Source organism: Colossoma macropomum, unplaced genomic scaffold (assembly GCF_904425465.1).
Source record: "Colossoma macropomum unplaced genomic scaffold, Colossoma_macropomum, whole genome shotgun sequence".
NCBI lineage: Eukaryota > Metazoa > Chordata > Actinopteri > Characiformes > Serrasalmidae > Colossoma > Colossoma macropomum.
The window spans coordinates 66,713-138,801 of NW_023494893.1; the positions used below are offsets into that span (position 1 = coordinate 66,713).

The 72,089-nt window shown below is 38.7% G+C and overlaps 2 protein-coding genes and 1 long non-coding RNA gene across 3 annotated transcripts; all 3 read right to left on the bottom strand.

Annotated features, from left to right (window-relative positions):
* Positions 1-20,844: 20,844 nt before the first annotated feature.
* LOC118800408 lies at positions 20,845-30,093 on the bottom strand. Its single transcript, XM_036560617.1, has 5 exons — positions 30,032-30,093; positions 23,938-24,306; positions 23,776-23,820; positions 23,477-23,608; positions 20,845-21,117 (listed from the first exon to the last, which is right to left on the bottom strand). Exons 1-5 carry the CDS (start codon positions 30,054-30,056, stop codon positions 21,038-21,040), a joined length of 651 nt encoding a protein of 216 aa, XP_036416510.1. The 5' UTR covers positions 30,057-30,093; the 3' UTR covers positions 20,845-21,037.
* Positions 30,094-39,927: 9,834 nt separating this feature from the next.
* On the bottom strand, positions 39,928-40,788 carry LOC118800409. Its single transcript, XR_005006235.1, has 3 exons — positions 40,690-40,788; positions 40,381-40,418; positions 39,928-40,273 (listed from the first exon to the last, which is right to left on the bottom strand). It is a non-coding gene; the product is annotated as an uncharacterized LOC118800409 (long non-coding RNA).
* Positions 40,789-40,907: 119 nt separating this feature from the next.
* On the bottom strand, positions 40,908-59,442 carry LOC118800412 (H-2 class I histocompatibility antigen, Q9 alpha chain-like). The gene is made up of 6 exons (XM_036560620.1): positions 59,430-59,442; positions 53,979-54,030; positions 53,832-53,899; positions 46,880-47,140; positions 43,382-43,657; positions 40,908-41,230 (listed from the first exon to the last, which is right to left on the bottom strand). Exons 1-6 carry the CDS (start codon positions 59,440-59,442, stop codon positions 40,908-40,910), a joined length of 993 nt encoding a protein of 330 aa, XP_036416513.1.
* Between the last annotated feature and the right edge of the window lie 12,647 nt (positions 59,443-72,089).

Genomic DNA, 72,089 nt, shown 5'->3' on the forward strand with positions numbered 1-72,089 from the left:
TTATCCAGTAACTTCAGAATAAAAACAAAAATATATTAATGGAACATAAATGGAACATAATATAATATACTAGAATAGAATTCCTGATATATACAGGAATCTGCACCATCTTCTTGTTCTCTGCAGAATGACCATCAGACAGGTCAATATTCTCATTATATTTTCTAAATTAACACACAGACACTGATTTGGCTCTGTTACAAATAATCATTGGTAGAAACAAACAATAAATATTTATGTCTTTTTAATTTATGTAATCTACTTGATCTTTAGTAGTAAGCACGTAGTAAGCTTCACGGAGGTCTCAGTGCTGGATCCCCCTCTTGTGTGAGAAATGAAGATCTGTAATCTAAGTAAGTGAACAGTAATCTGACATGTAGAGAGTCTAATTACATGTTCACATTTATTGCAAGCAGTTTTAGCTCTGAATCCTATTTTTACATTTACTATGAAATTACAAAGAATTCACATGTGAAAATGACGTTTACCTGTAAAAATGAATCTCTTACAAAGGAAAACAGAATTTTGACATGAAATAATTAAACCATTAAATAATAGTAAATATTTTGATTTAAATTAAATATGGAATTTTAATTTTCACTGTGCTAATAAAATTCCTGATTTTGAAATTTAATTTTCACTTGTGTAAATTGAATTCCTGAGAAAAATAGGAAAAGCTAAAAGCTAAAATGGCTTGCCACAGTGAATGGAATTTCAGCATGTCAATTTCATTTTTAAATATAATGATAATTAAAAAAAAACGTTAAACTTTAATTCATGTTAGTAAAAAGTGTTACTGCAATTATAAGTATTTGAAAAAAGGCTTGAATTCTAACCAATGAAAAATGACATCTTACATGCTAAAATATCATTCCTATGATTAAAAATTGAAATTATTATAAAATCTTTTTTTACAAAGCAGTCAAAGCTGGAAGATCACATTTCAGGAACCATGTTGGCTTTTGAGATGGGCTTGGTATAAACAACCATGTGGAATAATAAATCCTGTGTTAAATCTGAAGTTGAAAAATATCACATGCTTCATTTTCATCATCAATCATTTAATTCACCACTTCATCTCTGCAGGTCAGTACAGAGGTCAGCAAAGGATTAACAAGGTGTACAATGTAAAAACACAAACCAGTGTTTCCACTGTATTTCAGTTCAGTCTACAGATCAGCATTAAATCTCAAAAAGTTTAAATTCAAAATTTAAACAAAGAGCAAAGCAGCCAAATCCAAACATTCATATGAAAACCAGCCATTTTAGTAAACCATTGTATCTAAATAATTAATTAAATATCCTTTAAATCATACAGGGCTGTTCAGCTATTATATAACAATGATAAGCTACAATGAGGAGCTACAGTCCAGTCATATGCAAAAGTTTGGGCACCCCTGTACAAATGATATTTGTTGATGCTGATAAGAAAAAATGTTTCAACACTGTCCACTGAATGGAACTGAATGTCTGGTGTGAGACGTACCTCATTCTCTTCTTACACTCTAGCATTAGAATCTGTGGAAATCAGTACAGAACACAGTTAACTGGTCACTGAAGAGGTAGTTAAGTTCTCTAAGCCTTTGTATGGCTGTTTGTCACTAACTTAAACATTTTAATGTACAACGTATGTTTTAAAATATTTTCTTTTCCAAATATAATGTAAAAGCTCAGAAACAAAACATACTTTCTATATACAGTATTTGAAAGTTATGTTACAGTATATTACATTCATGTACATCACATGATCCTTATGATTTCGATAAGTAACCACATTTGAATTATTAAGAGTCATATTTTACCTAATCTCTGTTGTTTTCTGAGGCACTGAACAATCATTAGGATAGTTTGAAATACAGTCACGGCCCCGAACACCACAGTCAGCATTAAGAGGACATCAACAGGAAAACATTATATTTGTATATATAGATGAATTGATTGATAGATTGATAGATTGAGTAATGTATAAAGTAATATCTGATTAATAAATATGGAGTGTTCTAAATTAAATAATGAGCTAGCACTGTTATGAATGTGGTAAAACACAAACCTTCTTCAGATTTATCTGGTGCTTCGGAAGATATTCCTTTTTTCTCTGAAATAAAATAAAATACATTTATATATAACTGATCATTTACATGATATAAACCAGTATCATACATTTTTGTTAATACTTTTTACTCAATCTTTAATACTTGTTAATACTTTTTACTCAATACTCAAACTTTTGTTTGAGTATTGAATAAAAAAAACTCTGTTTTTTTCATAACTAGTTTGTTTAGTATACTTTACCTTTAATTTGTAAATATGTTGTGGTTCTAAAGATCATCTGCTTTCCTTTCAGACTGCTGCAGTAATAGAGTCCTGAATCAGAGTGATTAACTGCAGTTATAGTGAGAGAGGAGTTCATAGAGTTCACTCTCATCACTGACCTGTCACTATCAATGATAAAACTACAGGGTTTGGATGATGATGATGATGATGATGATGATGAGTAATATTTACATGCAATATAAACTGGTACTGAATTATTTGTGTGTTTACACCAGAATATATAATCAGATTTAGTCAGACTGTGTTGACACCAGAGAGTGACATCATCACCAGATTCTGCTTCTACAGTTAAACCAGCCTGAGAGCTCAAACACACTGACAGAACACCTGAAACACACAACACATGCGGTACATTTGTTGTGGATTTAAACTACTGCAGTTTACATTCAGCTTGTTTATTTGAATGTTTTTTTGTTTTTTTTTGTCAGTTTAAAAGTTGAGTATTTAGCACTGCTCTCAGTAGCAGCTGGAAAATGTTTTTTTCTCTTTTTTTCAACACACATAATACACAAAACATAGACAAGATATCCATCCAAATACAGTCGTTTTAACTTAAATTCTTTTTATATCTGTTCAAAACATCCTTGTAAGCTAATTTGTTATAAAAGAAGAAAAATAATCATAATAAATAAAAAATAAGATTCTTAAAAAGGAAATAAACACTAGAAAAAAAAGGTGACAAGAGTTCTGGCATTGCCTGTATTAATGGTAACCATCTTTTTAAAACCTGTCTGTTCTTGGCTGAAGTTTGTCCTCTTTTCAGGACATTTTCATGAAACATTGTGCATTTCACTATTCCTGGATTACATTTCAAACAATGCGTTCTTATAAGATTTAATGAGCTGAGAAACACTTACCGATCACACAGAGCAGCAGAGCCATCGCTGAAACCATCACAGCTACACAGCGTATCAGTAGCACAGAGGAAGTTTCATTGTCCTGTTAGACATTGTTTATTAATATGGAATAGGTGGAGCTTATACACGACCCCACAGGGATGAATATGCTAAACAGGCAAAACACTGAAAATGTTTGAGTGGTGTACAGAGTACAAGTGGAACCTTGCACCATCCTTCTTTTGCACTTGCCAATGACCTTTATTCCCACCTTAACATCAAGGGTGTCAATAATTAGGTCTACCAGGCATGTTGATTTGAAGGCGGAGAGCTGTCGAGGGTAAAAAATTAATAATTTGTTCTTGTGTGAGCAAAATAACTGATTTGATTGATTATCAGTTTCAGAAGAGGAATGTCTGTGGAACCTTCTGTTCCATTCTACACTGTATGGCTACAAGTATGTGGACAACCCTCCTAATGATTGAGTTCAGGTGTTTCAGCCACCTCCATTGCTAACAGGTGTATAAAATCAAGCACATAGCCTTGCAGTCTCCATAGACAAACAATAGGATGCCACCTTTGCCACAAGTCAGTTTGGGAGGTTTCTGTCCTGCTAGATCTGCCCCAGACAACTATTTTGCCTGTGGATTTGATAATTTTGTTTGAAACTTTCGGCACCAAATTAACTCCATAACAAAGGTCCTATATGGTTGCACAGCTGAAGACTTCAATAACTGAAAAAGTGACTACATACATTTTAGTTTCATAAAAATTATTATTTTTGCTAATATGATCTGTGTCCATTTGAAAGACTTGTGATTTTGATCATTACAATTACAAACCCAATTCTGAAAATGTTCGGAACAGTGGACAGAGTGTGAACTGCCAATAAAAACAGAAAGCAGTGATTAGTAAATTCTATTTGACCAGCTTTACATTGAAAACACAACATTTGATTGCTTACCATATAAACGTGAATGTTTTTAAAATATACACTCATTCCACATTTGATTTGATAAAGGTGGGACAGGAGGATGTTCACCACTGTGTTACCCTTTTTAACAGCACCTAATTAATGTTTGGGGACTGAAGATACAAACTGTTCCAGCTTTATAGGCTGATTTTTTTGCCATTCTTATTATAAACGTATTCAGCTGTGCATCTCTACAGGGTCTTTATCACATTTTAAGCACTCTCTGATTATGCAGCCGTGCTGTTGTAACACTGCAGTTTCTTACCATAGTCATGTGGAAATTAACATGGATGTCTCTGAAAACGACGCTGTCTAACATCTGTGTCTGTGTTCAGTGTTAATGCTGCTTTCACAGATGTTCAAATTACCCACTAATACCCCTCAAACCATGACAGACCCTGGATTTTGAACTGTATGCTGGTAATAATCAGGATAGGCAGCTTCATCTTTGGCTCAGAGAACACAACATCCACTATTTCCCTAAACAATCTGACAGGTTGACTCGCCAGACCACAATACGTATTTCCACTGTGCCTCAGTCCATTTCAGATGAGCTTGAGTCCAGAGAAGTTTCTGGACAATGTTTTTTGGCAAAGTGGCGTGTTTGACCCATTCTTGCTCATCATCAAGGGACTCAGTCTTTCTTAGATGCTCTTTTTATACTCAAGCATGATTGAATCATCTCTTTTAAAATATTTTCGATGATGTTCCAGGTCTTAAATTTTCCCCTGTTCTGTTTTTTGGAACATCAGGCCTCAGTTTCAGTTTGAGTGTATATTTATAAAAAAAACAAGAATAAATAAAGAACATTTATAAAACATGTACACTGCGACCCAGAAGGATAAGCGGTTTAGATGATGTATGTATATATGTATAAAACATGTAATAGTCTGTGTTTGTGCTGTTTTTGTTTACACACAGGTCAAAGTGGATTTACTAATCACTGCTTGCTGTTTTTATTTGCATTTGGAATTTGGGTTTGTGTGTCTGTCCTGATGCAGTTCAATACCACATGGACCCAAAACTGATTTGAACACTGATGATGTGATATTTTGCTCTCTTTGTAGAAAGTTCAAAGAATAACCAGTCAGTCTTCTAAGCTTATTGTAGTGTTTTCACCTCTGTGAACAGGAACAGGATCAGAGAGTATTTATGGTAACGGAACAAGAGAACTGAAGTCGTGTGATTTTGATGCACGGAGCTGCCACAAATAGCTGATGGTCAGTTCTGTGGTTGGAAAATATTCAGACCAAGACGTACATATTCAGAACACACACTCCTCCACAAACACACACACAGATATTACTTTCACATTTTACCTTTATGCACTCATGAAAGGCATTAAAGACTGTCACTATCGTTAATTATGAGGTATAATTTCCATACTCTCGTATATAAAAACCATGAATATTTTTCTCCTAATTGTTAATCGAGAAGTTGGCTGAAAAGGCGAATCATGACCCAGTAGTCACAAAGAATATTCGAGACTTTATTTATTTTAATGTTGAATTCAGACTTTGATTATGGTGCTTCTGCTATGATGTTCATTCAGGCCTAATAGTTTCTGAGGGAGGACTGCATGTACAGCAGTGCTGTAGTGATAAGAAAAAGTGGGTGTACAATACATATCTGACAACTCAGCACACACAGTTACCTAAAAATAAATAAAAAATAATAAACAAAAATGTTGTATTACATTATTATTATTATTATTGTTAGCAGTAGTAATAGTAATAGTATGCAAACATCCAGTTTGTGCAGCACTGGAGTTTATCGCTGTTGTTGGAACAAAACCTCCAATGTAAAGGGCATCTTTTAAATTATGTCAAAAACTGAAAACTGACAAAAATGGAGATAAATAACTATTTGTGTATGTGGGATGGTTTTTGCAGGCCCGCTCCTACTCGCTCCTACGAGATTTCATCTCGCTCCCACAGAAAATCAGAATCATTTGTCCTGCTCCCACCTGCAACTGAAATGATTCTATGGACACCACGCTTCAGTGTGGCGTCTGGGAAAATATCATCCCGCACCGCAAGATATCGTGTCTAGACAAGATCCAAACAAGCTTTAAAGGAAACCCCAGCCAGAATGAATCATTAACCTTTTCTTCATCTGTTGTAAACATGCCCACTGTTTAAATTCAAGAAACCCCCTGATAATGTGTCCTGTCTTTAGAGAGGAAACTTGAGGACAACCTGAGGGTGGACTTTGTCTTCTGTTCACTGTCAGGATTTATATATGTAGCACTTTTTATAAGCGGTGTTGTCACAAAGTAGCTTTACATAAAATCTGAAACAAACAAGCCCCAGATGAGCGTCACCAAGGGCGACAGTGGCAAGACAAACTCTAAGATCAAGAGGAAGAAACCTTGAGAGAAACTAAGACTCAAGAAAAGAAACCCATCCTCCTCTGGTCGACACAGGGTAGCAAAACAACAACACAACAAGAGCAAAATGAACACAGTATAAGACTTTACAATGTACAAAAATGAACATAGAAAGTAGAGAAATTAGACAGGAGTGTTTAGATTAACCGGTGATGACCGATGGCTGCTGTTAGAGGCCTGTTAGTGTAACAGTGAGGATCAGCTCTATCATTATTACTGAGTAGTAACAGTGTTCAGTGTCACCCTTACAGTCACTGTTACTGTCACTGACTGCTGTAACCTCATCTTTATTAATTAGCTGCTACTTCAGTGGCTTTGCTAGCTGTCAGGAAGTCTGGTTCTGGGTATTGTAGTGAGAAACATTACTGGAGGAAAACACATTAAATGAGGGATTCAGTGCTGCCCTACAGAATAGAACACAACAAATCACATAATAAATGTCAGTTTTATGAAGACCCCTTTAATGTGAATGTGATGTTCCAGCCTTTTCACAGAGGAGAGAGCTATGACTGACCCCTACTGGTGAACTAGCAACTGGAATTTACCTATAGTTTTCTTACAATTGCTAAAAAGCTTTTACATTTTCAAAGAAAAACATATCACTAAATCATGAACAGTTTTCAGGTTTGTTTTGCTTAAATACAATACACACACAAATACAGTATACACACATGCACACACATTATGTATATACACACACACACACACACACACACACACACACATATACATATATATATACATATATATATATATATATATATATATATATATATATATACACACACTCACACATATATATATATATATATATATATATATATATATATATATATGTGTGTGTATATATATATATGTGTATACATATATATATGTGGACAAAAGTATTGGGCCAGCTATCCATAGGCAATATGGGGTTGGACCTCCTTTGCAGCTCTAATAGCTTCCACTCTTCTGGGAAGCTTTCCACAAGATGTTGGAGAGTGTCTCTGGGAATTTTTGTCCATTCAGTCTAAAGAGCATTTGTGAGGTCAGACACTGATTTTGGACCAGAGGGTCTGGCTCACAATCTCTGTTCTAGTTCATCCTAAAGGTGTTGGATGGGGTTGAGGTCAGGGCTCTGTGAGGGCCGGTCAAGTTCCTCCACACCCTGCCAGGCCTTTATGGAGCTGCTTTGTGCGCTGGGGCTCAGTCCTGCTGGAACAGAAAAGGTTTTTCCCCAAACTGTTCCCACAAAGTTGGACGTGTACAATTGTCCAAAATGTATTAAGATTTCCCTTCACTGGAACTGAGGGTTCTAGACCAACCACTGAAAAACAGCCCCACATCATCATCCCTCCTCCACCACACTTTACAGCTGGCACAGTGCAGTCAGGCAGGTAACGTTCACCTGGGATTCACCAAACCCAGACTCGTCCATCAGACTGACAGATAGAGAAGCGTGATTAGTCACTCCACAGAATACGTTTCCACTGCTCCAGAGTCCAATGGTGGCGCTTTACTCCACTCCATCCGACGCTTGGCATTGTGCTTTTTGTTCTTAGGCTTGTGTGTGGCTTTTCGCACACAGTTCTTTTGCTGATGTTGCTTCTAGAGGCAATTCGGAACTCTTTAGTGATTCAACAGAGGATAGGCACTGTGCGCTTCAGCACTCGGTGGTCCTAGACGCTTCCATTTCACAATAGTAGCACTTAATGTGGACAGAGCCAGATCTAGCAGGACAGATTTCACAAACTGACTTGTGGCAGAGGTGGCGTCCTATGATAGTGTCAAGTTTAAATTCATTGAGTTCATCAGTACAACCCTCTACTGCCAGTGTTTGTCTATGGAGACTGCATGGCTGTGTGCTTAATTTGATCCACCTGTTTGCAATGGGTGTAGCTGAAACACCTGAGCTCAATATTTAGGAGGGATGTCCCAATACTTTTGTCCATACAGTATGGAAAGTGAACCATCACGGTTCCATCAGTACCACAGAGGAACCGTCTTGTCATTTGTGTTTTATTTATATGGAGGGGGTGGGACTTATACATTTTTCAAAAATGTCCTATTTTCCAATGGCAGTAGAGTCATTTTTAAAGTGGGCACCACAGACTGTACATGTGGCCACCCAACTTATTGTACATGCAAGAGAATCTGGACGATATCGAAAATAAATAAAACCCAACAGTTAAAGCCTTCACACTGGAATATTCAGCATAACGGGCAGACATCTCTAAAGTTACTAGATGAATAAAATAAAATCTATTTCAAATTCTCTCTCTGATATTAAAGAAAATGAGGGGTCTCATTTCCTGGCAGCCTCACAATCATCACTGTGTAAGAAACAAAGAAGGAGAACAAGTGATCAGATCCACCTGAGAGTCTGAACTCAAGCTTCAGTGGAAGAAACAAAACAAAAAAGTAAGTAGAGAAAATGCCCAAAATTCCCTCACTGAGCTCTCAGTAAACAGACAGCTGTTTAATAATATTACTAAAACCTACATTCAGTTACAAAATGCCAAGAAGTTGTTCCACAGTTTTAGAACAGCACGTTTTGTGGACACAGTGAGAATGTACAGGCACATCCCTCTTACCTCTTTGAAACCCCAGGTGGTACAAATAATCAGTCTCTCAGAACAAAGTTAAGTGTGCAGGTAAAACACCAAACTAAAGCACTTCCCCAACACAAGAGTCAAACTCCTGTAAACTAAGTTAAAGAAGTGCTGGTAAAACACCTAAAACAAAAGAAAATTAACACAAACACAAACTCAGCACACATGTGATCAGTCCTCTCTCTCCAGCCATCTTGAAGGCTTAGGCTCCTCGCCCCATCTACACCAGCCAGGCCTCTGATTGGTCAGAGGTCCTCCTCACATGACTGACTGCGGGGCAGGTACACCAGTGAAGGGAGAGACCAGGAGAGAGAGAGAGAGAGAGAGAGAGAGAGAGAGAGACGAACACAAATACAATAAAAGACCAAAATACATGCTTACACGTAACGTATGAGATCATATCAGAGCAGGTGTGGCATCAAACCACTGACTTCCTGTTTCCTTTAGAATTGACATTTAAGTTTTAGCTTTAGCTGGTTTTTAAATCTCTTAATGGTGTAGCTCTTATTTCCATCTCTGAATGCCTGACAGATCATGCCTTAATATCATCTAGTGCTGCTTCTCCACTTTCTATATATGAAATTTTAAAAAATGGTAAATCATCTTTTTGTTTTTATACACCAAAGATCTGGAACTCATTACTAATAAATGTTCCTGAGGCTCCTTCTGTTACTGATTTTAAATAACACTTACTGGAATATGTCATAGAAGGCATTACCACTCACAGTGGCCGTCCATGGGTGCCTAATGATCGTGATCGGTGGCATCTGGCTAGAGTGCAAACAGACAAGCAACTCTGGCAGAAATTACATCCACATTCAATGCAGGAGGCTCCACACATATATCCCACAGGTCAGTGCAGCGTTCTTTAGCTTCCATGGGATTTGGGAGCAGAAGACCCACCAGAGTGACTCTGTTTACACCACAACACCAGACACAGCGCCTCACCTCACGAGGTTGCTAACTAGACCGTACAGGACTGTTAACATGTGACAGGGTCTGATGAGCCACGGTACCAGTTGTTTCAGGCTGATGGTGGGGTTCATGTGTGGCACAGACCCCATGAAGCCATGGACCCCAGTTGTCAACAAGACACTATGCAGGCTGGTGGTGGTTCCATACTGGTGTGGGGTGTGTTCTCATGGTCCTCAGGTCCACTGGTCCACCTAAACATCACAGTTGGCAGTTTCCACTGTCCAAAATGTCACTGAGAACGGGACCTGTGGAAGTCAAGGCAAAATCTTGAAGACCAAGAAAACTCTCAAATAGAGCTGCTTGTATGTGCAACAGAAAGGCAAAGCAAAACCCCCATTTGACAGCAATGGACCTGCATAAAGGTTTAGCTGACATGGAAGTGGTGGTGCACTGCTCTGCTAAGCAGCGTTGCTTGTGCAAACATGATGTGCATGGAAGAGTCATCAGAAGAAAACCTTCGATTTAACCTCATCACAAAGTCAATATGTAAAGTATGCAAAACAATATCTAGATAATCCAGAGGCATTTTGGAAACCAGTGCTGTGGAATGAAAAAGAGCAGAATTTAATGAAAAGACTTAAGCATGAGGGTGGATCTGTTATGTTTTGGGGTTGTGTGGCTGCCAGTAAACGTTGCAGGGCTACATGGAAGAATGGATTCCACTAAATATCAGCAGATGCTGTAAACAAATGTGAGAGTCAGTCAAGAAACTGAAGCTTGAAGGAGGTTTGCTTCTGCATCAGGACAATGATTTAAAATATACCTTAAAACTACCTTAACTACTTTACAAAACATGAGCTGAAGCTTTTGGAATGGCTCCCACAGTCCCCTGAAATATCATTAGTACCCTGATTTTCATCACTGAAAATCTGTGGACAGATCTTGAACATACTTGAGCCCAAGAACACTGCAGAACTAGAAGCATTCTGTAAGGAAGAGTGGGTGAAAAGTCCTAAAACAAGAACAGAAAGACTCCTAGCTGGCAACAAAAGCATCTGTAAGCAATGTCCTAACAACTGTATTTACCAGACTGTGACAGTGCCACATGAGAAGTCTTGAAATGGTTTAAATTAAAATCCTTGCAAGGTTAAACCTTCTTTGTGTGTGGTTACCGTATTAAATGAATGGAGTTTTTTTTATTCTGTATTAGCCATGTATTATACAGGGGCCCTAACTGAAACTGAACTAAGAGTTGCGTAGGCCCTTTAAGAGCTCTGCTGGAAAAGGGGGGTGGAGTCACTGAGACAGGTGACTGGAACCAGGAAGAGGAAGGAGAGAAAAAAGTTTGGCCATGTGGAAGTGAGGGTGGTGATGTGTTTGGGGTGAGAGGAGCAGTACAACCCAAAGCCTACCACTCAACCTGGGAACTCATGAGCTCGGCCGAGGATCCATCTAAAAGGGCAAGACAAGCGCATGGAGGAACTAGAAGGTGGATTTCCTCTAACTGTCTTGGATGTAACTGGATGTCAGGCCTGCTCCACCGGTGAGATCTATCCTGGATTTTTTCTTTTTTCGTTCACTGCAATGCATTGCTAAGGACTTGTGGGATTTTGGATTTTTTGTGACTTTGAGTTTTGGACTTTAAGAGTTGATGGACACTGGGCACTTATTGTGTGTATATAGGGGTTGTATATGTGTATGTATTTGTTCCACTGATTTTTCCAATATAACTTCAACGGGTTTTTGTCTCTCCTGTTTGGGCTTATTTGCAATCTCCTCTACTCTTATACTTGGGGTGTATAGTCCTTGGACTTCAGTAACTGTTTTCTTGGTTGAGATTTACAAGGGGATTGTTACAGAGTGGTGGCCCGTACGGGGATATACACTACAAGAGAATAGAGTTATAGAGAGTTGTGAGTTGCAAATAGCCCAGTTTGTGAGGTTAAAATGGAAATGCAAATGGCTGACACTCGAGAACCAGAGGAGGGCCAGGATGTAACTCCAGCTATCAGACCTGGACCCTTTGTAACATTCAGGGAACCTGTCGCAGAAATTTCCTCTCTTTTAAGTGAAATGTATATTCATGACTCAGAGGTTTCGGATGAGGAAGATTCAACAGTTACAGACATTATTAACCACAGTATGATACAAGAGGTAAAAGAATCTGTTAACAGCCTCCAAAACCAGGTTGATACTTTAGAGGGGGATTTTAGAGCTTCAGTAGAGAGTGCAGTGAATAGAGAGCACAGCCTTAGAGAATATGTGGATCAAAAGTTTGAGGACTTTGAGCTGCTTTTAAAAAGTTCTCTAAAACAATTAGAGCAGGGGGTAGTTGAATGTCTGTTGCGCAGAGATGAACAATGGAAAAGGGAGATTGGTAAGCTAAAGCGCTCTAGCACCCCTATGAGTCAAAGCTCCTTTTTTTATCCATCTCCTAATGTTAGTAACATCATGACACCCTCTTCTGGCATTGTGTCTGGCCCCCCTTCTTTCGTTGCTAAGCCTCCTGTTCGCTTAGATTTTCCGACTTTTGGGGAATCTCGTGATACTCCTGCTGTGTTAAGCTTTATTGAGCAGTGTGAAAACTTTTTATCACTAAGGCCCTTGTCTGATGCTGAACTCATAGCCACATTGTCAACAGTCCTAAAACAATCTGCAAAGAGCTGGTGGATGGCAGAGAAGACAAAGATTCATAACTGGACTGAATTTAAGCACTCCTTTTTGTCTGCGTTTTTGCCCACTGATTACTTGACTGAGGTGGAGGAGCAGCTGCGTGTCAGTGTCCAGGCCCCTGACCAAAGCATAAGAGACTTTGCTTATGACTACAGGGCACTGTGCTTAAAATGGAAGCCTGACATGACGGAAGTCGAATTGGTCAGGCGTATCATGAACAACTGCAATCCAGCCTTAGTCAGTAGTTTGAGAGGGACAGTCCATACTGTGGAACAACTAGTTAAAGTTGGGTCCATGGTAGAGCGTGACTGGGCTGCAAAAAAGGACTACTGGGCCAGAGTGAATAGCCAGGCTTCTAGTGACAAGACCAAGAAGAAACAGAACAGCAAAAGCTCCAGTAGTGTCAATCTGGAACACCGGGGCCAACACAGTCACCACGTGGCCTTAGCTAAAGCAGAATCTCCACACCTGCTGGTTGTTCCTATTGAAACACGAGGGCTCCAAGGAGAAGCCGTGCTGGATACGGGTTGCACCTACACTTTGATGCAGAGTAGTCTTTGGCACAAGATGGCCAGGGTTGGAGAGACTCTGAGTACAGGGGATCCTCTGACTTTCGTGTTGGCAGATGGCAAGTTACACCGGGCCGAAGGGAAGACTCAACTGGCATACACCTGGCATGGGGCCGTCTGGACCTTGGAGACCTACATTATGGCAGACAGCAACTTAGCCTTTCCTCTTATTCTGGGTCTGGATTTTTTAACAAAAGCTCAAGTCCTGCTTAATTTAGGGGGATATACATATGGAGTGTTGATCCAGGGGAAAAGATCTTTCTTTCCATTTTTAAACCGCTCTCCATGTGATTTGACCTGGTCACTATCGGCGGAATCAAGAAAGGCAGTGAATTTGTATGTGGCTATGGCTCCTCCTCTCTCCTTCAGTGTGAAGGTCACTGTTGCGTCTGGAACCCATGAAGCTCTGTTGAAATCTCATCCACCAGAGATGCAGGTGCTGTTTCAAACCTGGCCCTCAGTGTGTTCTTCAAAATTAGGAAGGACCACCATAACCCAGCATCATATATATACCAGTGATGCGATTCCAGTTCGCACTAGGGCCTATAGGGTGTCCCCCCTGAAAAGAAACATCATAGAGGAGCATGTGAAATGCATGTTGGAAGATGACATCATAGAGCCATCTCAGTCTGCTTGGGCTTCGCCTGTGGTGCTGGTGGGAAAACCAGATGGATCCTACCGCTTCTGTGTCGACTACAGAAAACTGAATGCCAAGACACCCCAAGATGCATACCCTATGCCACTGATTCATGACATCCTGGAATCTTTACATGGGGCAAGGTGTTTCAGCTCTTTAGATTTGAAATCTGGCTATTGGCAAGTAGCAATGGATCCAAGGAGCAAGGCCAAGACAGCCTTTATTACGCCTGTAGGACTTTACCATTTTAAATCTATGCCTTTTGGTTTAAAAAATGCAGGGGCAACCTTCCAGCGCCTTATGGAAACAGTTTTAGGGGAATTACGGGGCCACATATGCTTTGTGTATATTGATGACATCATTGTCTACTCCCCTAACCGCGAGCAGCATTTAAAAGATCTCCATGCTGTATTCGCCAAACTGCAGGCTGCAAACCTCACTTTGAACTTGAAAAAGTGCCACTTCTTGCAACCTCAGCTTAGGTTTTTGGGACATATCGTCTCAGGAAAGGGGGTGGAGATTGATGAAGAGAAAACCCAGGCTGTGACTAATTATCCTGTCCCGCAAGACATCAAGTCCTTGCAAAGGTTCTTGGGTCTTGTGGGATGGTATCACAAATTCATCCCTCACTTTGCAGACCTTGCTGCGCCTTTGAACCACCTGAAGAAAAAGGCAGTTGAGTGGGCATGGACAGAGGAATGCCAGAAGAGTTTTGATCAGCTAAAGCAGGCCTTGAAAACACCTCCTGTTCTGGCCCAGCCTGATCTATCTCGGCCCTTCCAGGTACAGACTGATGCCAGTAATGTAGGGCTAGGAGCAATTCTGACCCAGGAGACTGCAGAGGGGGAGACAGTGATTGCATATGCCTCCAGAGCGCTCCGTGGGGCAGAACAGAACTACTCTACATCGGAGAAGGAGTGCCTAGCAGTGGTTTGGGCCATAGAGAAATGGCGCCATTACCTGGAGGGAGACAAGTTCATGGTTTTCACGGACCATAGTGCTCTGGCCTGGGCATTCAATTGTCCAAAGACCAGCTCCAGGCTTACCCGCTGGACTCTGAGGCTGCAACAATTTAACTTTGATGTTTACTATCGTAAAGGCTGCATGAACGTCGTGCCAGATGCGCTCTCGCGGGCAGTGGAGCCTGACCAATCACCAGTGATGGCCCCTTATGTGTCTACACCCCCAACTGCCTACACCTCTGATTTGCCCACTTCTCTGGCTGAGGTCGCACATGCTCAAAAACAAGATCAAGAAGTCAGAGAGATGCAGGCCAAAGAGGCCGACATCAGCAAGCAGACAGAGCGCATTGGTTGGGAGATACTTCAAGATGTCCTTTACAGGACAATTCCCATTAAAGGAGCAGGCTGGAAGTATCAACTGGTAGTGCCCAAGGAGATGACCACCGCTTTTCTCCACTATTTTCATGACAATCCACTAGGGGGTCACTTGGGCAGACTTAAGACTCTGTTGCGGATTTTAGAGGTGGCCTGGTGGCCCACAGTCCGAAAAGATGTGTGGCAACATGTGAGACTGTGTGCGATTTGCCAGCAGTACAAGCCGGACAACAAGAAACCTGCTGGGTTTTTACAGACAACTGAAGTGGAAGAAGCTGGATATATGCTGGGACTGGATTTTATGGGGCCCTTTCCTCGAAGCAAGAAGGGAAACAGTTATCTGCTAGTTGTGGTAGACTATTACACCAAGTGGATAGAGTTATTCCCTCTACGGGACAGTAAAACCCCACGTCTTTGTCAGTTACTGCGGGATGAGATCTTCACCAGATGGGGTGTGCCAAAATACCTTGTCTCAGATCGGGGCCCCCAGTTCACCAGCCAGCTCCTCACTGATGTATGCAAGAAATGGGGAGTAATACAGAAGATGACCACCAGCTACCATCCTCAGGCCAACTTCACAGAGCGGGTTAACCGCACTCTAAAAACTATGATGGCCTCCTTTGTGGGTAATCGCCATGAAGACTGGGATAAGTGGTTGTCAGAGTTCCGGTTTGCGATCAACAGCACCCAGCATGAAACAACAGGGCGAACTCCGGCTGAATTGGCCCTGGGAAGGCAACTGAAAGGCCCATTAGAAAGGCTAATTCATCAAACACCAGCACCTCATCCTCAACAGCAATCATATACCCTACTTGAACAACAACACCAGATGGCACAGGAGGTAAGGCAGAAAGTGGGAGTGGCCAGACAAAGACAAGCCAGATATTATAATGCCCACAGGAGACCAGCGCAATTTCTTGTGGGAGATCTGGTCTGGGTTAGGGCACACCCACAGTCCAAAGCCTCTGATAGGTTTTCATCCAAATTAGCACCAAAGTGGACAGGTCCAGCTAAGGTGATGAAAATTCTAGGTCCTGTTAATTATAGGCTACAATGGCAGAATAACCCTGACAGAGTAGACACAGTGCATGTGGGAAATCTCAAGCCTTATATTGGAGTTGAGTCCCTCGTACCTCCGGCTGGGGGGGGGGGATCTGTGACAGTGCCACATGAGAAGTCTTGAAATGGTTTAAATTAAAATCCTTGCAAGGTTAAACCTTCTTTGTGTGTGGTTACCGTATTAAATGAATGGAGTTTTTTTTATTCTGTATTAGCCATGTATTATACAGGGGCCCTAACTGAAACTGAACTAAGAGTTGCGTAGGCCCTTTAAGAGCTCTGCTGGAAAAGGGGGGTGGAGTCACTGAGACAGGTGACTGGAACCAGGAAGAGGAAGGAGAGAAAAAAGTTTGGCCATGTGGAAGTGAGGGTGGTGATGTGTTTGGGGTGAGAGGAGCAGTACAACCCAAAGCCTACCACTCAACCTGGGAACTCATGAGCTCGGCCGAGGATCCATCTAAAAGGGCAAGACAAGCGCATGGAGGAACTAGAAGGTGGATTTCCTCTAACTGTCTTGGATGTAACTGGATGTCAGGCCTGCTCCACCGGTGAGATCTATCCTGGATTTTTTCTTTTTTCGTTCACTGCAATGCATTGCTAAGGACTTGTGGGATTTTGGATTTTTTGTGACTTTGAGTTTTGGACTTTCAGAGTTGATGGACACTGGGCACTTATTGTGTGTATATAGGGGTTGTATATGTGTATGTGTTTGTTCCACTGATTTTTCCAATATAACTTCAACGGGTTTTAGTCTCTCCTGTTTGGGCTTATTTGCAATCTCCTCTACTCTTATACTTGGGGTGTATAGTCCTTGGACTTCAGTAACTGTTTTCTTGGTTGAGATTTACAAGGGGATTGTTACAGAGTGATGAACTAGTTCTGTGTCTTTCTGACGATGATGAAAATGATGTTATGATGATACTTTAGGGTATTTTTAAAATCAAATCTAAATCTAATCAGCTTTACATTACAGAAGGCCCACCTTATAATCACTATTCATGTCCGGGTTCACAAATAAAAATGAATAAAGAAAATGAAGTTTTATTCTTCAAAAACATTATTAAGGATTCTTTTTTAACTTGCATCATTTGTATTAAGCTGTAAAATGCAACATAGTATCTACAGGCTACGCATAAAATAAGAACAAAATAAACAAAATAATAAAGGCTTTCTGAGGAGAAGAGTTAAGAGGGTCTCAGGTTTACATTCTTCTTAATGTTTGTCTTTAAGGAGAGCTTTGATGAGTTTGACCCCTGGTATTATTTTAGCAGATGCTGAGCTGCTGTTTGATGTTTGTTTCTGCTAGTGGAGCACAAGAGGTGTTAAAGCTGCAGGCGTGTGGTTTTGATGCAGGGAGCAGGTGAGAAAAGCTGAAGGTCAGTTTTGTGGTTGGAAAACTTTCAGGCTAAGATGTCCTCATACAAACACCACACCTGCCAACTTTTACAATTCACATATTTGCTGTATTTAGAGTTTAGGAAATTAGCTAACATGCTCTAATTATTGACAGTATTTATTATTACTTAGTATTATTATAGTGTCACTACTAAAGACTATAAAGAAGAAAATACAGTGTTTCCATTTTTACATGCTCACTATGTGTCCTAGTTGAAACATCCTATCTGCACAGTGGTGACGTTCTTTATGCTCACTATTGTAGGTTCTCAATGCAGTTAATGCATAATACATCTTTTATTATGTTTTATTTTTCCAATACAGTAAATGCAGTACACAAACAGTAATTGTGCATTAAAATGTATAGAAGTGTGTTCTCAAGAGAGGATGTGTTTTATTTTAAAGAACAAAACAACAGTTTGTAATTTGACCAGGGTGCCCAAACTTTTGCATTCGCAGAGGATCTAGGCCAGGGGTCAGCAACATGCAGCTCTTTTACTGCCCTGTTGCGGCTCCACAGCCGAATTAGATTTTAAGATAAAATAATCCTCCTTTACAGTAAAATAAAGTTCTGCTGATCGTTCAACACAGTTTAACAATAAATGGTCTTAAATGCTGGAGTTAATGTAGAACTGCTAATTCACCCTCTAACCTTGAAGATCAGCACAGACTGCTGGTCACTCTAGCAACGCTGACAACAATCTCACCAACAAAAGGGCAAACGAAAGTTTTAAGACAAACATCAATAATTCAGAGATGAACTGACTTATTTGCATTCATAATCACTCCAGCTGCTCTCCTGATCTGTTAAATCTGCAATGAGAAACTGTCGAACACTAAAAAGTCACAAAACTGAAGCTTCTTGTTTGCCAGCTTCTTCTCGTTCTACCTTAAATGCTGCAGCAGCTACATTCAAGCTGGTGAATGAGAAGCTGACTTGAAGTTGAACACTGAGAGACATTTTACAGGGAAACTATTCTACTTTTACGGAAATGTTTCCTGCTGGAGATGTGAGAAAAGCAGCTATAGCTGTTTTAAAGCTTAAAGCAGAGCAAAATAATTCTGAGTTTTCTTTTTGTATTATATTTTAGCTTATACTAGCACGTTAGCATATACTGAGACATGTTTACGGTCAAAATGTTACTCCAGTAAAATGGACATAAAATACTGTGGCTGCCAAAGTGGCTTGAGTGGACAAAATGACTCTTAACATTTGAGTTGCTGACCACTGATCTAAGAGGATCTAAGTGTTTTATATTGTTGTTGTCCAATAAATAAATAAATAAAAATAAAACACAAAATCCAATTTTTTTATGATTCTAGGTTTTTCTGCATAATTTGAGCTCAGCATCTGTCCTTTGTATTATATTAAAATATCATGATGAATGGAGAAATAGAAATGCTCCCGTATTGCTTGGAATTTAATCTCTTAATATTAATTTGAAAATAAGTAATGTTTTGGCCTCCACATCCTTTTGGATCTGCTTGTTGGTCTTTGGACAGCGAAGACAGATAACCACTGCCCACTAAGTCATAAGAAGCTGGAAGTAAATCTGGCTAGTCTTTGTCCACCCATGAAAGCAAATAAAATACTGCATTATGTAAATATGTTATGTAAACAAACCACTTGAACATTTATTCTTTCAACAAGGCATTACTGAACAATGAACAATAACACTGACTCAGTGTGTCTGACAGAAACTTAAGGCCTGAAGAGTGTCAGGCCAAAAAGACATCAGGCCTGTTTCTTAAGTGAGATTTAATGAGTCATTCTCCAGAATTTAATGAGAGGGGAAACCGTGTCACAAAGGTTGCAGGGCTTAAAGAGATGCTTAAAATATCAGGCACAGCTCTGAACGTCAGTGTGTCCTTTTACACAGTTGACACAGTTTAAATAACACTTTTCCCTCATGATTTCTCAGATTTTTCTTTTTTATCCTGTTTCATAGTCACTCTGCATCTGTAAAACAGCTCATCACAGATGCAGTTTTCAACATTTGAGAAAACAATTTTTAATATAAAACAATATTTTAACAGGTTTAACTCATGGATTTGTATAAAACAGATTCATGTTTACTTTTTATGTCATTCACATTGTACTACATATAAAAATACACTATATTTCCAAAAGTATTCACTCACCCATCCAAATCATTGAATTCAGGTGTTCCAATCACTTCCATGGCCACAGGTGTATAAAACCAAGCACCTAGGCCTGCAGACTGCTTCTACAAACATTAGTGAAAGAATGTGTCGCTCTCAGGAGCTCAGTGAACTCCAGCGTGGTACCGTGATCGGATGCCACCTGTGCAACAAGTCCAGTCATGAAATTTCCTCACTATTAAATAGTTCCTTAGTTCCAGTGAAAGGAACTCTTAATGCTTCAGCAGACCAAGAGATTTTGGACAATTTCATGCTCCCAACTTTGTGGGAACAGTTTGGGGAGTTTGGCCCCTTCCTGTTCCAACATGACTGCACACCAGTGAACAAAGCAAGATCCATAAAGACATGGATGAGCGAGTTTGATGTGGAAGAACTCGACTGGCCTGCACAGAGTCCTGACCTCAACCCGATAGACCACCTTTGGGATGAATTAGAGTGGAGACTGCGAGCCAGGCCTTCTCGTCCAACATCAGTGTCTGACCTCACAAATGTGCTTCTGGAAGAATGGTCAAAAATTCCCATAAACACTCCTAAACCTTGTGGAAAGCCTTCCCAGAAGAGCTGAAGCTGTTATAGCTACAAAGTGTGGGCCGACATCATATTAAACCCTATGGATTAAGAACGGGATGACACTCAAAGGTTCATATGCATGTGAAGACAGACGAGCCAATACTTTTGGCAATATAGTGTATTTTTCAAAAACAATAACATTTCTCAGGTTCAGCATTTGATATGTTGTCTTTGCATTATTATCAATGAAATACAGGGTTTAAATGATCTGCATATCGTTGCAAATTTAAATTGAATTAAAATTTACATTTCCAGGGTGACCTGTTCCTGCTGTATAGAGCCCCATAATAACAATGCATATAAATGAGGATATTTGGTGTTGCAATTTCTTAAATTATTAATAGATTTTAATTATTAGAATTTTAGAATAAGCATGTTTAAGAGGGGCTTCTTCCCCCATTTTCCCCCAATTGAGTTGACCTGTATTAAACTAAATTAAGATAAAGATTCAGAAATGCAAATTTCATTAAAAATGTTTTATTAAATATTGAACATTTAAACTGTGTGAGGAGATTACTGGAAGATTAACCACAGTTACAGTGAAAATGATTACATTGATTATGGTCTCTTCTGGTTCAATGGCGATGCACTGATTACACTGTGATGCATTTGTGTTCCACCGCTGTATAGTAACACTGAACATGGTGATCCAGCAGTCTGAACTCTGCAGATCCTGCAGTAAAACAGTACAGAGAGCTGTTAGAGACCTAATAAACAATCATCCACTGTATAATAAGACTGAAGATGGAGATCCAGCAGTCTGAACTCTGTAGATCCTGCAGTAAAACAGTACAAAGAGCTGATAGAGACCTAATAAACAATCATCCACTGTATAATAAGACTGAAGATGGAGATCAGCAGTGTGAACTCTGCAGATCCTGCAGTAAAACAGTACAGAGAGCTGATAGAGACCTAATAAACAACCATCCACTGTAGACAATATGTTACAGTCTCTCTCCCACAGTTAAGATCTCTTATTAGCTACAAACACAGTAAATTCACTGTTAAATAATAATTGCAATAAACTACAGTCAAAACCCATGTTGTTGTATAGATAAGCCAACATATCCTCTATAGAGAACAGACATCCACACAATTACTGTGTAGAATACACAATTAATGATATTTTACTGAATTTAACACATTGAGGGAAAAAAATTATAAAATCCTGTCCTGTGCAAAGATAGACACCTATACAGTGCTGTGATAAAGTATTTGCCCCTTCCCAGTTTCTTCTATTTTTGGCATATTTGTCACACTTAAAAGTTTCAGATGATCACACAACTTTTTAAATTAGACAAAGGTAAACCAAATAAACACAAAATGCAGTTTTTAAATGATTTCATTTATTATAGGGAAAATGCTATTCAGCCCTACCTGGCCCTATGTGAAAAAGTAATTGTCCCTGTAATGGCTACTAAAGCAACCAGTTAACCAAATTCAACTGACTATTGGGTTCATTTTCACTATCCACCCTGATATGATCACTGCCAGACCTGCTGAATCTAAACATCACTAAAGTAGAACCTGTCTGGCAATGTGAAGCAGCTAGAGGGTCTCAAAAAGCAGGACATGATGCCACTTTTTAAAGAGATTCAAATACAAATGCCATTGCTAAGCCTCTGGGACTGCAGCGAACCACAGTGAGATCCATTACCCACAAATGGAAAACATCGGACAGTACTGAACATTCCCAGAAGAGGCCGGCCTACCAAAATTTCACCAAGAGCATACTGAAGAATCATCCAGGAGGTCACAAAAGAACGCGGACGAACATCTAAAGTTCAGGCCTCACTTGCCTCAGTTAAGATCAATGGACATGATTCCACAATAAGAAAGACACTGGGCAAAAACAGCATCCATGGGAGTTACAAAGCAAAAAACACTGCTGACCAAAAAGAACACAAAGCCTCGTCTCACATTTGCTCAAAAACATCTAGATGACCCCCAAGACTTTTGGGATAATATTCTGTGGACTGATCAGTCAAAGGAGGAACTTTCTAGAAGACATGGGTCCCGTTAGATCTGGCGTAAAGCTCATACTGTATTCCACTATAAGAACATCATACCAATAGTGAAACATGGTGGTGGTAGTGTGATGGTCTGGGGCTGCTTTGCTTCTTCAGGACCTGGACGACTTGTCATAATTGATGAAATCATTAATTCTACTCTTGATCAGAAAATCCTGAAGGAGAGTGTCCACCTGTCAGATGGTGACCTAAAGCTCAAATGCAGTTGGGTTATACAGCAGGACAATGATCCAAAGCAGACAAGTAAGTCCACCTCTCAATGGTCTAAAAGAAACAAAATGTTAAGGTTGTGGAGTGGTCTATAAGTCAAACTCTATTCCAAAATCTGGAATAGATCATTCAGAAGCTGCATTTTGTGTTTACTCATGTTGTGTTTATCTCATATTTATATTAGTTGGATGATCTGAGACATTTAAATTTGACAAATTAACAAAAATAGAAGAAATTGGGTGAGCGACAAATACTTTTTCACAGCACTGTATATATATATATATATACACATATATATATTAGTACATCTCTTTACACCTTATCCGCCACATGGGACCTCCACAGGACCCTCTAACCTGCTGGTATTATTTGGTTGGTGGGTCATTCTCAGCACTGCAGTGACACTGATTGTGAGTGGTTTTGGTGTGTTAGTGTGAATTGCACTAGTATGAGGTGGACTTGTGGGGGTCCTGACCACTGAAGAACAGGGTAAAAGGGGGGTAACAAAGTATGCAGAGAAACAGATGGACTACAGTCTGTAACTGTAGAACTACAAAGTACACCTATATGGTAAGTGAAGCTGATAATACAATAAAACGTAAATTGAAGATTTAATTTTTTATATGCAGCCTAACAACATATATTTTAAACCTGGCAAATTCATAGAAAATATGAATGTTGTGAGTCATGAATATGAATGGTATGAGTCAATCAAATTTGCCACAGTGCTTGTTCTCCAGCTCTCATATCTGTTTGAGATATTAGTTTACAAGTTTAAATAAGTCACTTTACCGTCTTTGTGATGCTCTTTCTGATCACTCGGTCTGGTAAAGATCAGGATGAGAAGAGCACTGAGCAGAACCGCAATCACAGCTCCAAACACCAGAGTCAGCATGGGGAACACATCAGGATAAGAGTCAGCATCTAAAAACACCACAGGAGATCATTTTCAGCTTATAATACACAAATTAGACTTAAGAATAAAGATGAAAACTGTCTCTGATGATAAAATCTTAGTTGTTTATTAATGCACTATAAACAGTGTTGTAAAATCAGTAATACACTGCGCCTCACAGGTGGATAAAACTGACCTTTGTTATATTTTTCTGGATCATCTGAAGATATCTGACTTCTCTCTGTAAAATAAAATGTGACTTAGTCATTTTACATCATGCAATTATATACTCTTCATCATTGCTTCATGTAGCTTAATACTTTTCCACTTGAGCTATTTGTAGTAAATAAAACTGTACCTTTGATTTGTAAATAAGTTTTGTTACTGAAGATCATCCGCTTTCCTTTCAGTGTGCTGCAGTAATAGAGTCCTGAATCAGAGTGAGTAACTGCAGTTATAGTGAGAGAGGAGTTCATAGAGTTCACTCTCATCACTGATCTGTCACTCTCAGCTATAAAATTACAGGGTTTTGACGATGATGATGATGATGATGATGATGTGTAATATTTGCATGCAATATAAACTGGTACTGAATTATTTGTGTGTTTGATCCAGTATAAATAATCTGGTGGAGTTAAGCTGTGTTGACACCAGAGAGTGACATCATCACCAGGTTCTGCTTCTACAGGTAAACCAGTCTGAGAGCTCAAACACACTGACAGAACACCTGAAACACAAAACAACACAGACCTGTTTTTATATTGTATACAATGAGTTCAGTATGTTTATTTATGTCTATACATTAAGCAGTGCTTTAACTGATCTTTTAAAAGGCCTTTCTTTAACACAGACTTTTCCAGAATGCACAGGGTTTTGTATTTTAGACTGTCCTTGCCTAAACACAGTTGAACATTACTACACTGTTGGTTTGAAGTGGTGTTGCAGTTTGAATTGTTTTTTTCATCTAAACTAAAATTTTGCATTAGTGTTTCACTCAAGTTCATTATTTAGAGTGATTCACTGTAAAAATGAAAGTTAGCTCAACTTAAAATGATAAGCAAACTGATTTCGCTTTTCTTGAGTTAACCCGTTACTTGAGGACGCCCTCCTCACACCTCTTAGTTGTGTCTGAAGTCCTCTTAATTTTGTAGTTCTGCTTCTCGTTTAGGTAATTAATGCAGAATTTCTGACTCTTTCCATCACACAGTCCCATTTTCTTCTCCTGGGTACTCACTTATGGATGGCTATAGCATCGCTAGGCTCAGTCTGTTGCAGCACTCAGGAACACCTAAGGGCTGCTAAGATTTGTGTCCATAAATGTTTAATACAGAAAATATTTGTTGTTTTAAAGTTGAAGAGTAGCATGGCCGCATGTCCTGGATGCTTCTCTCTTTAGCTCTGCTATTTTTCATTTCTCCTCTTTTTATTTTCAGAAGTTTGTTCTGAATCAAAAAAATCAAGAGCTCTATGAAGCCAAAAGTGGATATTTTTTCTTGCTTTTTGTATTTTTCGCAGTACTGCTATAGATGCAGGACTCAGAGAAGTTTCTGCTGGGTGCCAAAGTAGAAACTTACACAATGTCTCTTCAGGTTTCAGAGCGCATGTGCTGTCGAAATAATTACAGTCTTCTACAAAGAAATGACAATTTTGGAGGGGCGTATTTGTAGCTATTTACCAGAGTTTAAGGACTGGCATTCCTCCGTTACACAAGGAGTAGTCTGTGGGAGTGTTAGCAGTAGACAATGGGCAGAGCAGCGGCCAGTGGAGACACACAGAGTTTGGGCAGCTTTACGCTAATGTACACCAAAGCAGACACCCTTGTTTTTGGAGATGACTCTGTTAATGGTGTAAAAAGTACAATGGTGTAAATTCATAGTTCGATGTGAGCCCAACATCACAGTGTCTGAGCTGAACAAAAAGCTAGGACATTACTGGCCTAATGCACAACAGTGAAGCGGATCATTGTTCATGCTGGCAAGAATGACACAAGGAAGCTTTTAAAAGTGAGTTTAGTGATCTCTTTAACACACCCAGGAAGCTTACACTAATGATGGAGCTGGTTTTAACTGGGACGAGGCTGTCGCTCGCCCTGTCAGTCAGCCCTCAGGTTCAGCAAAAAACTACTCCATCCTGAATTTCTGCCTCAGGGACCCAACAACCCTCCTGCCCCATCACAATCAATAAGTTAGTTAAAGCCACCTCACTGAAGCTCAGCCAAATTGATGAACTATTAAACAGAGCTTCCTCAACCTGCTCCACATCACAGAAAGAGACAAGCGCCACAACCCACACAAAGGCAGCTTCACTCTTCTCCTCTTCGCCAACAAGAGCTCCACTTACCCTCCTCTGCTGAAAGGAAAGAGGTCACACCATTTTCAAGTAATCTGGCAAATTGATATTTTTCAGGTCTGTGCTGCTTCAGTGATGATGTCAGCAGTACATGTTTATAAAACAAGCTCGGACCCTGTGTTCCAGAAATCTCCCCCATTCCAGTACTCATCAGAAACGGAAAGAACAGGGAGTACATGCCAGATAATGTGAACATACACTATATTTCCAAAAGTATTCAGTCATCTGACTTCAAACGCATATGAACTTGAGTGACATCCCATTCTTAATCCATAGGGTTTAATGTCAGTCCACCCTTTGCAGCTATAACAGCTTCAACTCTTCTGGAAAAGCTTTCCACAAGGGTTAGGAGTGTGTCTGTGGGAATTTTTGACCATTCTTCCAGAAGCGCATTTGTGAGGTCAGACACTGATGTTGGACGAGAAGGCCTGGCTCACAGTCTCCGCTCTAATTCATCCCAAAAGTGTTCTATCGGGTTGAGGTCAGGACTCTGTCCAGGCCAGTCAAGTTCTTCCTCACCAAACTCGCTCATCCATGTCTTTATGGACCTTGCTTTGTGCACTGGTACACAGTCATGTTGGAAGGGTCATCCCCAAACTGTTCCCACAAAGTTGAGAGCATGAAATTGTCCAAATTGTGACGAAATGGTCTGCTGAAGCATTAAGAATTCCTTTCACTGGAGGGGGCCGAGCCCAACTCCTGATAATCCATCGGATTGCCAGACGCATAATATATATATATGTATATATATATATATATATATATATATATATATATATATATATATATATATATATATATATTACTAGTAAATGTATACAGGCCTCCAAAGTACTATGCTAACTTTTAATTTTTTACCCGATTTTTCTCCCCAATTTAGTCGTCTCCAATTCTACCCGCTAGTTAGGACTCCCCCAATCACACGATGCTATCAACGCTAGGAGGGCGAGGCTAACACAGGCTTCCTCCGAGACCTGTGAAGCCAACCACCACTTCTTTTCGAACTGCCGCTCACGCAACGTCACTGGACAGCTGAACGCGCTCGGAGGAAAGCGCCAACCGCCAGATCTGTTACATCAGCTAACAGACGCCTGCGCTGACTAGCATCACGCTGAGTGATGGGGGGAGAAGGAGGGGCCATCCTACCCACCCAGAGAGAGCGAGGCCAATTGTGCTCTCTTGGACTCCTGGCTACGGACGGCTGTAGCATCACCAGGGATCAAACTCGCGATCTCCTGATGATAGGGCCAACGCTTAGACGGTTGCGCCACTCGGGAGCCTCTCTAACTTTTTTAATAGTTCCCAAAATTCAGAAGGTTTCATCTGGAGGAAGAGCCTTTTCTTATAAAGCCCCCAAACTCTGGAATGATCTTCCAGAAAATGTTCCGGACTCAGACTCAGTCGCAATCTTCAAATCTAGGCTGAAAACTCACTTGTTTAGTTTAGCTTTTGGTAGTTAATGTTCCCCCTTAGATAAAGGCAGCAGATCCAGGGGTCCATGGACGCAGGGAATTATAGTAAACAGAGACGCTGGTGCTGTCGTCCCGCCGCTCACACGCGATCACTCAGGTTTGTGGACGGTGCAGCGGAGGGATGCCAAATTGTCTCAGGGTGCTCCCGTGTCTGTGTGCCCTTTTGGTTCTCTCCTTTTAGTTAAGCTGTTATAGTCAGATCGTGTTAGCCACACTCTGGAAATGTTCTATATGTTATTATACATACACCCATACAGAACTAAACTAACTCCATCTACCTATCTTTTTTCCGAGAAAACGACTGCCCACCTGTCCGGCCGGATACTGATGGATGATTGTCTGTCGAGCTCTCCTGCTACCCACTTCAGACCAGTTGCCCACGCCCCAGTCACCGCCACTTGCCCAGCTACCGCAACCTGCCTTGGACTGGCTGCCCACCCTACACTGAAGTGGACTCAGTGGACTACTATTAATATTAGTAGTATAATAATTTTGTACGTAGTTTGACCAGAGGAGGATGGGTCCCACCTTGTGAGCCTTGGTTCCTCCCAAGGTTTCTTCCTCAGCTCTGAGGGAGTTTTTCCTTGCCACTGTCGCCCCTGGCTTGCTCACCTGGAGGATTTACATTTCATGTTAAAACTTTGTCCTAAATGGTTTTCTGTGAAGCTGCTTTGTGGCAACATCAGTTGTAAAAAGCGCTATACAAATAAATTTGACCTGACCTAATTTTATTGATGAATTTGTTTCTTCTGATTTTGATCATTTTATTATTGCTGGTGATTTTATCATTCATATTGACAATTCCAATGACAGATATGCCAAGGAACTCTAAGCTGTATTGGACTCTTTTGGACTCTCTTAGCATGTGATGGGGAGCATGCACTGTCATGGCCATACTCTGGATGTGGTTATCTCAAAGAGTCTCAACATATCAGCCACTGTTCAGAAAGTCCCCCTGTCAGATCATTACTGTATTTTCTTTGAAATGTGGACGTCACTAAACATCAAGACCAGACACATTTTATAAATGACAGCACAGCTATTCTTTTTATGAGCAGAATTTGCTCTGCACCATGAAAGACGTCCGACTCCGTTGATGCTTTGCTGGATAGCTTCAGCTCAAAAATTGCCAATGTTGTGGATGAGATTGCAGCAGTTAAAGCTAAAACTATATCATGCCAACAGAAACACCTTGGAGAACTGCTACTACAGTTCAACTCCAAAAGAGAGAATGTAGGAAGGCTGAACGCAGTTGGAGTAAAACTAAGCTTCAGATCCACAAAGAAATCTTCAAAGATAGGCTGCGTGATTACAACACAATAATGTGCAAAGCTAGACAATCCTTTTTCTCCAGCATTGTCAACAATAATATTAACAACAGCAGAATTCTCTTCGCCATGGTTCACAAACTAAGTCACCTACATATATGGACCCCGAATTAGTATCACCAGAGTAATGCAATGAGTTTGCTACCTTTTTAAACCATAATATTCCCAACAAATTATAAACTGCAGTTAGAAGTTAGAAGCATCTATATTGAGTAATTACAGACTGAATTCAAATCTACCTTTCACTGAAAAAAATATTGAGAAAATTGTCTTCAAGCAACTTACTGGCTTTCTGTCCTTAAATAGCTGTCTAGACAAATTTCAGTCAGGTTTTCGGCCTAATCATAGTACTGAAACAGCTCTAATTAAACTTATTAATGACATTCATTTAAATACAGACAATGGAAAAACATCTGTTCTATGAATGCTCGATCTCAGCGCTGCCTTTGATACCATTGACCATACAATTCTCATAGATAGACTTCAGAACTGAGTAGGGTGTTCAGTTCATACCTGCAAGTAAGGGACTACTTTGTGGAAATAGAAAATAATGTTTCTGAGAGAGCGCCAGTGACCTGCGGTGTCCCCCAAGGCTCAATTCTTGGGCCACTCTTATTTAATTTACACATGCTGCCTCTTGGCCAAATACTACAAGACTGTGGGATATCTTACCACAGCTATGCAGATGATACACAGATCTACTTGAGATCACATTTTTAATTTCTATTTTCCTTTATCCCTAACGTTTTTAAAACAACTGTGTATTTTCTGAATGACAGCAGTGTATGAAAGGTGCTATTTAAATAAACTTGCCTTGCCTAACGATTGATCCTGACATCAGGGGAGTTTGACCCCCACAAGGAAGCCCAAGAGGAAAAAATACCTAATGAGATTGTCTGATGGAGACAATTATATATTGTCAGAATATAATATAATACTGTTTACTTAACTGAGATGCAGACCTAGAGTATTAAGAGAACTTTTGACTAAACTGAAAACTTTAATGTGTCCTCAAGCTGAGTTGCCTCAAGAAAAGCTGTGTAATCAGTTACTTTATTATTTTAATTTGAGCTAACTTCTAATTTCTTACTGCATTGAGTTGATTGAAACCAGTTAAATTGCTTGTTACCACAATAAGTTATTTTTTTAGATTGAGTTGATGAACCAGTGTAGCACTGTAAACTGCAGCACTGTCGCTTTTTAGTCCTACATTCTGTCAGAAAAGAAACTTTTGGGGTTCTTTTTTACAGTTTACTTTCAAGAGGTTTAGCAATTTCATAGATCTGATTTCAGAAACACTTATCGACCCCCCACAGCAGCAGATCCATAACTCAAATACATCACCGATAAATACTGAATCAATACCACAGCGGAAGTTTGACTCAAGTTTTGACTCTTAAACAGGGGGGGTGGGGCTTATACATTGCTCTACTGCTTTTCCTAAGTACATGACAATCATTTTAAGATGCCACAAGAAATTCTTATGGACCATACAACATCCTATATGTACACATATATATAGGCCCGGTTGGAAAGAGACTCTCATTGTATTGCTGTTTGCCTATTGTGTGCACGTCGTAGTCCTCACCCTGATTCCTTGCCCGATTCACTTTTTACTGACCTTGCTTGTTTTTTACTTTGATTTAGCCTGTCCCCTAATAAAAGGATGTAAATTCAACAAAAGACTCTGACTGAACATTTAATACCAAACAAAGTATTTCTTCAGTTTGTTCACTGTGAAAAAGCAGCTGTTGTAGAAACTGAAGTGATAAAAACTGTTTGTGTGGCTTTGATGCAGCATTTCTTGTGAAAACAAAAGCAGGCGGTCAGTTTCCGGTTAGAGACCATGCAAACATACAAACACAGCCATGCAGACACCCACACACACACACACACACACACACACACATAAAGTGTCAGGGGGGCTGGTAACAAAGGGCCAATATCCAGCACAGGGTTCTATATAGTACCAAAAAAGGGATTTTCTAAGCGAAAATAAGTGGAACACCTTCCCTGTAGAGAAAAAAAAAACAACATTTTTTGAAGTTTTAGTGCAAAATTTACTTATTTATTTGTTGACATAATGCTTAGTTGCTTAACATGATGGGAAAATATTGGGACAAATACAGGAGCTTTTATGAATCCCATTCTAAATCCATAGGCATTAATATGGAGTTGGTCCCCTTTGCAGCTCTAACAGCTTCCACTCTCCTGAGAAACTTTCCACAAGATTTTGTAGTGTGTCTGTGGGAAGAGAGACAGACTGTAATTTCTGTCAGGGCAAAATCTGTATGTTGTGTCAGGTTTCGGGACCAGAAGTCAAGGGGAACACCATAGGCTGTTCCTGGGAACTGCAAAGCCATTTTTCAGTAAGTACTGTGTTCGATGGGCTTGAGGTCAAGGCTCTGTGTTGGCCATTCAAGTTCTTCCACACCAAACTTACCCAGCCATACTGTCAGACTGGAACTGCAGGTGAGAGCTTGTGTGAGAAAAAAGCTATGGGATGAAGTTTAGGCGGGACAGAACTGCACTAATTCCTGATTCTAATACATCTACTTCTACAACAAAAGGCAACGATGGGTCTGGGTGTCTGAGAAGGGGGGCATTAGTGAAGGCTGTCGAGTGCATTGAACGCTTCCTCTGCACTGGGACGCCAAACTAACTTCTTAGGGCCCCCTTTATAAAGAGCAGTAAGGGGAGCGGCGATGGAACTAATGAACATTCTATGAAAGTTCACAAAACCTAGAAATCTCTGAAGTTCTTTTACGGATATGGGGACAGGCCAATTAACCACAGCCTCTACTTTGTCTTTGAACTTTACCAGTCAGATATTGAATGTGGCTAGACAGATCTTTAACACCAGTGATAAGCTGAGCCATTTGACACTGTTGCTTGACCTGCTGTAATTTTAACTCACCAATTGACGGAGTAAATCTGACGAGAAGCTGGTGGTGTTGTCCCAGGAGCTGGCCCTGGGTCTGCATGATGGCGAAGTATTCTGTCAGGCTCAGACAGAATTCAGATGCTTGCAGACCACACTGAAGTAAAATAGGTCTTTAACAAAAGGAGTATACAAAATGAAGGTCAACCAGTTCAAAGTCAAAAGCCAGATCATGAAAACAGCAACCATGAGGGAAGTCCAAAAAACAAAGTCCAAAAATCAACAAAAAAAGGCTCAACCCAGAAATCACAACAATACTGAGAGGGCAAGGCCAAAATTAAACAAGGTAAGGGTCATACATGGACAAGCACACAAATTGACAGGAAGGCTCAGTAAGGCTCTGTGAAACAAGCCCAGGCTTATAAACTAATGATGTCATGTGATCAGGTGAGGTGTTCTGGGAAATGGAGTCCGGAGGCTGGGAAATAGTGATAGTGTGAATGGAGGCAAGTGTGAAACCCATCCTCTATGGACCTTGCTTTGTGCACTGGGGCAGTCATGCTGGAACAGAAGAGGGCACAGAAACTGTGATAGTCAAAGGCTTCTTTACCACTGCAGGGCTGACCGGTTAGCAAACCGTACTCAGGGCCACAGAACCATTCCGTGGGATGACGTAACGACTTAGCTATTCAGTGGTTCTATGTTTATGTCAGTATTGCTCCACGGCATCCTGCTGCGATATTTCAAACATGAAAACTTCAGTCAAACCATCAAATAAGTTCAGTTCGCTCACACGAACGGCACATAAACGAAAGCAGGATTTTAAACCCACCATTCAATAAACATCAAAGCTTCAATCTAACCACAAATTCTTAATATTCGACGGCGCTGATAACCAGGAGAGAGTAACTGGTTAGTGTTAGCTTAGCTAGCATGGTGTAAGAACAGGTTCGATTCTGACAAAAACTTTACTGACACAATTTTAGATGATAACGAGTCAAATCTGAGGAAGCGACGCTGAGCGGCTGTTGTTAGAGGGACTAAGCTGTAGCCTGCTAGGCTCAGCTAACGCGAATACACAGTGCTTCCCACTGCAGTACGGCCTCAGTTACAGCAAACTGATGATTGAAAACACCCATTTAGAGAATAAAGACTCGTATCTGAGAGCACAGATTCAAATGACTGGTGTTGAAGTGACAGAGATAAAAAAGAGGATTGTGGTGCTTTGAGCTGGACCCTGCTGGGTGATGCTAACGCTAATGTAGCTAGTTATCCAGCTACAGGTGAAATCCTCCACAGTACAGGCTGAGAAGATGAGAGCATGCCGAGAGACCGGAGTTGGAGTTGACAGATGGAATCAAATACGTTTAGTGGTGGGTGGTGTGTGTGTGGCCTGTTAGCAGTTTTAACAGCAGTAGTTTTCTTGGGTATTTCCTGGTTCTTTTGCGGTACAACATATGGAAAAATAAACTGTAACTGGTCTAACGAGTCCAGACCAGCACGGAACAGTCCGGTATGGCCCTGAGAGCCATTTGGCTCGATAGTGGAAAAGCGGCCAAAGTGTGTGAGAGCGCTTGCTGAGTGTTCTCTGTTTGGAGACTGTTTTGGACAACTACTTTAGTGGTTTCAACACAGCGAGCAGGTGATCATAGCTGATGGTCAGTTCTGCGGTTGGAAAGTGAGATGTGCAGCAACAAAGAGACACACATTCACACTAACACACACCTCATCTGAGAGTTCACGCATGTTGCCTTCATGAACAAATGATCAACAAATGATCCACAGCTTCTGTTTTTAGTTCTAATAAAAAAAAGCCTGAACTGAGTATTTTAGGACTTATAGATACGAAGTAACATCACAACTAACAACTTTAGATAATCACTGGAACAAATGAGTAACGTTTAAACTCGAGGGGAATCATTTATAATTTAAATGTATACTCAGTTAAAGTCATTGTATGAACATAATTCAATCATGCCACACATTACCATTCAGTCAAACAGAGTAGAGTTAATATACACTCTATATATCTATATACAGTCTTTATAGTATACACACTATATAGACATTTTACTTCAATGAAAAGTTCTAGTGCTGATAGAAGTAAATTGAAGCATTTCAGTGCAGTTTATTTGAGGTTTTACTGATTCACTTTTGTCCATTTCATGTAAAACATTTACTTACAGTTAAATCAGTTACTTTAAAGGTAACTGTGTGTTAAACTGTGCTGAAGTGTCTCTGTAGAAAATGTGTTCACTTATTTACACTCAGAAAATCAACAACAATGTGGGATTTGATGAGGAGCGCACAAACTTTTGCATATGACTGCAATGGCCTGGTTTTAGTGCTGCAACAGTTAGCTGGTGGTTAGGCATTGTGTTGAGGGGACAGATGTAGGTGTGACAGAATGTGTCAGGTGCACAGAAACGTGAGTGTGTGAGAGCTCATATCTGTGAACTGAGTACAGAATAACCTGACTTGCTTCAACAAGGCCATGAATTAAAAATGTTCAGTTTGTTTTATTTTATTTTTTGCAACAAATTTCAGAAATATGCCACATTTAAGTGTGTTCCCTGCAGTGGATAGCTTAACTTATTAACACCAACAAAATAAGTCTTTCTGCAACTTTTGACCTTATGTCTGAAACCGTTTTGAGAGACTTGAGTGTTTTATATCTCTTGCTTAGAGGAACGCTAGAGTCACTGCCAGACTAACAGTCTTGCTGGACAAATTTGCTATCACTCAGTTTAAAGCAATAATTAAAATGATAGTATTTTTTTTAAATGACAGAAAACTATTATATTTTTATTTGTATTATAATTTTCAGTTTTAAAAATCCTGCAAGCCTCTGCCAAAAGCCAGTCACAATAGCCATGTTTACATGCAGCCTCATAATCCATTAAATGTCTGACTAATAGCTCAATTGGATTAGGATGTATCTGTATCTGATTACATTCCCTAACCGAAAGTTTAAGTCTGTTCTGATCATGTGCGTCACATCATAGTGAAAGTTTATACTGTTCAACATGGCGGAGCAGAAACTGGTCTGCAGAAGAGACGAAGTTTATGCTCTGGTCTTTAAAAGACGGCGGTGGGACCGACGTCCAGCTTATGTGTCTCAGAACACGACGTCTCCCTCTCGGCCTTCTTTAATAAGGACATGTGAAGGACGTTTTCCTGAGTCTGACATCATTTTAAAGTCATTAAAAACACAAGCGCTGCTCACTGCTGCTCATCTCACTCTGACTGGACTCACGTGATGCTCGCTGTCATGGTAACGTCTACACTGAGCGGTTCTCTACACATGCGTGTAATTTTGCATCGGAAAGCTTGTAGTGAGCATGTAAACCGAGATTTACCATCAGATTGTTGAGTAGAGTGAGAATATAAACACATCAGTCTTAATGTATAAACAGAATGTATTCAATTAGATTGGCAAAAATCTTTGCATGTAAACACAGACACAGTCACTAACATTGCTGCTTGTGTAGCCACAAGCTCTCCTAGTCAAGAATCACTTCTACACAAAGCAACAGGAAATGACTTTGGACAGAATTCTCCTCGACCTGTTAAAATGTCAATAGCAGCTGTTTTTAATCAGCATTTTTTTAAAAATTGCATTTAAATTTGAAAAAGCTCTGCAATGTGCTCCCATAGAAACTGTTATAGAATGTTGTGTAGCCACCAGGCGGCCTTTCAGCACTGAGTTTAAATGTCGGATGGCTTTTCCATCCATTTTTCACTAGATGAGTTTTTATTCCTGCCATTAAAAACAGACCCTGTCGAGCTGATTAACTGATTAACTGAGTATAACAGTCTGAAATAAAACTGCAGGTCTCAGGTTTTGTTAGTAAGGTATCAGGGTCACATTTGCACCATGACTTTATGAGTTTTCTCACAAAGAGGGGCGTCGCCTGTTCTGACTTCCGGAGGGGAAATGAAGCACGTGCCATATCTCACGTCTCATCTAGGGTTTATTTAGGAGGGCTTTCACCCACTCCTCAAACTCCAGAGCCACTCAAACACAGAGCTACAGCTCTGTATTATTACATTACTAAAGAGAGAGAGAGAGAGAGAGAGAGAGATACAGAGAGAGACTCAGCAGAGGAAGCATTGCAATGTCTCTTCTGGAACCGCAGAGACTTTCCATCCCCCTCTGAACACTCACAGCTCTGACACACACACACACACACACACACACACACACACACACACACACACACACACACACACAGGTTAAAGCCTGTTTCGCCCAGAGTGTCAAACAGCTCCAGGGAGTTTACAGACTTTATACTGAGCAGAGAAAAACACACTTACACTTTATCAGTCTATTATTTTATAAGAGTGATAACCAGACTTTATCTGAGGACACATTTCTTCTGTTTCTTCAGTGTGAATGAATATCTTCTACTGTATCAAACAGTCAGTGTGAAGTGTCTCCACTCAGCACAATCTGACCTCATCTGACCACCAACACTCAGTTTATTTACAACACAAACACACATTCTTTTAAATTTCTTTTAATTTCTTTAATAGCTTGAAGATCAAATCAGTTCATCCATTAGTGTCAAACTACAGACATTAAAAAAAATATTTTTTTAATTATCATTAAAATAAAATTTAGTAAAGAAACAATTTGTTTATAGCTTTTTTACGTTTCTCTCTGGTGTGCAGACCCTTAATCTTTATTTCAGAATACAATGAAATACAAAATAGGATTGAAATGAATCTCTAGTGAAAGCAGTTTCCTTAAGTGTTGCTTCAAATGTCCATAGTTCAGTTGTGTACACTGACTTCACTGAGTGAAGTGTGTTACATCAGCATAATCACTCTGTGTGAGTTATTTATTGGGTATTGATTGGTTGATTAATTGATTGATTGGTTGACTGATTGGTTTATTTGAGGGGCTTCCAAGGCCTCACAATACCATGATCCGACCACTTGCTCCTACCCAGTACAGGCCTGATGACCACTAGAGGGTGCAGCCGTTGAGAAACTATATTACATGATGAGACTGAGGAAATGTGGAGAGGACGTTAAGACTGACATCAGTGGAGAATCAATAGGTGTTGACCTATTTTTAATTTGTTATTTCTGTTTCAGCAGTGTTTTCTTTTTTTTGTTAATTTTGTTTACAAGATACGGCAATCAACATTTGTGTATTCCTGCAAGTGTTGTTGATGTGTAGATCCTCACATTAAGTAAAATAGTCACACATTTTACCAGTTAGGGAAAAAGCAGCCTGGGAGAAAATGTTCCCAAAACAATCCTACAGTGAACTGGTGGGCATTTCACAATGCAGGATTTTCTCAGTAAGCTGGTTAAGTTAAGCCAAAAGTTGAGGACCGTCCAATAGGAGTGTTCTGCTCATCTGCTAATGTAGAGGCTTGTCGTTTGGCCTATGTTATCAGGTTTACTAAGAAATCCTGCTTTGTGAAAAACACCTCTGAGCTATTTACATGCCGACACACACCACTGACCATCAATGATGACCCACTACAAAGAAGAATGAAAGATAAGCAGCAAGTGTCCTTTAGAGTCCATACATACACACACAGAGCTCAACCCTATACTAATACCTCTCTTAGCATCAGTATGTTATTTATATTAGAGGCATTTACAGTCATACGCAAGTGACTTTGGTCCTAAACCAGTCTGACAACAGCAGAGAACTCTTTTACTGTAAACAGTCTATGTCGAGTCGATTTCCGTGTACACAGCTATGAAGAGCTGAACGTTAAAGACTGTTTCCTGTAGTTTCAGTAGATCTTCTTATAAGACGCGACCAATCAAGTCACTTGTGTATGAACTGATCACACAGAGCTCTGTTGTGAGGTAGAAGAAGTTAAGGTGTCTGAGGGTCTTTCATTTCACCCTGATTCCCCTCATTACTCTACCAGCCATAAACAACAACAATTGTAATAAACTACTGCAGATTCTGAACATCTACAGTCTATCAGAATCTGCATGCCCTTATTCTATATTGCTTCATCTACATCTTATTTAATTAGCTACACATAAATGTTTTGTTTGTATATCATAAATACAGACACCAGTCCGGTCCTGATTTATACACATTTTAAAATAGTTTTCAGGATAATGATAAATAAGTGAACACTGTAAACATGAATGTAACTCCAAAGTTAATGTTCTCAACCACTGTGAAGATCCTCAGGAAAGACCTGAGGAGTTTGAGGAAGCATCTCATCAGAGAGGCTGTTACAGCTTGATATCCATCGGTTTGATATGATGAAGAATCACAAAGGTGACTAATTAATAATAATAAACAATTTTCTTTAAAATACAAAATGGACTGGGGTCAGTTCATTATGCTTTGGGGTTGTGTGGCAGCCAATGGCACAAGAATAAGAGTTATAAAAAGCAGTCATTTACTGCTAATTATTATATTAATAGCAAATATTATCCCATCTTCACCCTCTGCTGCATGAATTATTCACTAAACATGGTACAATGCTTTAATGTGTTTTTTGTTATTTTAAATTGTTTAAATAGTGGAAATTTTTGAAAAATATTTATTTCTAAAAATGTAGTGGGTTATTTGGTACATTGTTGCCATTTGGCAACAATGAGAAATCATACCATAGCACCATAAAATCTAAAAAAATAATTTTTAAAAATAAAAAATAAAAATAAATCTAAAATTCATAAATTGTTTTTTTCTAAAAGCATCTATCCTTTTAATTTAAAAAAAGAACAAACAAATCAAACTTCTACTTAGTGAAATTTATGACCCAATATTTACAAATACTGGAAATTAATACAATTTTAGTTGGTATTTGGAATGTACGGTAATACCAACATCATAATAAGAATTCCTGGTCATGTGATGTCATGAAGTATTTGTCCTTTCAAAATAGAAGACGCTTTTTCACAATTAAATAAGAAAACACTGATTTTATATTACTGCTTTTTAGTAAAATTAGGATAAAGTACTTGTGGCAACACTGTGCAGTAGAGGGTTAATCCATACTTGTACCTCGTCAAGCATAAACAAAGTCAGATCAGTTGTAGTAATATCATATATAAATGACCTATAAATGAAGTGTGAACTAAATGAACAGGTTGTTTCAGTAAATGGAGAGAACTGGACTTTAAAAGGGTTTGTTTGAATGGGTTACATGGTTGGTGTAGTATAGTGGCTAATACTGCCCTCCACTGAGCAGCCTGGGTTCAATCTCCTGCTTGGCCAAGCACATCACACTACATCAATTAAGAGTCATTGGGGGAGATGCTACATGCTGCATTCGTCTCTGTTACATGTTTAAAACCTGCTGACCATCCTGTCAGTCAGAATTTGAACAAGCCTATAATATCAGCAAAGGTCAGGCAGAGCCCACTGTACATACAGGTGAACCCTCCATTATAATAAGACTTACAATCAGCTGATTACCTGATTCCCTAACAGGAAGCAGAAAACTATTCCACACAAAGGAGAAATCACAAATACAACCAAATACAAAGACAAGATGTGGATCATAAACATGAACATGAAATTGTAATAAAAAAAAATAAAGAGACTTCAGTTATAGATTACTTTCAAGTACTGTATACATTTGAATCATGGATTGTTTTTGATATTTACATCATGGAGTAATTATTCTGCAGCATTATCTTAACCGCTGCATTTGAAGAATTGAAAAATTAGAAAACTACTTTTAAAATGCATTTAAATAGTGCTGTAATAGTTCAGCAGGAAATGGTTCTGTACCACAGTAACACTGAGGGGTGTTTGATAAAAATCAGAAGATTGAACCCATCCATCCCTCACACAGACTTTTTTCACTGCTGCCGTCCGGCAGAAGGTACCGGAGCATCCGGGCCATCACTGCCAGACTCTGCAACAGCTTTGTCCCTCAAGCGATTAACTAACCCCCCCCCAACTCATACACACCTCTTTTGATGCTCTACTTGCACTATCTATCTGGAACATTGCTGCCAATACCGTGTTTACACTGTTTACAACCTCAGTAATTGTTTTACTACCTCAGTAACTGCTGTGTTTATGTATGTTATCTGACGTAACTTACAGATCACATCATGTTAAATATGTCTGTACCTTATTCCACTACCTTATGTCCAGAACTCTGTGCTGTGTTGGTGCTACACTGTCTGGTCTGTTTACTGTGTCTAATGTCTGTTTAATTTATCGTATTTATTGTATTGTTTCTAGCTTAGTTTTTGTTTGCACACTGTCTGCACGTTCGCACTTTGTAATTTTGTACTCTTGTACTCTTTTGTTCCTTGTTGCACCGTGTTGTTCCTGGAGGAACGTAATTTCACTCCACTGTGTACTTGTACGTAGATGGAATGACAATAAAAACCTCTTGACTTGACTTGACATTTAGAGTTCTTTCCTTTCTGAATTGGCACCAACAGTGATGTCTGAGCCCTAGTGCGTTTACATGAGGGTGCAATGTAGGGCCATTTCTATTGAAAAGAAAATCAGACTTGACTTTAAGGCAAGTACAGGCACCATCTGAATCAAATACAACACACACACACATTTTCTAAGCCACATATCCTTCTGAGTCACAGGGGGAACTGGAGCCTATCTCAGCAGTCATTGGGCTGAAGGCAGGATATTTAAAATACAGTACTGCACAAATCTGCACAAGTTGTTGGATGATGATTCTTCCTCAGAGACTATAAAACATAAAATACTCAGCATTTACGCTCAGGGACTCATAAAGAGGATTAAGCTATATAACTTTATTACTTGTTAATAAGGCATAAGTATGACAAATACTCACTCATGGTCACCGGGGGTGTCCTGACACAGGCTAGATGCCTAAAGGGAAATGTAAGATCCAAAATTAACAGTATGAACACTGTAAATGAACTGCTACAAAAAGTGATATAAAGATATAAAGTGATATAAAGAGCTACAGAAGGTCAGCAACACTGAACACATCCTCAATAACACATTCATAGTGAATAACAGTTAGTTAACTTTTAAAAATGTTCAGTTTAGTGTTATAGCATGATTATAACGAATAGATCCTGGTGAAAGAATCTACAAAGTTCTAGATTCATTCTGTCCAGCAAGACATCTGCCTTACTGGATGTCCCCGTCTTCTTCCACACAAACACCCAAATAACAACGATGACAAGGAGAAGAAGACCACCCACGACTACACCAACAGTGACACCCACAGATCCACCTGAAGCGAGATTAGTGTAAGAGCACAATTACTGACCAAATCAGTGATTTTATAGCTGGAATATACTGTATATTCTATTTCTTTTACCTGTGTGATTGAACACAGCTGACTAGTTTTTAATTCCATTTAGAATCATGTTTCCTACCTGACAGGACTCTGCAATCAGACACCAGCAGCAGCATCTCCTTCTCCAGGCTGCTGTGCTGAATGATGCAGGTGTAGTGGTGTTTGTTCAGCTCCTCAGCTGAGACAGTCAGAACGCTCCTCCTCTGGAAGGTTCCATCCTGGTTGGGTAGCGTCTCTCTGAGCTCCACGTCCTCATGCAGATCCTCTCCATTCTTCTGCCAGGAGATCATCACTGCTTTGGGGAAGAAACCTGTAGCATGACACACCACTGGAGAAGAAGAGTTCTTCTGGAACAGAGACACCTCAGGAGAGACTGGAGAGAGAGAGAGAGAGAGAGAAAGAGAGAGAGAGAGAGAGAGAGAGAGAGGTACATTAAGAAATGTAATGGGAAATGTTCACTTTAGTTTATTAAAATGATGCAGAGCAATGAAGGTTTCTTTCCCTGCAGTAACAGTGTTGTTTGTGCATTCTTTCCAGGGTTGGTTAGCTACTGAAAAATTAGTAGTGGCTACTTTTTAGCTACTTTTAAAGCGAGACTGTCAGAATGTTTGTGAATCTCCAACTGACACACCAAACAGGCCCAACTGAAAGTGTGACCAAGACACTGCATTTAATGATGAGCTAGAAAGAAACACAACTGAAAAGCTGCAAATATACAAAAAAACCCACAAAAAAGTGAGTTTAAGTGTAACTAACAATCAAACTTCCACAACCAAAGGCCTGATATCCAACAAAAATTTAGACTTTAGACTAAAACTTTAGACTAACTAAAGGCAAAGTCAATCATTCCAGGTTTTTCTTACCAAAAATCAACAAAAATAACCGAATACACTCCAAACAGTTTTGTGTGAAGAATTGTCAACTTTTGAAATAAAACTGCTCCAATTTAAACATTTCAGCAAAATCTGAAATGTAGAATGACATTCTATGACATTCATGACATGACTATTATGTTTTTTTCCACTTTAGCTAAGCCAGGGCGACACACGGCTCCATATCAGAGCTAGATTTTAAGGTAAAAAACAATCCTCCTTTGCTGTAAAATAAAGCTCTGCTGATCGTTATAACACACAGTTCTAACACAGTTCTAAGACAGGAGTTAATGTTGAACTGCTAATTCACTCTTTAACCCTGAAGGCTGGCGCACAGACTGCTAGTCACCACAGCAACACAGACACAGTCTCGCTGAGCTAGTAGCTCACAAAAAGGCAAAGAGAGAGATTTAAGAGGAACATCAATAATTTGGAGACAAACTGACTTATATGCATTTATAATCACTCCAGCTGGTTTCCTGACATGTTTAATCTGCAATGAGAAACTGTCAAACACTAAAAAGCCGCAAAGCTGCCAGTTCCTCCTTTGCCAGCTTCTTTCCTGTTCCACCTTAAATGGCGCTGCAGTACAATCTGGCGCCTCAGGCACCATTTAGGTTGCAACAGGACAATTAGAACAAGAAGCTGGTGAATGAGAAGCGACTTCAGCCTCGCAAAAAATGTAATGTTGAGAGACATTTTACAAGAAACTTTGGCTATTTTCAGAAAAGTTTCCTGACTGAGAGACGAGAAAAGCAGCTACAGTTGAGCTAAAGGTTAAAGCAGAGCAAAGTAAGTCTGTGTTTGTGTTTATATGATATTTTTAGCCTGAAATAGCACTTTAGCACATACTCAGACTTATTTACTGCCAAGATGGTAAATATAACATGGTTGTGGCTCCCAAGGTGGTTTCATTTTTGTTGAAAGGATAAAACGGCTCTTCTTAACATTTCGGTTGTGAGCCCTGAGCTAATCCTGCTTGTAAGGGGTGATCAGCGTGTGCCTGTTTGCTTAAACTGTCCGTGGCTCAGTCAGGATTGCAGTCACCACCAGCCCAGTTAATGACTGTGTTCTGTGGTTCATTTTGCGTGGGTTGTCTGAAGTCTGTGGTGAAATTGTAGGGAAAATTATCGCTATAGCTACATACGACAATTGTAGGCGTTACAGCTTTTAGCTACATTTCACAAAACTGTAGCGGCTTCAGATACTAGATACAAAAATCTGTAGGTAACTTCAAACCGTAGCGCGCTACTTTGCTCCTCCCCCATCTCTGATTCTGTATTTGGATATGCAAGAGAGTCTACGGTATTCACTATTCATATACTATGTTGAATTAGTAACAGGTGTATCAAGGCTGAATTCCTTCCTCTGTGTAAATTCTAGGCTACATATGATCTGATGTGGCCTTCTGATGTTTCGATATGGCTGTCAGTGTGCACACTACTTTATTGAAAATAATGGTTTCATATTTGTGGAAGCTGGGCGATGCAACACATTGTGTCCGGTGTGTGACGACCTTAAGTGCGCAGTGGATGGAAGTTTCTCCTCCACATTCTGGTGAGTAATCAGTGAGTAAATGATCAGCAGGTTTTCAGTGATGAGGGTGAAACAGTGAGAGTGAACAGTTACAGTAACAGATCAGATCACTGTACCTTTCCTCTCCAGACTGGATCTGACATATTTCACATACTTCTGTAACCATGCAGTGCATTCATTCTGCAGGTAGGCTTCAACATGAGCAGCTTCATCTTCACTCTCCCACCTCCTTTTGGTAATAACAGCTTTAGGATGAGCTGCAGTCCAGGTTTCAGTGTTCAGATCAAAGCTGATGAAGTCTTCTCCATCATAGCCGTACAGCCAGAATCCTCTAATAAAGCCACCATCATCGTCCAGCTCACAGCCGTACATGTGCTGCACTGTGTGAAACCCTGCAGACACACACACACGTATACATAGACACACACTCATCAACTGCAAAATGCAAAAAATACAACCACAAAAACTCTGAGGCCCTAATTTAGGTTTAAAACACTGTTTTTGCTCTGTGTTTAGCTGTAATTCAGCTCTTAACCTTCAGTATGAACCAGGGCTGTGTTCAAAATATCCAACAGAAAATCTCATGGATAAGCTTGTGGCGATACATATTACAGTGACGGCTGTATCAATACATAAATTTGATTTTGATGCATTAAAAACTTGAGTGAAGTCTGAGAAAGAACATTTTATATTATCCAACAGTTGGCAAACCTGCTCTAACAGTTAGAGTTTCCTCTTTATTTATTACAATTTGTATACAATTTCTGTACATCACATGTTGAGGAGAAACCAAACTTGGAGTGAAGTTAATTTGTTAGTTTATCATCTGCTGTTGATTGATTGAAGTGAGTACCATTTGTAACTGCTGTTAAGGTCACTATCTTTGTTAGCTGTAAATTCAAGATACAACCGTATTTCCAAAAAAGTTGGGACGCTGTGCAAAAAGTTAATAAAAACAAAATGCAATGATGTACAAATAATTTAATCCCTATATTTCATTTAAAAAAGTACTAAGACAACAAATCAAGTGTTGAAACTGAGAAATTTAATTGTTTTTTTTTAAATATATGGCCATTTTGAATTTGCCACCAGCAACACGTTCCAAAAAAGTTGGGACGGGGGCAACAAAAGGCTGGTAAAATTGTGTAATGCTAAAAAAACACCTGGTGGTTTATTGGCAACAAGCAGTAACATGATTAAGAACAAAAGAGCATCTCAGAGAGGCGGAGTCTTTAGAAGTAAAGATGAGGAGGGGTTCACCTCTCTGTGAAAGACTGAGCGAGCAAATAGTGCAACAATTCAAGAATAACGTTTCTCAACATAAAATAGCAAAGATCATCTATGGTACATAATAACATTAAAAGATTCAGAGAATTTGGAGAAATCTCTGTATGCAAGGGCTCAGAAAACTTCTGAAAACCACTGTCTGTGAGCACAGTTTGTCGCTGCATCCACAAACGCAAGTTAAAACTCTAAAATGCAAAGAAGAAACCAAATATAAACAGGATCCAGAAATGCTGCCACCTTCTCTGGGTCTGAGCTCATTTAAAATGGACTGAGGGGAAGTGGAAAAGTGTCCTGTGTTCTGATGAATCAACATTTGAAATTCTTTTTGGAAATTATCATCCCTGTGTCCTCTGGGCTACAGACCACTCAGCTTGTTATCAGAGCACAGTACAAAAGCCAGTATTCATGATGGTTTAGGGGGGGCATTAGTGTACATGGTATGGGTGATGAGCACATCTGTGAAGGCACCATTAATGCTGATTGATATATACATGCTTTGGCAACTTATGCTGCCATCCAGACGACATCTTTTTAGGAAAGTCCTTGATTATTTCAGCAAGACAATGTAAAACCACATTCTGCATGTATTGCAACAGCATTGCTCTGTATTAAAAGGGTCCGGGTGCTAAACTGACCTGCCTGCAGTCCAGACCTGTCACCACTGAAAACATTTGACTCATTATGAAATGAAAAATACTGCAAAGAAGACCCCGAGCTGAAATCCTATATCAAACAAGAACAGGAAAACATTTCACTTTCAAAACTACAGCAGTGGTAAACATGCCCTCGTCCCAACTTTTTTGGAATGTGTTGTTGGCATTACATTCAAAATGGGCAGATATTTAAAAAAAAAAAAAATAAAATAAAATAAAATTTCTCAATTTCAACATTTGATATGTTGTCTTTGTAGTATTTTCCTTTAAAATATGGTTTACATGATTTGCATATCATTGCATCCTATTTTTATTTACATTCTGCACAGCGTCCCAACTTTTTTGGAAATGGGGTTGTAGTTTCACTTTCACAGACATGATTTAGTTTACTGTTGTAGTGAGTTATGAGTTTGTAGCCTGTTGTGATTAGAAATTAGCTGTTAGCATTTTGGTTGCATGTTTGTAGAGCTGTTTCATGTTTTAGAGCTGTTTAAGCTAAACAGACGATGTTACTGAGCTGAATGTGATCTGTGGCACACATTAGTGAACATTTTATTGTTCACTGATAATTTTTCAGCAACAGAGTCTCTCACACTCACATATGCAGCCAAATACTGTCTGCTGCCTCACAGGCTACTGCGTCTGTAATTAAAACTACAGAAATTTCACTCTTCTGCTTATCTGTGCTCTGACCACATCGTTGGCTCTAACTTACCTTTAAATTTTATCTAACCATCAAAACCAAAAACATCATTATCATTCTCCCTAATTTTATATATTTGTTTGTTCGTTTGTTTGTTTATACTGTTGTAAAGATTCAGAGAATTTGGAGAAATCTCTATATGCAAGGGCTCAGAAAACTTCTGAAAACCACTGTCTGTGAGCACAGTTTGTCGCTGCATCCACAAACGCAAGTTAAAACTCTAAAATGCAAAGAAGAAACCAAATATAAACAGGATCCAGAAACGCTGCCACCTTCTCTGGGTCTGAACTCATTTAAAATGGACTGAGGGGAAGTGGAAAAGTGTCCTGTGGTCTGACGGATCAACATTTGAAATTCTTTTTGGAAATCATGGACACTGTGTCCTCTGGGCTAAAGACCACTCAGCTTGTTATCAGAGCACAGTTCAAAAGCCAGTATTCATGATGGTTAAGGGGGGCATTAGTAAACCAAAAATATCTGAAAAATATCAATAAACCAAAAATATCTGTTGTACATCTGGTGTGTTTTGTCACCATATTGTGACGCTTGTGATATTTATCATGCCATGCCATAAAAGACAATTTCATTAATATTTAGTTCAGTTCAGTACATGTCTTACATAAAGATGTTCTGTGTTATCAGCTACATTAGTATATTAGCTTTTCACTCTCATCAGTGTTACTCTCATGATCACTGTTGCATTACAGAGGAAAAGCCAGTCATGAGGGGCAAAAGGGGTTATTTTGTAAGTGTTTCTAGCTGCAGGTAGCTCACAGCAAGCAGCAAAAATAGACTAGAAGCTTTAAGTGTAATGACTGCAGAACTTGCCACAGCCATGGACATTTAGCACAAACAACAGCCTCAAAATTAGTACATCACACAATTCGGTAACAGTCTGTGCTGTTCTACACACTCTTTCAACTACACCATTCTACACTTGTACAAACTCCTTTAAAAATTAGTAGACTGACCTTCAGTCTGGTCGAAGCGCTTCATTAGAGTCTTCACATCATGTTTGAATTTATCCTGATGATCCTGACTGGTCTGTGTCTCTTCGTTCCAGTACTCTTCACCCACATTCTTCTCAATCCACTCAGTCTTTGGGATCTTCTTTGTGATGTTACTGTCATAGTAAACAAACTGCTGTCCATCCACCAGACCCACTGAAATGAACTCTGGGAAATGTAGTCCTGGTGTGATTGTAGTATAAAGGTACTGCAGAGAGTGTGAGTCTGTAAAGATAAACAACAAGTATTGACATCACTGCAGAGTCAGTTTCATTGTTTGACTGTAGTCCATCTGTTTCTCTGCATACTTTGTTAGCCCCCTTTTACCCTGTTCTTCAGTGGTCAGGACCCCCCATGGACCCTAACAGAGCAGGTACTATTTGGGTGGTGGATCATTCTCAGCACTGTGCAGTAACACTGATGTGGTGGTGGTGTGTTAGTGTGTGTTGTGCTGGTCTGAGTGGATCAGACACAGCAGTGCTACTGGAGTTTTTAAACACCTCAGTGTCACTGATGGACTGAGAATAGTCCACCAACCAAAAATATCCAGTCAACAGCGTCCTGTGGGCAGCGTCCTGTGACCACTGATGAAAGACTAGAGGATGACCAACACAAACTGTGCAGCAGCAGATGAGCTATCGTCTCTGACTTTACATCTACAAGGTGAACCGACAGCATAGGTACGTCTAATAGAGTGGACAGTGAGTGGACACAGTGTTTAGAAACTCCAGCAGCACTGCTGTGTCTGAAGTTGTGTTAATTTAATTCTTTCATTTAGATGTGTAGTGAGGTTTTACAGTGCAGGACTGATTCTGTGGATGTACGGATAGGAGACTGAGATTGAATTCCATAAGAAATTATTAAGAAGTGCTAATCTGGCAGTGTGAGTTGTGGTAGCTGTGCCAGTATCATCATGTCCACCTTCCTAAGAGTACAGACCATTTATTTATTTTGCTTATTTGACCAGATAGTAGGGATTATGTTGTCCACAGAACAACTGCCAGTTAAGCTGTATCAGGAAGAATGAAAAGGCCACCTAATATTCAGCAACTGACTGTATCCAAGCAGAGTAGCTCGGCGACATGACCAGTCAAGGTGGGGAATCACAGCCACCCAGAGGCATAAAAATACTAGAAAAAACATAATCAAAGAGATAACATGATAGCACAAAAAAGACAGCCCTAGCACAGATAGACAGATAGGACTCCATACACTAAGAGCAAACTCACAACTTACTCCACAGGAGTGTTGGGCAGTGCCAGCAAGTCCAACAACAGCCAGTGAATGTATGGATGTTTGAGAAGGCCCAGCAAACACTGATCCCACTGATCCCATCACAACACCACAACAATGCTACAGATTGTTCAGAAGTAGCTGGCAAATGCACACACAAGCGATCTAAACAAATGAATAAAAAGAATAGCGGGAACTACATTAGAGCTGCATTCGGTCTTCAGTTAGCATTCAGAGTTTCTCTACAGTTGAATTCATCTCAAGGCCTGAATGAAGCCTGAAGTCTGTGCAGTTTCATTCATGAGTCTTGATTTCGGCTGCAAACTCTTTGCAGCTTTTGTCCAGCCTATAAAAGCTGTACAGAGATATTATTTTCCAGACACAATTGCTCACAGTGGATAAGCATGTTTTTAAAGTTTGTTCATAAATCTGTACTAAACAGATGTGAAGTATGTAAAAAAGATATTGTACTACTGAAAATGATCTTACAGTGGATTGCACCAACACGCATTAATTGTTAACTTAAATCTATCTATCTATCTATCTATCTATCTATCTATCTATCTATCTATCTATCTATCTTTCTATCTATCTATCTATCTAGCTAGCTATCTAGCTATCGAACTAATGTAACGCTAAGCTACAACTAATAATTTGAATTGCATCACATCTTGAGCTTTGGAGCAAAAACATCGTCAATACAGCTCTGTTTATTCATGAATATTATTCAAATAGACAACATGAGCGGAGCCTATAGGGGAGATATGAGGCAGCGAATGTGTCACTTTCATTTACATAATCAGAGGTTAAAGTGAGACCATCTTATTTTAAAGCAATTCAACTCAATCCCATTTCAGTGTTTATATAAGATGTTTTGTGAGTAATATGTGTTCTGCTTAAGAAATATTAAATATTATTTAATTACACAGTAAACTACAGGATTAAGCATCATCATCAAACATCACTCGATAGTGTATCAACTGTACTGACTGTACAAAGCACAAAGCAGCAGATTGGATCATTTTCAGACTCACCTGACGATGCCAGATGAACATGACCCACCAGAAACAGCCACCAGAAGAATTTATCCATTTTTAGAAGTGCAGATATACACCTTGTTGTTTAATTGTAATATATTTATCATTTAGTCAGGCAGTTCTTCCGAGAACTCCGTAGCAATTGAGGAATTGAAGGCAGATTATTCTCTCTTCCGCTTTTGAGGCATTAATACACGGGGCTGCTGGAGTCTAACCCAGCACTCATTGGGCAGGAAACGATTATAATCTCCAGTTGGCCTGGACACAGTCCAACAGAACACGCAGAACATGCAAACTTCACATACCAGACCCTGATTAGTCACCCGGGAATTGAACCTTCCTGCCGTGAGGCAACAGCGCTACCCACTGCACCACCATACCGACACCCTTGACTTTGTGATTTTCTAGGTTAAAAGAAGTTCACAGAGCATGAATGTAATTATGCAATTTTTCTGCTACTTTTAGTGCACAATGTCTATTTATTTCTTTAACAAGTTGTAAAAAAAAATATTAAATGTGCCAAAACATTTGGACAGTCTATGGCTTAGGTTTGTTTTTTTTTCTCTCATTATATTAAATTCACTAAATGAACAATAACTGTGTATGTAAATGTGCAAAAGTTTTGTTTGTTTGTTTTTTGTCTGTAGATGATGTGTAAATTTATTTACAGTTATAAAACACATTGAATTTGACAGGGGGTGCTATTTCCTGCAGAGTTAAAAGATAAGTTATTTTCCTTAACATGGCAACCCTGCAGGTCTCCACCCCTATGTTTTTGAACAGGCCTCCATCTTTAGAGAAGCTCCTCCAACCAATTACATTTAGCACTAAGATCTTTAGTGTCACTAAGATCAAGTGAACTGAGAGTAGATCAGTGCAGCTGGTTTCCCCTAAAAACCCATCTTTCATGTAGTTCAAGTGCTGCTGCAACCTGCAATCTGGAAAATGTATAAATACATTTACAAATATACAAATATAGATACAAAAAAAAAATAACCACAAACAGGCCAGATATGTTCGCATTTATGATGATTTTGTTCAAAGAGCGCTCTGTCCATTTCCACCACCAACACCCAATCTAAAAACATTTTTGGACCCAAAGCTTTATACTCTCCACCCCCAAGAGAGTCATAAAGGACAGAGTAGAGATTTAAATGAAAATGAGAAAGTATAACAATTTCCTAACACACTACACTTTACTATTAAAAATCAGTTTTGTTTTTTATTTGAACCTGGAAAAAAACAACAGAAAGTTTAAGAGTCTTTACACAAAGAAAAGTTATGAAGAGTAAAATGAAGATGCACTATTTCTAGATCAGTTTTCAAATGACATTGACCTTGTTGAGTCCTTTGTACAAAACTGCTTAATATAAGATCTCTTACATCTAAGGCTGTCGCTGTAAATGAAATTATTACCGAACATCATTTTGATGCTTTGTGCCTCACAGAAATGTGGATTAGATCTGATGAATAATTTGGTCTAAATTAATGCACCCCTGCAGGCTACAGTTATGCGCATATCCCTCGTTTAAGCGGCCGGGGTGGAGGTATGGCAACCATCCATACTAAAGCTTTAGGCGTGAGCCAGAAAGTTGGCTACAAATTCTCTTCTTCTGAAGTTCTTTTTCTTAATATATATGATTGAGGAACAAATTAGAATTCCTTTTCACTAATTAATGTCTATAGGCTGCCAGGGCCGTATTTTCAGTTCTTACAGGAATTTTCTGACTTTCTATCAAGTTTAATAATGAATTCAAATAATGTAATAATTGCCTGAGATTTTAATATCCACTTTCACAAACCTCAAGATTCAGTAAGTAAGGCATTTATACTGTAGCTGCAAAGGGTGGGCCGACATCGTATTAAACCTTGGATTAAGAATGGGATGTCACTCAAGTTCATATGCGTGTGAAGGCAGACAAGCGAATACTTTTGGAAATATAGTGCATATATACCCATGTACTGTATAGTGGTAAGCTGTATACTATGATAACAGTCTACTCAAACTATATACAGGATGCAAGTACAACCCCAATTCCAAAAAAGTTGGGACAGAGGCAACAAAAGGCTGGGAAAGTAAGTGTTACTAATAAAAAACAGCTGGAGGAACAATTTGCAACTAACTCACATGGCATTTTAGAGAGGCAGAGTCTCTCAGAAGCAAAGATAGGCAGAGGTTCACCAACCTGTGAAAAACTGTGTGTAAAAATTGTGGAACAATTTCAGAAAAATGTTCCTCAGCATAAAATTGCAAAGACTTTGGAAATTCCACCATCTACAGTACATAATATCATCAAAAGATTCAGAGAATCTGGAGAAATCCCTGTGCGCAAAGGACAAGGCTGATGGTCAGTATTGGATGCTTATGATCTTCGGGCTCTCAGACAGCACTGCATTAAAAACAGGCATGAATCTGTACTGGAAATCACTGCAGGCTCAGAAACACTTCCAGAAATCATTGTCTGTGAACACAGATCACCGTGCAATCCAGAAATGCAAGATAAAGCTCTATCATGCAAAGAAGAAACCATATATAAACAGGATCCAGAAACACTGCCGTCTTCTCTGGGCCCAAGCTCATTTAAGATGGACTGAGGTGAAGTCTAAAAGTGTCCAATGAATCATGGACTGAGGTCGTCCAGTAAAGATGGACTGAGGTGAAGTGGAAAAGTGTCCAATGAATCATGGACTGAGGTCGTCCAGTAAAGATGGACTGAGGTGAAGTGGAAAAGTGACCTGTAGTCCAATGAATCAAAATTTGAAATTCTTTTTGGAAATAATGGACACTACATCCTCCAGACTTAAGACCTCCCAGCTTGTTATTAGTGCACAGTTCAAAAGCCAGTATTAATGACGGTATAGGGGTGCATTAGTGCATGTGGCATGGGTGACCTGGCACATCTGTGAAGGCACCATTAATGCTGAACGACATATACAGGTTTTGGCAACATATGCTGCCATCCAGACGACGTCTTTTTCAGGGAAGGCCTTGATTATGTCAGCAAGACAATGCTAAACTACACTAGCATCAACCTCAACAGCATGGCTTTGCAGAAGAAGAGTGCTGAACTGACCTGTCTGCAGTCCAGATCTGTCACCAACCGAACATATGGCACAACATGAAATCAAAAATCTGGCAAAGAAGACCCAGGACTGTTAAACAGCTAGAATCCTACAACACGCAAGAATGGGGCAACATTCCTCTCCCAAAACTCCAGCAATTTGCTCTCCTCACTTCCCAGGCGTTTACAGACTGTTGTTAAAAGAAGAGGGGATGCTTCACAGTGGTAGACACAGCCCTACCAACTTTTTTGGGATGCGTTGCTGCTGTTCTAAATGAGGTAATATTTTTTTATGAAATGGTAAAATGTCTCATTTTCAACATCTGATATGTGTTCTATGTTCTATTGTGAATAAAATATGGGTCTATGAGATTTGCAGATCATTACGTTCTATTTCTATTTACATTATTTACATTTTGCACAGCATCTCAACTTTTTTGAAATTGGGCTTATATATTTTTACCTTATACTTAACTGTTTACCTAGTAAATGTATATTTGACAAAACTATACTTCACTTAGGTTTGTTAACTTTGACACTAATGATGTATTTCATACAAATATATTCTGTGCTTATTTTATAGTAAAAATATACTTTGGCAAAGAGTGTCAACGGAGAATGTGTTACCGCAAAATTTATGTTATTTTGGAACCACTAATTTGTACTAATAAGTACTGAGTTATTTTCACCACTTAATTTAAGTGTGCTAGCCTATACTGCCAAACTGAACCCTAAAAATACATTAAAAGTGTTCTAGAATTATTTTGTAGTACTACCCATATGTTTTTTAATCACATGATTAGTATATCAATTCATATAGTTTTAGTATATAATTAGTATATCTACTAATAATACTGTATTATCAAGTATTTTTGCAGAACTACTTTGTGAGTACTCGTACCACAGTGTACTCAAACACATGCTGAGCACACCAACTCAACATACAATGTAATATATAAATGAATATTAATGATTATATCAGGACTGGATTAACTCAGTGGTTCCCAACCCTTGTCCTGGAGACTCAGTATAAAATCACCTGACCCATCTCATCACAATAATAATTCTCTCAGGACTTTCGATGCTTTTCTGCTGGCTCATCAAATATCATTCATAAAAATCAGCAACTCCTACTGGAAATGTTTTAGCTTTACTTAAAATGTTGTACTGTGTGCAACACAGTAAAACATACTGGATACTCAGAAAAATGTATAAAATGAAAGTATAATCATGAGTGATGCAAACATTCAGTTAAATTTAGGCTAAGTAAACCCAACACAGTCTTCGGTTCAGCATGTGGTGACTGTGTGATCTGACACTGCAGGAATTCATACAATACTGCGAGGGAGTTTTAGTTTCCTGCTCCAACATTGCAGCACAGACCGCTGAAAACAAAGGACGTTAATGGTAAGCTGTCTTAAAATGAAGTAAAGCTTCATGTAACTCTATACTGACTCTTTTTCTTGACTCTAAACTTGCTGTTCTGTGGTTTGTATAGTGCTGCTTCCAGACATGGAGGAGCCAGTTATACAGTGGATAAAGACAACAAAGCAACATCTCCTGTAAATACCACATCATTCCTACCAGGAAGAGGAGCTGTGTTGTCCAGTAAGTCTTCTGTTCTTTGGAATGGTAATGTCAGAAAGTCAGACCTGAAAGAAAGACATGGTTTTAGAAAGGAAAGTTCAAAACCTCATGATGTCATACTGAACACCAAGCAGGAGCAGGAACCTGATCTGAAGAAGGGTATCGATCTTCACTTGCTCAGAGCTGCCGTAGTCCACTTATCATCGGAATCCTTGTAGAATGAGATGATGACGGCTCGCCACCAGAACCATTGACTGCAGGAGCTGCACACTTCAGTTTCCTCAGAGCTCCTGGAGAAGAAGAGAGAAAAAGAGGTGAGGGAGTTGATTTTGCCCTTATGTTGGTATTTGTTTCTCTATTTAGCATTGAGAAGCTTCACTGTTTATTAACCTATCAGATCAAACCAGAAGTGTAGATCTTCCAGTCTTCCAATCTGTTTGTATTGATTTGGCTGATCTGTAGTCTGTACACTCACTAAATATGTTTACAGATGTGGATCTATATTGATCAGATCAAAGATCAGTGAAAAAGATTTGTGAAAAATCAAGACCAGCGGATCAGAAAGACGAGTTCATTCAGCCCTTCAGAAGCAGCTCTAGTTAAACAGCACATATGAATCGTTTTGTAGATCTAATTGTACAGATGTAAAGGAATAAAACTTTTAACATCATTTATTGGATTTCTCATGCTTGGTATCTTCTACCTAACTCTTTTTTCCAGTTAAAATGTATGAGATGAAGTTATTAGTTTGCATCATAAGAAGCCTGTCTTTATCTAGACTTTAGGTTAACTGCCCCTTCACTAATGTGGATGTAGTGGGGTGTAATATAGTACAGTAATGTTGTCATTAGGTTGCTAACTTGCTAGGCAAGCATTATTTGCTAAAAGGCTACCTACAATGGGGTTTTCTATTAACTGAGTAAACTATCAGTGACTGAATTATGGCAGTAACTGAGTTAAATCTGTTACAAGTTACAAGGGGTAGTGGTTGAAATCTTGCCCTACAAAATGGGACAAACCTAAAAAATATATATTTAGGGCATCATATGCTTTCAAAGAGGGGTTTTAAGACAATTATTTATTATCGCCCACCGATAATTCATTGGTGATACGAAGCTGAAGTCAGATATTCGCCAGCTTCTTGTTCTAATTTTTCTGTTCCACCTTAAATGGTGCATTTGCAGTTACATTCTGGCAATTCAGGTTTCAGAATTGCTGGACTATTTAAGGTGGAACGGGAAAATTAGCTGTCTAGCTACTGAGGCATTAGCATACTTTTAGCGACATTTTATGCTTGTTATGAACAAAACAACCATAATACATTGAAACGACTTTAAACTAAGATAAAACAGTGGTTAACGTAAATTTTTAACAGAGAAAATTCTCACATTTGTGGGTTCCTTTGGTCTCTTGTTCAGCCATCTTGCTGGTTTTTCTTTTTTTCTCAGAACATTCTGTTTTGAGTGCGCCTCTGAAAAATCTTCATTTAGAGGGTCATGTAGCCCTAACACTTCGCTCTACCCCTCTATCTCAATAAAAAAAAATGGCACACCCTGCCCCTAGACATGAACGTGCAAAACAGGGAGCTAGGTGGTAGGTGCAACGGGTGAAATGGGACAGGGCCTTTGAGTGACAGCCACTTAAGCCACACACCAGCTAGGAAAAAGTCTGTAAACGGAAGAGGAGGAAACGTTAGGAAGTCCAGATCATTACTCCAGACTATTTTTGAGTTGGGGGAGATCCACCCCATCGATAAAGCTAATTTTATCATTGTGTCATGGTTTGGCATCTGGACTTGGTAACGATACACTCCCATTTCACTTGATTCACTTTTTAAGTATGACAAGTGTGAAAAAAACAATACAACAGCCGTCTCTTTAAATTCTGCATGAGTATTTACAGCATATTAACAAAGAACGTACCCTGCCAATATGGCAGAATGATCCTGTAATCTAGTGCAGCTCCTGGAGTCCTGACCAATGGGATACCATAAAAATTGCGGTTAAAAAGTGACCAGAAGCGGAGTATTTTGGACGTCTGTGGACCCGAGACAAACAGGTTGTAATAAGAATATGAATTTGCTAAAACAGAGCTAATTTACATTCAGCCAAAGCTGTAGATTCACTCAGCCAATCAAAGATTGCATTGTGCATTTGAGCCACGTCCAATTCCAAAATCTGATTGGCTAAGACATGCTCAACGTTGGTAGTAAAGTAATTTTGCTTACCCTGAGAGTCAGATACAGTCAGACTGTTAGCATTTCATTACATGGCAGTGTTTAATGCATACATGTTTTAATTTGCATCATAGGCCTGTATTTATCCAGTTTACACCATTTCAATAATGCTTGTTTCCAAAAGCCACCTTAAGGCTATGCTAACAGGGTGCTGTAGCAGCAGTACATGGACGTTTAGAAGTTATAACACAGATTATTTGAAGCATATAACTGCTTATAACAGATATTCATATAAAGCAGATTTCAGAATTTGTATGTTGCTGTTTTGCATTAAGTCTTGAACTTTATGATGACTGAACTTAAATCTTAAAAAACTGTACCAAATAAAAAAATGCAATACTTCTGTGAAATTGCTCTGTTAGTAAGTGTAGCAGGCTAACAGAAGTGCTGTGTCTGGGCTGCTTTAAAACTTCAAAGAATAAGTCGACAGGACATAAAACACAGATTACTCTGCTCACTTAAAATTCAAACTTTAATTAACTCAAACTTTTAAGGCGTATGTTTAAAACATTAAAACACTAAATTATCTAAACCTTGTACTGTATTTGGTGTTTTTGCCTGCTCTGTGAGACCAGCAGGCCAGACTACAGCCTGAAGAACAGCATAAGGTTTACTTAAAATCCATAATTAGTTGCCAGCATCATCTTTTCTTGTGGTATTATATTCATGACTGTAGACTATTTGTTGTCACTCTGTCACTCTAGAATATCAAAAACATAGTATGTATTTCAGGTTTTCTTGAATATCTGTTAAAAAAATTAAAATGCATTTGAAATGTTTGTTTCTCTGGATGGTGGACGGATGGTTTGCTATCTTGAGTGATGATGCACTCAAAACTATCTGCTGTGTTATGTTTTACATCTCTCCTCCTGTAAATACAGGGTTTTTCTTGTCTTCTTCTATGCTGACGCCACAGTAAATAACTAAAACATTTTTGATTTTTTTTATTAAAGTAACCAAACTAAAGAAAATTGCCTGCATAATTTCAGCCGAAGGTCAAAGAAACTACTATTAAAATGAACAGCTTTGCTAGCAATTAGAAAAGGAGAAAAGGAGGGGTGCAGATAATCTTCACTGACTGTCAGATTCTATAGAAATATGCATTACCGGCTAAAGTTTGAGCCAATAACAACTAAGATTTGAGCTGTTGTATAGTTGAAATAGATCTTACAAGCTAACTTGTCGCCAGCTGAGCTGAAGTGACTCTTTGGCTAATGCAACTGAGATACGGCCGCTGTGCTGTTTTGAATATGGGCTTATAGACTGTACAGTACAGCAGGAAAGCCGTGTTTTATAGTGATTCTGTAGTGATTCTAAGGGTAAACGTGAGTTTGTCAGCGTGTGTGATAGTGGAGCTCTTTACAGTGTGTATTCTCTTTCTCTGTAAGCACAGATGAGCGGTTGCTGCACAGATAATATTTCCCTCACTCTCAGCTTTTAATGTCCTGCTCTGGTTAACCCTGAAAAGACTGACCAGCAGATAGGTTTAGCTAAACTGGGTCAATTCCAGTGCAACTCTTTGATGTCGCCTCCCCAAAATGTAATGAAATGCCAACACAGGAGTAGCAGGATTTTTTTTTACTATTTTATCTTTAATTATAATTTTACAGTATAAATAAATCTATGTTTAAAGTATTTTTCATATTATGGTTAAAATGTCTTCCTAGCTGGGGTCTCTTTTAAGTACTGAGTAACTTACAGAACTGCAGTGGAACTTCTGGAACCTCTATCCAGCCTCTTAGCATGGAACCCAAGATTGTTAGACTCTATTCTCTGTTTGTTAAGCTCTCAATCTGAAAAACAAAACACTGAACTTTAAAACTCAGATGTGTATTCAGTCAAAAAGCAGTACTGATGATGTCACCAACCCAATCAAACAAACAAATAAACTAGGAACTAAAATGTTAATGACTAAAATGTATCTTCATTTATTCACCAATGTACTTTAGTAGAAGTAAAAGTATCTTTTGAAAATACTCAGGAAATTACAAATCCATTAAAACATTACTTGGAACCAGACACAGCACACTTCTGGTCATCATTCAACTCCTAAAGTCCAGATCTCCCAATTTGGTGACTTTACAGGAGAGGACAAAACTGTTCCTTACTTCTTTTAATGTAGCATTTCTATTGGTCCAATCATCATGAAACTTTCTCACAATGTAACGGGCAGCTGCTGAGCTTAAATGATGTAAAAATTCAATAAATTAAATAAACATTAAAAATAGAGATACTGTTTTGTTTTGTTTTTTGGATAGTGACAACATAACTTTCTTAGATCCCCATTGAGTGTAAGCAGAAGGGCACGTATGTTAGTAGCTCATACAGGCACATGCAAAAGTTTGGGCACCCTGGTCAATGACAGTGTTATTGTTGATTTTCTAAGAGTAAATAAGTGCACGTCCTTTACAGAGAACACACTTCTGCACATTTAATACACAACTGCTGTTTATTTACTGGATTTAACATACTGGAAAAAATGCAAACATTTGATTTTTGAAGAAGTCAAATGACCTCTTCAGCGAATTGTTTAAAGAATTTGTAAGACAGCGAATTAAAAAGATTCTGTATTAAACTTTTCTATGTAAAAGAATTCATGGCTGAACACAAAAAGTGCATTAAGAACCTACAATAATGAGCAATAGTGACCTACAAAAGGATCAATGTGCAACTATAGGACACATAGTGAGTATGTAAAGCATGGAACACTGCATTTTTCTTCTTTACAGTATCTTGTAATGACACCACAGTGATAGTAAGTAATATCAAGTATTGTCAAGACCCCCCAGGAAACATGTAAAAGTGGGCAGGTGTGTGTTTTGTGCTTGTATAAGCACATTTTTCTCCGAAAACCTTCCAACCGCAAAACTGACATTTAGCTTATCTCAGCTGCTCCATGCATCAAAACCACAAGTGTATTTTAACACTTCTCATGTTCTGCTAGCAGAAGAAATAAACAGCAGCTCAGCATCTGCTAAAATAGCACCAGGCTTTTGTACAGCTATTTGAATGTAAGCACCCTATTTTTATCTGAAACTGTTTTCTATTGGTTTCCACAGTCAGTGGAACTCTCCATACTGTTTAAATAGGATTAGCATGTTTGAAAACTGTCATCTCGTCATTCACCAACATTGACTGTATTTTTCTCATTTTAAAGCCTCCAAACTGAAAGTTCCTCAGTGTTTCAGTGCGCTTGTACTTTAAAGAGTGTTGGCCAGTGTCCAGGAACTATGAACTTGGTCCAAAGTGACTGGACACAAAAACCAAAATATAATAAAAACACTCTACATTCTGACCGAGCAGTCTGTACTTTTTTCTAGAGATTCGTGTGTTTTTCTTTTTGTTTTAAAGGACTTTACCTTGAATCTCCATGCAGTTATTTCCAACACCACAGTGTCCAGTAGAGTGACTGTTCCTGATGACTGCACAACACGGTCAAAAGGCGTTTAATAGATGTGGCAGATACTGACACACACATCAGGGTTTACAGCATGTGTGGGTTTTTCTGCGTACTGGTGTTTGAGTTTTTGTTGTGTGTGTGTGTGTGTATGTGTGTGTGTGTGTGTGTGTGTATGTGTATGTGTATGTGTGTGTGTGTGTGTGTTTGGGTGTGTGACCTTTGGTGCACAAAAACAAAAAGACACTTCACCTATTTATTTTTTTTAATTTTCATATGTGGGAAGTGGAGAAGCAGCACTAGATGATCTTAACATGATTTCTCTGGCATTCAGAGATTTAAAAACTACTACTAAAATTTCTGAGTGGACTCTAAAGGAAAGGGCAGCCAGTACTGTGATGCTAAAACTCGGTTTATCTCGTCTTCTTGTCTGTGTTAATATTCAATACTGTTTTTGTTGTAATTTGATTGTAACAAACTCCTGTAAGCAATTCATTTCAATAGTCAAGAGGAGATAAAAACAAAAGCTTGGATCAGTTTCTCAGTGTCTTATATTGATCTCACAACTGCTCTATTCATTAAATGATGGAATGTAGTTTAATAATAAAATATTAGGTTTGATTTAAAAGAGTCCAGAACACACAAAGACTTTAGTACCACTTTACTCGAAGCGTGTCTACATAACACATTCATAACATTTTACATAAACACTCCATAACATGTTCTTGAATGTTTAAATCAACATTCATAAAGCATACATGCTTTACATGATATTAATATGGACTACTGTGTCATTTTAGTCAGATACATTTTTCCCAGACACCATTTTATATTTTAAAAAATGGCCTAGCTTTGCCCCTTTGGACAGAAAGTGCTTAGATACTTTTTGTTTAGACTTTCCTTCTTTTTAATTACAACCCCATTTCCAAAAAAGTTGGGACACTGTGCAAAATGTAAATGAAAACAAAAAGCAATGATGTGCAAATCATTTACACCCCATATTTATTTGAAAATAGTACAAAGACAAAATGTCAAATGTTGAAACTGAGAAAGTTTATTGTTTTTTGAAAAATATATGGTCATTTTGAATTTGATGCCAAAAACACATTCCAAAAAAGTTGGGACGGGGGCAACACAGACTGGTAAATTTGTGTAATGCTAAAAACACCTGGTGGTTTATTGGCAACAGGTCAGTAACATCACTGGGTAGAAAAAGAGCATCTCAGAGAGGCGGAGTCTTTCAGAAGTAAAGATGAGGAGGGTTCACCACTCTGTGAAAGACTGCACCATCAAATAGTGAAACAATTCAAGAATAATGTTTCTCAACATAAAATAGCAAAGAACTTTCACTTTTTCGTCTACAGTACAAAATAATATTATAAGATTCAGATAATCTGGAGAAATCTCTGTATGCAAGGGACAAGGCTGAAAGCTGGTATTGGCTAGCTACAATCTTTGGGCCCTCAGACGGCACTGCATTAAAAACAGACATGATTCTGTAGTGGGCTCAGAAACACTTCTGAAAACCACTGTCTGTGAAAACAGTTCATCACTGCATCCAGTGCAGGCCAGTTTAGCACCTGGACTCTTTTAATACGGAGCAATGCTGTTATAATACATGCAGAATGTGGTTTTACATTGTCTTGCTGAAAAACACTAAAATTTCTCAGTTTCAACTTTTGATATGTTGTCTTTGTACTATTTTCAATTAAATATATGGTTTAAATGATTTGCACATCATTGCATTTTGTTTTTATTTATATTCTGCACAGCAGCCCAACTGTTTTGGAAATTTGTACTATTTTGTGAAATTTGTATTATTTTCAATTAAATATGGGGTTTACATGATTTTCATTTCATTGCATGCTATATTTTTAGGGTTGTTTTTTTTTTCTTAAGCATTTGTATTTTACAAGTTATTATTCTTTTTCCTTTTCACTCTGTCCTCTTTAAAATTTTGATGAGCAGAACTTTACACCAGCAGTCTATGCATTATTGAGGAAAATGTTATTTTTAAGTTTAATCATCTGTCTTGGATTTAAAGGCTAGTACTGCTATCTGAAGGACTGAATAATTTTTTTTGTTTTGTTTTGTTTTGTTTTTTTTTTTTTGCAATTTTTCAAAGGATAATCAAGTTACAGCTGCCATTCATCTAGTTATAGCTGGTAACTCTTTGACTGTCCTCCCTCAGGGTGCTGAGCCTTTTGCAAGAAATGTGCTTTGACATTTAAAGATTTACCACCTATCACAGGATGAATGGCAGCTGTAACTTCATTTTGTAGTAGTGTAAAAAAAACAAAAACATAATTAATCAATCCTTGAGATAACAGTGCAAATAAGATTTAAACTCAAATAGTGTCAATTAAACACAGAATAACTGATGCACAACTGTACTTGTGCCTTTTCCACTACCATAAGCAGGAAGAACACCACTAAAAATAAAATTAAACCTGTAAAGTATTAATTAATTCTTGAGGTAACAGTGCTAATTTAAACCCAATACAGTTGAGTAAACTTAAACACAACAGTGTGTAGCCTGTTATGTTAATGTTCTGGCACAATCAAATTTTAAAGAAGACAAATAAGGAGACAGAATAACTTAAAATACAAATGTTTAAGAAAAAACAAATAATTGAAAAGAAATTGAAAGTCTAGGCAAAAAGTGCCTTAGTGCCAAAGCCCTCTGTCCAAGGGGCCAAAGCCAGGTCATTTTTATTTTGGCTGTCCTAAAACGAGGAATTTAACTGAAAATAATCTAGTTTGTCAAAATAAAAAAAATGTTGACTTTTACTTAGAAAAATATATCTGAGTAAAATGACACTGTAGTCCATATTAATATCATGTAAAAATGTATTTTTTTGCTTTATGAATGTATAGTAAAACATTCATGAACATGTTATGAAGTGTTTATGAAAGATGTTATGTGTTATGTAGACACCCTTTGAGTAAAGTGTCACCAATGATTTTAACTTAGATTGTTAATTCTGTTGTAAATCATTTTTCTCTTTGTCTTCATTACCAATTACAACTACATCTGTCTTGTTTCAGTTAGTTGCTCTTCACCAAACTAACAATGCTGGACAGATGTTACCAGCTTATCTAAAGAAGTAACATCATCTGGTGCTACAGAAATGTATAGCCGTGTATTCTCAGCATAACTGACTTCATGCTTGTTAATGTGACCCAGCAGCAATATATACAAAAGAAATAAAAGTGAGCCTAGTACAGAGCCTTATGGTACACCTCAGAGAATATACTGCTTACCTAAGACATATTTAACTAAATACTGTTACAGTTACAGGTTAACATTAAACAAAACAACAGCCCCATGAAGGCCAATTAAGTTCTAAGTACTGGATGGATCTATAGCGTCAGAAACAGCAGTTAAATCCATAGGCACAAGCACAGAAACAGCACCTGCATCAGCAGTAATTCATTAATTGTTTGCTACTTTCACTAATGCTGTTTCGGTGCTATGTGACCTGAAGCCAGACTGGAATTTGTCATGAACATTGTTTTTCTTTAAGAAATCACAAAGCTGTGAATTATTTATTTTTTCATATATTTTACTCATAAATGGGATTGGTCTATAATTGCAGAAATGTGAGAAATCAAGGTTATTTCTGTTCAAAAGACTTTTAAGTGAGGTTGGAAAAGTGCAGTTGAAGAAAAGTTTACAATGTCTGACACACTTAGAATATCAAATACTGCTCCTTTAAGTATTTTTGGAATAAGATTTAAAGATCTTTAAAAATTTCTGAGTGCTGAATGTTAGAAAATACTACAAAACTTTTTGTTTTCTGAAATTAAACAACAGAAAGTTTCAGAATTTAGAACAAATGACAAGTAAAATGAAAGAGAGATCATTTATAACATGACAACACTGACCATGTTAAGGCCTTTTCACTGAAGTTTGTGTTCAGGCTTTTGCACAAACATGTGTAGTCCACGGCAGCTCGAGTGCTCGCGGTCATCAAAGCAAAAAGGAGCCATACAGTATCAAATACTAAGACATTCTGAAATTCATGTTAAAGTTTCCAAGATTCTACTTTTTTACAGAAATGAAAAACATGGTATTAGAAAAGCATGTAAAATCAAAGCATTTACTCTAGTGGTTTATCTCCACTGACCTTTAGGTATATACATTCAATATGATACAGGAGGTTTACATATTTTCTTCTTTGTTCCACACTGTGTATTGTGATCATCGTTCTTTTTTCTTGTTTCTCGTGTGATGATAATCGTGAGAATGGAGGTGTCGACTGCTACCAGGAGAAGAGCCCCTTTGTTTACTTTAATACCAGAGAGAAATTCAGAAGTAGATTTTATTACTTTGTTGATCTAGTAACTATAATCTAGTAACTAATATTATGTGAATAAGCCCCGCCCCCCTCCATATAAACGTCAACGAAAGTTCGTCTGCAGTACTGATACGATTTGGAACTATGATGGGTCGCTGTCTGCGTATGGCTCTGCTGCTGCTCTGGGGGATCAGTGAGTGATTCTGAAATCATAGTTCTCCTAAAACTCTTCTGTCTAATTAAAGTTAGCAGTATAATCAGGTTAATAAATATTTTATTTCAGAATGCAGGACTTTTATGTAAATATTCTCCTGTCTGGAAAGACAATTCATTTAAAAGATAATCAGTCAAAGTTCTGTACAGTAGATACTGAGAGAACCAATAAACCTTCAACTAATGTTCCGAACTAAAGTTGGAACAATGTATGAACAGAGCTGGACTGGGGTCATTGTTATTCAGGCCTGGACGTGAATAAACATACTGAATTTATAATAGTTCAGTTTGTAGTAGTTAATTTCCATACAAATCTGTTACAGATAAACCTGATATAAAGAAAGTCTGTCCTGTGTTGTATTGTGTGTTTCAGGTGTGCTGTCAGTGAGTTCTCAGGCTGGTTTACCTGTAGAAGCAGAACCTGGTGATGATGTCACTCTCTGGTGTCAACACAGTTTAACTCCACCAGATTATTTATTCTGGCTCAAACACACAATTAATTCAGCACCAGTTTATACTGCATGCAAATATTACACATCGTCATCATCATCATCATCATCATCATCATCGTCGTCAAAACCCTGTAATTTTATAGCTGAGAGCGACAGAGCGGTAATGAGTGTGAACTCTATGAACTCCTCTCTCACTATAACTGCAGTTACTCACTCTGATTCAGGACTCTATTACTGCAGCAGTCTGAAAGGAAAGCAGATGATCTTTAAAACCACAACATATTTACAGCTGAAAGGTAATATTCGTTATTTTATTAGATTAACCATTAAATATAATGTAAATTAACTTCATAAACATGATTAAAATATTTATTTTATTTCAGAGAGAAGTCAAACATCTTCCAAGAATCCAAACAAGTCTGAAGGTTTGTCATTTGCGACATTCACTCCTCCCACACTGCACGGTGATTTATAAACACTGCATATTTACAGAACACTCTGCTTACAGTGTATCATTAAGGTATAATTATTATAATGGCAGGTTGTATTTTTACAGTTTTGAAAAAAAAAAATCTAAATTCTTCACACTTCAGTCTAAATATGTGTATTTTAAAAGTGAAATTGAGCTTTTCTGATGTTTTTTCATAAGCCTGCTCTCCTCCTGAAGGGTTCTACATACTGATTCTGGTGTTTGGAGCTGTGATCTGTCTTTACCAGATAGAGTGACAGTACAGATCAGAGGGAGCAGTGGAGACAGAGAGAAGTGAGTATTCTAAACTCTTAAAAGGTTATATCTTTTAAAACCTAGACCATAGAAAGTACATATTACTGTCATTCTGTATCGAACAGAAACTCATTCAGAATAAGAGCTGGAGAACGAGCGCTTGGCAAAAGCAGCTTATAAAAAGTTCTAATATCTAATCGACAGAGCTGTTACAATACTCAATATACACACATTGTGAATTCTGTATTCATTTACTTTGTTATTAAAAAAACAATCCATTATGCTGCTAGACAATCATAAACATCTGTTAATGAAATACATCGCTTGACAGAAAAACTGTCTGTTATCAATATTATTAAAAATAATGTATTTTTATTGAACATTATTGTACAAACCCCATTTCCAGAAAGTTGGGACATTCTGTAAAATGCGATAAAAGCAAGAATCTTCTTGAAGAATTCTGTTGAACCTTTATTTCACTGACAAAATACAAAGAAATGACTTTTAATGTTTTGACTGACCAACATGATTGGATTTTGTAAATATTAAACATTTTGAATTTGATGCCTGCAACACAAACAAAAAAGTTGAGATTGGCAAAATAAGAGTGAAAAGTTTATAGAATTTTCAAACACTGTTTTGAAACATTCTGCAATCAGCAGGTAAATTGATAAAAAGGTGATGGTGTTATGATTGGGTGTAATATGAGCGTCCATCAAAGGCTCAGTCTCAGAAGAGATGGGTTGTGGCTCATTATTTTGTGCCAAACTTCATGAAAGAATTGAGAGGACATTTAAAAAAAACATTTCTCAATGCAAGATTGCAAAGCATTTAAAGTCTTTCACCGCCTACTGTACATAATACTCAGAGCCCAGAGAAATGTAAGCCGCTGTAGGGCAGGGCCGGAAACTACTGTGGAATGTGCGTGACATTTGAGCCCTCAGATGGCCGTGCTACTGTGTTAAATATAAACACATGGGCTCAGAGGTACTTCAGAAGTCCATACTCAATTCTATGCAGAAACCCTGCCAGATTCTCTGGGCCAGAGCTCATCTCACATGGTCAGAAAAACATTGGAAAAGTGTGCTGTGGTCAGATGAGTTCATTTTTCAGCTTGTTTTTGGGAAAAATGGACGTTGTGTTCTCCATGACAAAGACGAAAGGCAGTATCCACACTTTCATCAGCAAAAAGTGCAAATATACTGTAATAGCAGGGTTTAAGTGAGGTAAAGAAAATAGGCTAGGCTAACACTAACTTTCGCTAACTAGCTGGTAGGCCAACTAGTTTAACCCACGGAGTCCATGTCTGTGGAAAAGACGAGGCTGAAGTTGCTTCCTACCTGCCAGATTCTTGCTTTTACTCTCACAAATGAAACTGCTGCAGCATTTAAGGTGAAAATTTCAGCAAGAAGCTTCAGCTTTGTGTGAAAAGGTCATCTATATCCCTCAATTCCTCAACCTGTAGATGGAAATTAAGAGACAGCAGCTCTGTCAAAGGCCAGTCAGATCAGAAGATTCTTACCAGTTAAAAGAAAAATAAATAAATAAATAAATAATAAATTGGTTGGTCACTATTTCTTTGAGTTCTTGCAATTCTGTTTGACTTCAGTACCTTTACTTGATTTGTATCTGTTGTAAGTGGGTGGATATAGTAATACTAGCTCTGTGCTTCATACAAGCTACAAAGGGACAGACCTACAGATCTACTGTGTGCCAATTTGACCAAATAACCATTTTTTAATATACGTATCACGGCTGATGTACTTGCCATTTTCTGTCTGTTTCTACTCTAAAAGTGCATTATAAATGTTTTGAGGACATAAAAAAATGTTCTTGGCACCAGAAACCCCTTGTACAGGCTTAGCCCATCTACTGTATGTATGAACCTCTAGTGAGGCCCTGAATGTAATTAAAAGGCAAGGTGATGTAACACAGTGGTAAACATGCCTCTGTCCCAACTTTTTGAGTGTGTGGCAGGTATCAAATTATAAATTTGATCAAATGATTGTTTATTAGGTCTCTGCTAACAGTTCTCTATACAGGATCTGCAGAGCTCACACTGCTGATCTCCATCTTCAGTCTTATTATACAGTGGATGATTGTTTATTAGGTCTCTATCAGCTCTCTGTACTGTTTTACTGCAGGATCTACAGAGCTCACACTGCTGATCTCCATCTTCAGTCTTATTATACAGTGGATGATTGTTTATTAGGTCTCTATCAGCTCTCTGTACTGTTTTACTGCAGGATCTACAGAGTTCACCACTGCTGGATCTCCATCTTCAGTCTTATTATACAGTGGATGATTGTTTATTAGGTCTCTATCAGCTCTCTGTACTGTTTTACTGCAGGATCTACAGAGTTCACACTGCTGGATCTCCATCTTCAGTCTTATTATACAGTGGATGATTGTTTATTAGGTCTCTATCAGCTCTCTGTGCTGTTTTACTGAGCAGGATCTACAGAGTTCACACTGCTGGATCTCCATCTTCAGTCTTATTATACAGTGGATGATTGTTTATTAGGTCTCTATCAGCTCTCTGTACTGTTTTACTGCAGGATCTACAGAGTTCACACTGCTGATCTCCATCTTCAGTGGAGAAACACAACTGCAGTACATTAAAATTAGTGCATCACTGTATAAATATAAATATATTGCATAATATAAATACACTGTATACTGTATAAATATAAATAATAAAGTTTCTGTGTATGTAGTCATATTCCCAATGATGTCTTCATTACGTATGATTTATTTGAAAGAAACATTTTAATAAAAGGAACTGTTCACTCCCTCTTCAACATAACACTTTACAGAAAAACACTCAAGTGACTCTTTGCCTTGTATACTTACAATTTCATATACCTGTTTATTGTATATGGTATATTACTGTTCTCAGGTACATTCTTGCCATATAAACACTTATACAGTAGCATGGCAGAAATACTGTTTGGAGTATGAGTGCAAAAAATTGGGTGGGGTGTGGCGTTACATTTCCAAAAACCCTGCCATAAATATGCATGCACAGATGCTGCATTTGGTTCAGTCAGGCACCTCATTGGAGCCACCCATCTTGGGGTGGTCAGTACCTCTGCTGGACTGCATTAAGTACAATTACATTTCATAAAATGATACTATTTAAAGATAATAGTCCTCAGAACGTAGAATAGGATTATAAAGTAGACGTATGTGGCAGTCCAAGGGTGCAAGCACGTATCACCTCAGTAAGGTCTTTAGGGAATAAACTACATAAAGGTCTAACAAGGCCTAATTTGGCCCTTTTTCGCAGACAGAAGATAAAAGAAAATAGGGAGTCACCAGAAGAAAAAACTGAGTTCATCAAAGGGCCTAAATTAACTGCACTGATTTTTCAAAAATGTCTGAGTAATTCAGTCACTGAGATGTACACAGAGTCAGACTGGTTTGCTGTCTAGACAAACTTAATGAGTCAGAACTGTTCACAGTGGTGGTGATAGGAACCAGACGTCCACCTCTAAAAGCTCCCTCACAGAAAGTTACTAATGAAATGGTTATGAATTCACCGTCTGATGTCTGAGACACTGTTTCACAACAGTTTTGTGATGAAGTTTTGGCTTAAAACGTATTGGAATCACTTTATTTTAATCTGTTCGTGGTGGAGGGATACATGAAGGGCGTTCTAAGGCAAAATAGTCCCCCAAAGAGAAACTATTTTCCTTTCTTCGCACAGCTCCAGCACGACTCCCGCGTCTCTTCCTCTTCAGCTCGCGGGGGATATCGGGTCTCTCATCTGGCAGCACCGCTGTGTCGCGTAGCGCCAACAGCTGATCCCTGCTGTAAACAATAGGGCTCCATACGGGTCTCCAGACGCAGACATAAACAGAGAGAAAAGTAGAGCGAGGACAAACTGGACAAGATTAGTGACCATAGTGCAAAAACCCTTCAATAAAGAAGTATAAATACTTAAAAAGAAAAGGAGAAAACTACAGAAAGTAAGAAAACAGCTCAAAGTGAGCTGGAGCTGCTGCCACTCATGCGGCGGTGTCCTCGATGTCCGAGAGAGAACTGCCTGAGTAAATAATGACTATGTGGTGATAGAACCAAACAGGCGCAGGTCTGAAGCTCTTCTGGCTGCTTCTGGTGGCTGATGTTGATCTAGCGTCATCAGGTGAGTCTGATCTCAGTCAGAAATGATCTTGGGCTTATATACGCAGTCAGTCCGTGATGTCGTGACGAACTTCTTCAAAGTGAAATTTCATCGTGTGATATTTGATGATGATGATGATGATGCTCATTAATGTAATTTACCACATGATTCCACTATATTATTAATATTTCATATTGAGAATTAGAATCTTAAATCTGTACTGAAACATTCAAAAAGTGTTTCATCTTACAAATAACACATCACGACCTAATGTAGTAACTCTGAACAGAAGCTGTCTGTGTTTATAACTGTATTGTGCAGTAAAGTGAGTGTTCAGGAAAAAGTGACTGCTGGAGTAAACAGGAAGTGTTTCCTTTCTCAGTAAACTGGTGAACGGTGCTGTAGGTCTAAGAATTTCTCCTAGAAGCTCAGGCACTTCTCTTTTAGCAGAAAAAAACTTTAACAAAAAGATTATTTACCATGCGCCTTTTTTTCTACTGTCATTAATGCCTTAGTAGGGGAATTTAAAGTCATCTGGCAACCCCGGTCACTTCCTCGACACCTTCAGCTACTGAGCGGGTGAGTGAATAAGGATACATGCTAATTGGTGTGTGAGCACCGACTCTGATTAACCACACAGATCTGTGTCAGTTTAAAATTTCAGTGATCAGCCAGTGCCTTAAGAGCTCATTGATCAGAGGCAAATGTTGAAAAGTGTGTGTGTTAAAGGGACATTTATCCCCTTATGCATGTTTAAATAGCTTTTAAATAGATATATAAATATGGCAAAATGAACAAGCAAAATTCCCAAATTATTAACAGACGTCTTTAAAATTTTAGGAAAAATTAGAAATGTCAACGTTTCCATTCCTACATCAAAGAAAATTGTTTCACAACATTTGTATGAAATTTAAATGACTATTTTATTTAAATGAATCTGGTCAAGTCTTTCCAAAACAGTTTTACTCATTCACAGTGACAAAATCAGGGTCCACATCACAAAAGAAGCAGTTTGGATTAAGATCTTTTTCAAACTTAGTCAAATAATGATCTGTTGGGTGTCTGTGTAATAATTTAAATGAAGCCTTCTTTTTTTTTGATTAGTCACCAGAAATATATGAGGTAAAGTCCAGAGTTTCTTCCAGTTCAGATCTTTCACAAATGTATTATAGAATACAAAGAACTAAAATAACATCTCTTTGAAATGATGCACATAATAATGCACCAATGCCCTTGTTGCTGTTTTTCAGTCCAGAGGAGAGGCGTATTTGGCCAGTTGGGTATGAATTGTGTAAAGCATTGGCAAAAGGGTTGGGTGGAGTTCTAATCTCACCCTTATACGTGGTTATTACCCCAGAGGGGACTGTGTCCATTACAACAGAATACATTTGTTTAAGTAGAGAATGAATGTGTAGCTCATTGGACATTAACAGATGTTTAGGAGAATAAGATGGGATATCCTGTCCAACCAAAATCAGTGTTTCCTTTTGTTGCCAGCTCTCAGCCCATGCAACATGTTTCCTTATTTATTAGCTATGATGTAACTGTAGGGTGCGAAGTAAATATGCAGGAGTGAATCAAATGGGAATCGTCCAATTTCTGTTTTTTTCCTCAAAAAATACTGCGGTGAAGGGCTGGAAGTGTTTTACCATCATTGTGTTACATTGTTGACCTTTGATGATTATTTTGATGACCTGTCTCTCATTTGACCTGTGAGTTTAGTTCCCCTCACTGCTTTTTAATAAGCCCTTATTATTAAATAACTCACCAGCAGAAGGCCATCTGTTAAAAAGAAATGATTTGTTTATATATTAAATATTATAGATATTCCAAATGAAATATCAGTGGGGTGAGAAACTGTGTCTATATACGATAAACCAAGCAAGCGTCATTTGTTTGTGAAAATTAGACAATTTTCACAAGAAGTTTGTCCATTTTAAAGTTACATAGTAAAATAAATGTAAGAATTCCTAGTTTTGAAAATAAATATGAAGAGGTGTGAATTTCCTCAGTGAGTTTGTGTGTTTGATAAACTGTTCTATCCAGTTTATCTTAGAAGTGTTGTTCAGATTAGGGAAACAGGAAAATAAAGCCTCCAGATTCTTATGTGTTGATTATTCACTGAGGACAACCTGCTGAAGGTGCGCTCCGACTGACACACCCACCCTTTGCTAGACCCCCTAATCCTCCAGACCTCCAGTCAGCAGTTCTGTGCGCTTCACTTTGGTGCTTTCAGTCTAAAATGGCAGCAGCGCTACCGCAGCACCATCTAGCGGCGGTTGTCAGAAAAGCACCAGAGTTTCGTCTCTTCTACTCTATATGTTAAGCACAATCAGGGCGATTATAAACACGTGTGTAGAGCGCGGAAGATAAGAGGACACGTCAGCACACTGTGTGCAGCGAGGAGACAAAGAGGGGCCCAAATATCACGGTTTCAGAGCTGCACAGTTTAGCTGAATCTCAGGGTTTTCAAAGTTCAGAATCCACGGTCAGACGCTTGGATGCAGCTGCTCGGCCACGGAAACCCATTCCATGAAGCTCTCTACGCTGTTCTTGAGCTAATCTGAAGGCCACATGAAGTTTGGAGGTCTGTAGCGATTGACTCTGCAGAAAGTTGGTGACCTCTGCGCACTATGCGTCTCAGCATCCGCTGACCCCGCTCTGTCATTTTACGTGGCCGACCACTTCGTGGCTGAGTTGCTGTCGTTCCCAGTCGCTTCCACTTTGTTATAATATCACTGACAGTTGACTGTGGAATATTTAGTAGTGAGGAAATTTCATGACTGGACTTGTTGCACAGTGTGGC

Excerpts from the sequence above, each read along its gene's own strand:
- LOC118800408 (XM_036560617.1), bottom strand. The coding sequence starts at position 30,056 with ATGGATCTGCTGCTGTGGGGGGTCG. Across the intron at positions 23,821-23,937 it reads AACTTATTTACAAATCAAAG|AGAGAAGTCAGATATCTTCA; the intron begins GTACAGTTTTAT and ends TTTATTTTACAG. Across the intron at positions 23,609-23,775 it reads TCCAGAAAAATATAACAAAG|ATGCTGACTCTTATCCTGAT; the intron begins GTCAGTTTTATC and ends TGGTGTTTTTAG.
- LOC118800412 (XM_036560620.1), bottom strand. Across the intron at positions 53,900-53,978 it reads GATACCCTTCTTCAGATCAG|GTCTGACTTTCTGACATTAC; the intron begins GTTCCTGCTCCT and ends TCTTTCTTTCAG. Across the intron at positions 47,141-53,831 it reads CAACACAGCTCCTCTTCCTG|ACTCACACTCTCTGCAGTAC; the intron begins GTAGGAATGATG and ends TTATCTTTACAG.